General features: G+C 41.3%; 3 protein-coding genes across 3 annotated transcripts; all 3 read right to left on the reverse strand.

Annotated features, from left to right (window-relative positions):
- Nucleotides 1-9,110: 9,110 nt before the first annotated feature.
- Nucleotides 9,111-10,686, reverse strand: LOC114478448 (uncharacterized). Its single transcript, XM_028471543.1, has 2 exons — nucleotides 10,244-10,686; nucleotides 9,111-10,167 (listed from the first exon to the last, which is right to left on the reverse strand). The coding sequence occupies exons 1-2, from the start codon at nucleotides 10,508-10,510 to the stop codon at nucleotides 9,451-9,453; spliced, it is 984 nt and encodes a 327-aa protein (XP_028327344.1). The 5' UTR covers nucleotides 10,511-10,686; the 3' UTR covers nucleotides 9,111-9,450.
- Nucleotides 10,687-17,795: 7,109 nt separating this feature from the next.
- On the reverse strand, nucleotides 17,796-27,492 carry LOC114478447 (uncharacterized). Its single transcript, XM_028471542.1, has 3 exons — nucleotides 27,325-27,492; nucleotides 18,861-19,157; nucleotides 17,796-18,784 (listed from the first exon to the last, which is right to left on the reverse strand). Exons 2-3 carry the CDS (start codon nucleotides 19,125-19,127, stop codon nucleotides 18,068-18,070), a joined length of 984 nt encoding a protein of 327 aa, XP_028327343.1. The 5' UTR covers nucleotides 19,128-19,157; nucleotides 27,325-27,492; the 3' UTR covers nucleotides 17,796-18,067.
- LOC114478446 (uncharacterized) lies at nucleotides 26,047-27,333 on the reverse strand. The gene is made up of 2 exons (XM_028471541.1): nucleotides 27,028-27,333; nucleotides 26,047-26,951 (listed from the first exon to the last, which is right to left on the reverse strand). Exons 1-2 carry the CDS (start codon nucleotides 27,292-27,294, stop codon nucleotides 26,235-26,237), a joined length of 984 nt encoding a protein of 327 aa, XP_028327342.1. The 5' UTR covers nucleotides 27,295-27,333; the 3' UTR covers nucleotides 26,047-26,234.
- Nucleotides 27,493-72,089: the final 44,597 nt, after the last annotated feature.

Consider the following 72,089-nt stretch of genomic DNA (forward strand, 5'->3'; position numbering starts at 1 on the left):
TACTGAAGTAATAGTTCTTCAGTGACATCATCACTCTCTACGGTGATGATGTCAGAATTCTACAGAATTTTGTAGATGTTCGACAGTGATGATGTCATCACTCGAAGCTGGGAGCCAATACAATTTTCAAGAGGATGCTATCGAGTCATTTTGCCATTCACATGTGCAATTCTGCCAAAATATAATTTTTTTGCCAGTCGTAATATGCGTACAAATTTTCATGGGTTTTTGAACGTGTTTAGGGCTTCAAAAATGCGATCATTTCCTCTATAAGTAAAATAATAATAAAAACGAGGTGCAGTACAATAGGGTCCTACGCACTGTTGTGCTCGGGCCCTAATTATCATTAGAATTTCTAAACTATCCACCAATTGGCAGCTGGCTGCTGAATTTAATTGCGGGGTGGGGTGAGTGACTTTTAACTACATGCAAACCTACATATCTATTTCACATGCCATCGTGCCACTATTTGTGAGGTCCAAAACTTCTCAGCAGGACAACTCAAAGAGTAATTGCAAGAGCTTTTGTCAAACCCCACAACAAAGGGCACAGCTTAGTGGGTAAATGTTAGTATTAGGGGTGATTTAGGGTTTGTTTCTTTTCATCGCTATGTGTGAGGTTCCACCACTTTAAAGTCCTTTTGCTGCCCCTGGGGTCCTCGTAGACACCATGCAGATGTTTCCGTTAAGTCGACACATAGTGTCAACAATTTGGTCAGAAGCCAAAACTATAAACCTGAGACGGATACCGGCATCAAAGAAGAGAAACGTATACGAATCTTCCAAGGTAATTAACATCTGCAGCAAGGAGGTGGTGAACGTCGCTCCTGGTGAAATTCACCACCTAAAGTCTCCATGTTTCCTCTCCTAAGAGATTAAAATCACACACAGCTCACACACACACACATCCATTACTACTTGTCTGAATATGAACAGTCCCGTTTCTTTAAAGGCCCCGGGACAACACGTGGAGAGTTTCAAATTAGAAGCCCAATTCTTCTCCAGCTTGGGAATCTCGAACAGGTTCTCTCATAATACAAAAGTTTAGGTCAAATTGAAGGACGTAACTTCAGAGAGACAACATCAGCCTTATCACAACACTGGACCATCTGCAGCTCACTCAGCAGCTCAGTCCTCCAGATGCTCTTACCCTGTTATTTTTTCTCTTCTGAAGAGTGTGTGTGATGCACACGCTAATGGGAGAGGGCCACTGACCTCTGTCACCTGGAGGGTGAACAGTTAACAGGGTATGTTGTCTGTCTGGTGGTGTGGATGGATGATTGCATGGCTGGCTGCTTGGCAGACTGTCTAATCACCTCTGACTCGTACTCTGTCGTCTGTCTCTCTCTAGCGTCTGCTTTTCGTCTCGTGGTACATTTATCACGAAGGGAAAATCCTAATTTGGGAACATTTTAAAAGAGGTAATTATGTGCATCCTCACCCATAGCAAAACAGTTATTTGAAACATTGTCATGCAATTGATAAAACCCAACATTTCTACATGTGCAAGCATCTGCAACAATGAGGGAAAAACTCTCTTTAAACAGGAAGAAACCTCCAGCAGAACCAGACTCAGAGGTGGCAGCCATCTGCTGAACTGGTTGGGGTTGGTGGAAAGAAATTAGAGAACAGAACAAGATAGAGAGAAAAAACTTTAGAGTATTATAAGCTGGTTGAACTGCTAACCACAGATAAGGAGCAGTCAGATACCAGCTATGTCCAACACCTAGGGAGAAAAGGAAAAATAGATAAGAGAAAGCAAAGACTGCAGAATGAAACACATGTAACAGCATCAGAAAAGTTTCCTGAGCAGCCAGGATCTCCTCTGGCAAAGCCAGAACAGACCCAGGTCTGGACATATTCAGAGAGAGTAGTGTCTAATTATCGGTTTGAATGCTTCATTTTTTAAATTTTGGTCTGCCAAGTAATGAAATTAAGTGAAGATACAGAATTAGAAGACCTGTAAAGTGGGAAAGGGTCACTATGGAGGATCCTCTGCAGCCAAAGACTACACAAGCCCCATGTTGCAAAAAAAAAGTAAAAGGGGAAATTAAGCTGAAGTCAATCATGTGACGATCAAACACCACAACGCACCAGCCTTGGTTTAGCCTGGTACCCTGACCCTTACCTCAAACCCAGTAAAGCCAGGGGGAGACAGAATATAATAATAACTGTACTAAGAAAGCTAGGCCTGTGCGATAAAACAATAACGATATATATCACGATAGAGATGTAATCAATATCAATAGAAAAGATATGCGATAGAATGTTTGATAATTTCACTGAACTTTATTAAAAAAAACCCAGAAACAACACCTGACCCAAAACTGCAAGGCATTCTGGGGGAGGTAGGCAGATGAACGGCTTGAGCTTCTCCAAAGTAGCTGTTTACATTAGTAGTTTCATGTTTTACAGATGACCCGTGCAAACGCTGCGGCCAGTGCGCTGCGGCCAGTGCGCTGCGGCCAGCGCTCTCCCCTTCTGCTACCGCTGCTCACGCACACACAGCTCTGCCCGTCACAACCTATCTGAAGCTGCTGTGTAGCGACACATCATGGACCGCTAACGACCTCATGAAAGGAAAAGGCCAAGTAAAGTACACGCTTACTGTCATCAAAATACAAAGGGCCATCGATTTACCAACACTTGCATGGAAGGCTAAAAGCTAACACGTCGTGTGAAATACACGTTAAACTATAGTATAAAACTAACTATTCATCCGCCCCAACTTGTGAAACACAATATTTTTGTATTATATGTCACGTGATCACAAGACAAATCTGGTCCCATAAGAAAATAATGTAACTATTGTGATTATTACACCAACAAATTCTGTTAGCTCTGCTCTCAGTAGATTAATGCTTAAACCAACATTCTGATCTGATTTAATTATAGGAAATCAGAGAGATATTTATCAACCATAGCTTTATGTAACTCATTATCAGATATAAAATAAACAAGATTCAGCAGCAGTGGTTAATATTAAACAGTAAATACACTATTGGAGTTATTTTTCCTTTTCATGTGCTTTTTTCAGAAAATAATATCATTATACATGAGGAAATAAATGCCAAAATTGCTCCAATAATATTTTCTTAATCCATAAATCCGCTGTCCTTTTTATGTCAGAGATGTTCGTTCTACCTGAGATGTGCACAGATTTATTATTTACAAAATGTGTTATGTTTCTTTGATTAAGCATTTATTTAATGTCTATATTTTTTCCATAGTTTTGTTGACCTTTTTTAAATGTTAAAGATTGCTTTTGAAATAAAAGTATTTAAGTTTGGCCTTTTTTCTGGTCCTTAATTTGAAAAGGTTAAAAAAGAATTTAAAAAACAAATCAATAATTATTGATATTGATTGATATTAAACACTTATATCGTGATATATTTTTCAGGCATATTGCCCACCCCTACTTTGAACCCTTTTGACCCCTTTTTCTGTCCATTTTTGGCCACTCTAATTTTCAAATTTTAACCATGATTTTTAAAATCCCATTTCACCTCCTTTTACACGATTTTTTCGGTCACTTTTAACCCCTTTTATTTCTGATTAAAATTTACATTTTTACGATGACTATATATATATATATGGCCCAAATAACAGTGGATATTATTCAGATGAATAAATAAATGTGGTTATCACATATTCATAGCACAATGAACCATCATTTTGCTGACTTTATGGATGGGCCTCAAAAAGCTCTCCCCTTTATAGACCTGTCTCCACATCACTGTTCTCCAATGCTGATAGTCTTATTTATTTCAGGATGATTTGAACCCAGAAAGCCTGAAAACACAAAATATAGCCACACAATTCTCATTTTTTGTAAATAAATTGTTTCACTTTCTACTAAATTTAAAAAATCTACCAACATTTCCGTAAAGTTTAACATGTGTTTTTGTTTTTTTTTTTTTCTTTCTTTTTTGTTTTTAAAGAAAGATTGTCTTGGAATATAGAGCATTATTTTTTATTGTATTTCCTAAATATCCTACATTTCTTTATTTGTGTACGCAAACAGTCCATCTCATAGAAGTGCAATACAAATGTAAGGATATTTTTCCTTCTCTTTGGCACATAGGACACAGTGGTCTTATTGTTGTGTGAAGGCAAACACAGAGGAAAGCACCTCCCTGTGTTTGCTGTTGAGCAACTGCAGGGAAAGCTCAGGTTTGTTTGACCTCAGTGTCCCAACCAGGGCCATCCTCCTGTTCTGCCGCTCATCAGCCAGAGGAAAAGATGTAAAAAAGTTGTTTGTGGGTACATGGCAGAGATGTTCACAAGAGTTTTTTTTTTTTTTTTTTTTTTTCCAAGTCAAGTCTGAAGTCTTTGGTCACGAGTCCAAGTCAAGTCTCAAGTCTTTGTCGGGTGAGACTTGGTCAAGTCGCAAGTCTTTGGTCACAAGTGTCAAGTGTCTAAAAAATAAAAGTTTTGTGTCTCTTCTGGTTGTAATGAGCCGTCTGTCATCTGCTGCTATCTGGTCTCCTAACAAAACTGCACAGCTATATCTAAGAAATTCAAAACATTTATTGTATTATTATCACTCCTTTATCTACTAGCATACAGTATGAGCACTGATTAGTTGTTTGTTATATGATCACTTTAAACAGGCTATTGCAATACCAATCTTTGATCTGCTGCAGACTTTGAAGTCAGCACTCCTTTTGTTGGGACCGTTCAATTGTTGTAACCAAATGTGATGACAAATGGCACAGCTGCAGGTGTTGTCAGCCAAGGTACTAGTCCGTGAGCCACAAGGCGTGCACCCAATGCGTATTATGGTTACCATGGTTACCATGAAAAAATTACGCCAAACATAATGATTGTTTGCCAAGTGTCTTTATAACGTCATGGCTTCCCACTCTTGAAAAAGGAAGGACTTAACCAGACTCAGGTTTTCACTTGTTCTTACTTTTATTCTTTCCAATAACAAGAAAAGTGAAAAACCTTTAAACGCAAAACATAATGCAAATAAGTTAAACATTTTCCATTAAACATGTTAAGTACAAAAAACACAATTTCAGGTAAGCACATTCAATAATCTTAAAGTATATTTTAAACTATTTCTTAATAAATCAATGCAGATAAGTAATCTGTAAAATTAAGCATTAACCAAACAGAAATCTAGGTCTACTTTTATAACCTGAAACCAATTTTCTTGTTTATATAAATTATAGATCTTACAATTTCAATTTTAATTAACAATTTCTCAACAGAAACATTTTTATATTATATTATTTCCATACATAATACCTAAAGCAGGTATTTGGGATTAACGTGTCTAAAGTTAAGCCCAGTATGAGTTTTATCCCACATCCCAAGGCGTGCCAGTGCATCGTATTCCAGTATATGTGCAAAAAAACGCTACCGCAAACCCAGGAACCGGGCCCGCAGATGCAGCCAGGCCAGCAGAAAGAGTGGGGGCCAGGGAGCCCCAGGCCACCCCCCCACGGACGCGCAGCCCCCCAGACGCCCCCAAGATCCCAGGCTGAGAGCGCAGCCACCGCCCCCCACACACACATCCGAGGAAGCCCCAAGCAGCCGAGCACCCAGCGCATCCCGCCACCGACCCCAACCCCAAGGCCCCCCGCCAGCATCCCGCCCCTCCCCCCACCCACCCACCTACACCCAAGCAGCCAACCCCCAAGGGGAGGGCCCAGAGAGCCCCCTGCCCGAGACCCCAGCAGCGGAGCCAAGGCCCACGCCCAGCAGACGGCCAGAGCCGCACCGAACGGGCAGCCAGCGGGCACTCGCCGGCGGGCCCAGAGCCAGCAGGGATCAGACCCCAGGCCAGAAGGACCCGGAACGAAAGCAGCACCAAGTGCAGCCCCCCCAGCCGCCGAGGGCACCAAGGGGATGCTGCAAGTTGCCCCGCCGGCCCCCAGGCACACCGACCAGGCACCCCAGAGCGCGCCAGATCGCCTTTCCTTGATGCCGCCCGCGCGATGAGCCTTAGAAAGCCCCCCTACCCCCCCACCAAAGAGCCCAGCTACACCGCAGTGTCTGGCTTGCAGGGCGCCGCCCAAGCCGCACCCACAGGCATGGTAGGGCACGGCCCGCACCACCCGCCCCAGAAGACCCACCGCCATGACCGGCCCAGCCAGCCGGCCAGGCCCGCCGGAAGGGCACCACAGCAGGACAGGGAACCCCCAAGGGCGAGCCCCCGGGCCAAACCCCCGTGGGGCGCACCCCCCCACCCCAGCCCATGAACAGGCCACAACCCAGCAAGACCGCATAGCCCCAGGCGGTGCAAGAACAGCAGTCCAGGCCCCGCCCCCCACCGGACAGCGCAAGCCACGGGGCAATGCCCCCGCCCCCGGTGAAAGGGCGACCAGCGGCCGCCACCGCGGGAGCGAGGCACCCCAACGGCACACAACCGATGCGGAGCAGTAGCTCCCCGCTATAGGTGCAGAACCCACCCACCTGCCAGCCCGCAGATAGCAGGACAGACCTACCAAGCGGCTGATACCAACCTCAACCACCGGAACAGCTAGAGCCGCCCCTTAGCAAAGAGCACCATCCCGGAGTGCCAAGCAACCCCGGTGCAGAGGCCAGCAACCCCCAGCGCGCCCACCCGCCATCTCGGCGCGGCAGGCCACCCCAGACCCACACGCCGCGAGGCGCGCCCCCAAGGCAACCAGGAGACAAGACAAGCACCAAGCCCCACCCGTAGGGAAGGGGCACCCCCACCAGGCCGGCACTGCCTGGAGAGACCCCGCAAAGAGAGCCCCCAGAGACCCACCGCCCCGCCACGCCCGACCGCACCCTTCCGATCCCAACACGGCGGCCCAGCCGTCAAAAGAGGGGCCCGGCCCCTACCCGACAGGCCCAAATGTGTGAAGTTACCCACCACCCTGTTATGGTGCCTCTCCATTCCCCAATGGAGAGGCACTTCCCTATCCCTTGAGTGAATGTATGTGTTTAGTGAATGTATGAAGTGCTATTAAAAAGGGTGGATGGAGCGGAGCGGTGCTTCCCATCCAGCCTATGTGTATATATGCGTATGTGGTGCAATAGTTCCGGAGGGTGGAAATGGTTGTCCCACCCTCCGGGGGGTGGTGTGTTGAGATGTAATTAAAATTGGAGGGATTAGTAGGGCAGCCAGCGGTGGGAGTGCCGCCCCTGTGCCACTACTTAGTAGCACAGGCGGCGGCCCTCTCTACCCCCAGCCCCACCATCCAGCCCCCCAAGGGTTGGGTATGTGAGTGTGGTGCAACAAGTGGGTGAGCCAGGCCAGCTGGGAGTGAGTGATGTGAAGTGCCCATCTAGGAGGCCTGTCTGGTAGGAGCCCGGCCCATCCGCAAGGCGGGCCACCGGAGAGGGTAGATGGCGCAGACGGGCGCGCGGCACTGCGGGCCCCAGGGACACGCCAAGCAGCACAACCAGTAACCCCCCGCGGCACCCCCCTCGAACCATGCCAGCCGTACGGAGCACGGCGGGACCCCCCCCCAGGCGGAACCAGGCACCAGCCACATCACCCAGCAGCCCAGGAGGTGATCCCCGCCACCAGCCGGCCCAGAGCGGCCCGCCCCGCCAAAGCAGGCGGCGGCCGAGCACAAGAGAGGCCAGCCCCCACACCAGGGCCAGCGCAAGCCTGCACGACACCACGACATAGCACCCTCCAGAGGTGGGCGGCCCCGGCCCCCCCGACGAGAGAGGACGCCACAAACCACCCAGGCAGGGACACCCCGCCAGCCACGGACCGACAGGCAGGCAAACCCATGCACCCCCAGCCAGGCACCGCAACCCCACACCAACGTCACCAGCAGAGCACCCCCCTCCCACGGAGGCCACCCCCAATCACCCACGCGCCGACATGAGACACCCCTGATGCCAGCACAGCCCGGAGGACAGCGGGCCCCAGCCACCAGCCCCACCCCGCCCAAGGCGGCGCGGCACCCCGCTGAACCGCGGCCAGTCCGCGGGCAGACGGCGGGGGGGCGAGCCCCGAGATGCCGAACCCAAAGACCCACCCCCGGGACACCCCCGCCCAGACATGGCACCCACAGGGCCCGGCGCCCCCAGCCAGCAGACCAACCACTCCCGACGTGGATCCGCCAGGACAGGAGCCACCGGCCGCGCCCCCACACACACCCACCCAGCACGACCCAGGGGAGGCCCCAGCGCGGTGAGGGCCCCACACCTCACCCTTCCCTCCCATGAAGCTACACAAGCCGGCCCCTGCGGTCCCCCAAGTGAGCCCACCGCGCCAGCGGCACCCTCAGCGCCCCAGGGAACCAGGCAAAGGCACCCAGACCAGCCGGCGGAGCAACCCACCGCAACATTTATTTATTAAAAAGAAAATTGTTATATTTTAAATACTAACTTATTTTAGCATTTAAATACACTAGTACAGTGGAAATATGTATTCAGATAGTGGGAGCTTAAGTAGAGTTGTCAGTTATGGCCAAATGAGAATATATTTGAAGGTTAGATGTACAAAGAGGTGTACATGCCCTCTACTCTGTAGTGTTATGAAGGGGTACATTTGTGGGTGCAATGTAAAATAGCATGTGCAATATCCCTGGTTTAATTCTATGGGGCATGCATATGATGAATTGATAAAGTTTGCAACAATGCGGCGGTTTAGATAGAATTTGATAAAAGACGTGTGTGCGATATCATGGTTAGTGCGGTTTATTGTAGGCGTTTAGGTGCTGTTAAAACCTTTCCTCTTTGTGATTGTGGTACCACTTAGAAAGAACAGGTAGCACTCTCACAAACATCAGTCGCGCATGCATGCACCCAGGTGTTTGCATGCGTGTGTGTGTCTCGCTACCTGTCCATCTCTCCTCCGTGGGCACACTCTCACGCACACACATGCACTCACTCGGTGAATCACATCAGGTTGAAATGCGTGTGTCTCACGCCCAATGCGTGAGACTTGAGAGCTTTGCTAGTGTATCAGTGTGAGCGCGGCTGCTCAGATGCCCCTCCCCCCTCTGCGGTCTAACACTCCATCCGCTGAAACCCACATTGGTTCCGCGATGATTTAAAAATAAAATTAAAATAAACGTTTTGCAACACCAAATAAGTCCAAAATAATGGATGCACACACCCAGGGTATGTGGAAGCTGTTAAAAAAGTTTCAGGTTGGCACCGCGTTTGCTCCACAAACACACACACGCTGAATTTCCTTGATTTATTAGAGATAAACAAACAAGGCTAAGCAAATTAAATTAAAAAAAATGTCCTCTTTTAATATAAACAACTTAAATAATTCAGCAAATTATTTGTGCAAAATTATTTATACAATGATGACTTCACAGAGCAGTGTGCGGGAACATGAAGCAGTATAAAGCACGCCGGCATGTGCTTGGAGTGGCACACGCACCCAGCATTTTGTGCTTGGAGTGGCAAAAAAATAAAAACACCAAAAATGTCCCTTTTGGTACCAAAGAATGCATGAGGGTTAAATCTTTTCCAAATTGTTATCTGTTTATCTGGCTCAGACCATTTTGTTTCTCCTTTTCCTTGCTGTTCTACGGTTGGGTTTTTTCTGATTCTCCTGCAGACTCTCTAGGACCTCCTGGGGTTGATTGAGAGCGGCCTTCAGAGTTGAGGTCCTTTCTGCCTTCTCCTCAGCACAAGATGACCCGCAGTCCTGCTGCTGGATTGTCTCCGGTTCTCCATCATCCAGCATGTTCTCCAAGTCCTCCTGTGTTTGATGGAGGCCGGCAATCATGATTGAGGTCTGCAGTTGAGGCCATTCTTCTTCAGCCTGGTTTTCATCGTGGTAACGAACAAGCTTGGGTTCCTGCACTTGTTTTAGAAGTTCTTCCTTCTTCGCCTCCTGTTGTCTTATCTGAGCCTGATGATTGTTACGCTCTTCTGCAGATTGAGCTTTATGAACTTCATTGACTCTCTTTGTTGTCCCCACTGTGTTCCTCAGGATGGAGATAATTTGTTCGTGTTGAACCATTCTGCTTTCCAGTATGTCTGTATTGAGAAGGGTCTCCAAGTAGGAAATACTTTTTTGGCACTGAACCACGATACCCGCCCTTATTTCCAACTCTTGATCTCTGATGAGGATGTCATTCATAAATCTAGCGCTTTGTGCAGAGAATCCCATCAGCTGGTTGTGGTTCCAGGTCGTGAGCAGCTCTATGTGTTCCTTCATCTCTTTCTTTTCTGCCTCCCACTGCTTCTTTTCAGCCTGGAAGTCCTGAGAAAGGGAAAGATTCAGGTTAGCATTGTCCTCTGTCTGACTTTAAAGTATGGTATCGCTTCTTATTATTTACCTGATCACATTTAACGTTTTGTTTTTTTAAATCTCTCACTGGCTTTTGTAGACCACATCTGAGTTGGGTGAGTTCCTCCTTCTGTTGTTTAATGATGGAGGAGGATATCTTTTCCATTTTCACCAAATCTTTACACTTTAGCTCACTTTGCTTTAAATCGTGTTCCAATTGTTGAACTTTCTGCTTGAGGTGAGCAATTTCACCTCCCTGGAATTCAAAAGGAGAGGATTGCCTTCCCTTCCATTCTCTCTGTTGCCTCTGTGCCATTTTGAATGTCCAAGAGGGAAAATTGGTTATTTTTCTTCTAAAAATGAAAGACTCTTACTAAATTTGTTATACTTCTTTCAAAAATAGGCTTGTTAGGCTGTGGATTGCAGTGTTAATGGGACAGACTTCGGTAGATTGCTTTTATCTTACAGTAAAGGGGTGGAACTCTTCTGTTGTCATGGTTTATGAAGTAAAGAGAACCTGATTGGCTGTTCAGTGGTTCTAAAACAGTGGGATGGGCGTGATGTCATGACAGGTGCATGAGACACTTATTTTGTCAAAAAAATTCCAGCTGGGTGGGGTCCAAATAATAAGTTTTTTTTTTTACTTTGCACATGCTGTCGAAGGTCAACACTACAAGAAGTGCAATCGTTTTAAGACAGCAAAGCATGTTTTGTTATTGCAATTAAATAACAGAATGCATATATATATATATATATATATATATATATATATATATATATATATATATATATATATATATATATATATACGGTATAAATGGATGATGCTGTTTGCTGTGGGGTGGCGCTCGCCGTTCCGGTGGTTGGGGACATTGTCGATTGCATGGTGGGTCTGTCTTGTTACCTTCGGGCCATTGGGTGGGTCCGGGCGCCTTTGGCTGGGGCCTGCTATACCACACCAGGTGTGTGCCATTGGTATGCCTCCTTCTCTGGTGGGGGTGTCCCCCCGTGGCTTGCACTGTCCGACTGGCGGTGGGGCCTGGGCTGCTGTTCTTGCTCCGTCTGGAGCTGTGTGTTCCTGCTGGATGGTGGCTGGGGTGGGGGGGGGTTCTCCCCGGGGAGCTTTGGGGTTCCCGGTCCGGGGGGGATGCCCTTGGCGTCCGGCGAGCTTGACCTGCTGGCTGGGCTGGTCTTCGTGGGGGTCTTCCAGGGTGGGTGGCATGCGCCGCGCCCTTTTATGTTTGTGGGTGCGGCGTGGGGTGGCACCTGCGTGGGCGATGCCATGCAGCTTTGCCGCCTCGGGGTTGTGCACGCCGCATAATGGTCGAGCTAACGTGGGCTATTTTTCTTTGAAATAGGTAAACTTTTAAAGCTTTCTATTATTTGTCATGCCATTGAAATAAGTCGCAAGAGTTAATTTTGATACCAGTAGATTGTAATAACAGTCGTAATGGAGTGCATTTTTCTAATAACGGTTTCACAGTTTACCCTGGGAAATATAAAAATATTGTTTGAGGTATTATTGTACTTGTGTGTCCATTAAAAAAGGATGGCATGGTTTGTCTTATTTAGCAGAGGTTCGTCATAATGTAAATTAAAACTTTACACGTTTTAAATGTAGATTTAAAAGTGTTATTAATCCGTGTACCCTTTGTTCTTTGGTTATTTAGTTTAAAAACCAAATTAAAAAGATGGATTGTTTTTCTGCTTTAGTAATTTAAAACTAGAAACAGGAAAATGAAAAAGCCAAATAAAAAAAAAACTGATGTATTTTTGATTTGTTTTAAATTTAAGATAATCAAAATATCAATGGCAACCTATTGTTTTGTTTGTTTTGTCTTTTTAAAAAAGTACTGTTGATTCTTTATACCGGAAAATATCTGGTTTTAAAACGTAACAACCGAAGAATTATTGTTGTAGAATTAAAGCAACTTTTTCCAAATGAACCTAGTTCACTCACTGATGCTTAAAGTTTTTTTTTTTTTTTCAGATGCATGTTTCAATTTTCAAAAACGACGTCAAACCTGAGGTGAGCTGCTGCACAACGTGCTGCAAGCAGTATCACTGCCCCATTTGCCCAAAACTAGTCATTTAAGTTACATAAATTGGAGAAGCACTTTGATGCCTATGTGAAAAATGCAATGATATAGATATATTGTGTTCACCTATCAAGAAATTGTTCAGTTACTCTGAAATAAATGGGAAAGAATAGGGAAATGTTTAATTGATTATGGATCTGAATCATTGACCAAGAAATTAATTGGAAGAGGATCAACAAGAACATGACTCTCTTCAACGTCATGCTGAGGAAACGGTTACCGAAGAGGTAGAATGAAAACTCTTTTTAGCCCCATAGGGTGCTAAGATGAATATTAAAGTGTGTATTTTTGTCGTATTAAAGGCTGATTCCCTTTTTTTAACATAGATGACTACACAGCAAAGGATTGTGGGAGATGGCAGAAAAGCTGCACAGTGGGTTGAGGAAAACAAACACCAGTTTGCAGCATAGGTGGAGGTACCAGCGGCCCTGCAGTTTGAGGAAGAGGAGCTGGGATATGTTCTCCAGCAGTTTAGCCGGCTTCTGAATGACTCTACATATGAGGACATTGATGATGATGAGGTTCCTGGGCGTTCAGATCTCCGATGATCTCTCCTGGACTGCAAATACCACGGCGGTGGTGAGGGAGGCTCAACAGCGTCTCCATTTCCTGAGAGTGCTCAGGAAGAACAACCTGGAGGAGACCCTGCTGGTGACCTTCTGCAGAGCCACCACAGAGAGCATCCTGACGTACTGCATTACTGCGTGGTATGCAGGGTGCACAGCAGCAGACAGGAGAGCGCTGCAGAAGGTCATCTGCACAGCCCAGAAGATCACTGGCTGCTCCCTGCCCAGTCTGGACAACATTGCAAACTCTCGCTACCTCAGCAGAGCAGGCAACATCATCAAGGACTCCTCCCACCCCAGTAATCACTTGTTTGTGTTGCACCCTCAAGCAGACATGACTCCGTCTCATCATTCGGCAACTTTATTCTCCCCAGTTCAAGTACTTTTTGTGTAGTTTTCAACACATACACGGACTAGCTGCACACTACTAACCACTGCCGAATAAAAACACCCCGGCGCCCGCTGATGACGTCACCCGAACTCTGCCCGAACATAAAATATAAGCTTACTTAACATAGAAATTAAGAACACATTTTCACTTTTCTTTTTAACTGTTTCAGTGTAATTTCCCCTATAAAAATGCAAATCAAATAATAATAATAATAATAATAATAATAATAATAACAATGAACATTTATTCTAGGTCGCAACATTTGACCTGTTACCATCGGGCCGACGGTACAGGTCACACAAAACCAGGACAAACAGACTCAGGGATAGCTTCTTTCCCAGAGCTATCACTGTAATAAACAAATCCGCTCACATCGCTCACACATACTGATCATATTGATCTTGTGCAATAAAACATATTGTTGCTATTGTAGATCTGCACATTCAAGCTGCTATCGGTGTATTTATCTGGGTATTTGTCGGTACATATTATTGTGTCATATTTAAATTTGTTATTGTTTTTGCTGTGTTTTATATATATGTATTTTTTTTCTCTCACTGGCACCTTGGAGTTGCACTCAAATTTCGTTGTACCCTGTACAAGGACAATAAAAGGATATTCTATTCTATTCTATTCTATGATGAAAAAGAGTTGATTTTGGAGCCATTCAAGTTTGTTTATTAAAACACTGAGGACATGGAGCGGTTTCTAGAAGAAGTTGTTGACAAGAGGAGAAACCTGGTATATTGTGAGAGAATAGATCACTGGCATCTAACACCAAGCTTTGGTCTTTCAGTAATGTAAATAGTTTGCTGTGTAGTTTTATAGTGTTATATATTTATATTTTTTTCCTTTTTCAATTTTATTCATGTGAGTTTTGTCATTCTTGGAGAGCACCTTCATTTATTTCTACATCTGTACAATGACAATAAAAGCTTGTAGTGTACTTTTACTTTCCACTTCAATTCCTTGTTTATTTTTTATTTTTATTTTTATTTTTTTTGCTTGGTTGCATTTTTATCATACTTCAAATTTTGCACATTTCAGTTGTGTTGGATTTGTGTGTAAAGATTGCATTTAGTTTAGATAGCTATGTTATTTATTTTATATGTTAATTATTTAAAAAAGTATTTATTTACTGATCAGTCATCCTGGACTTCATTCATCATCATTTTGGGGCCGTGACGCCCCATAGTCCTTCTTGCGTCAGAGATTTTAACCCTAACATAATCCAATAAACAAATAAAACATGTGTCTGTTCACTTTGAAAAAAAAAATAAACAAAAATAATTTATGACTTTTTAGCAAAAATTCATTTTTCCGGTAGTGCCCATACGATGCACATATACATCTCAAAACAATGCGCACTCAGTACATGACACCGGCCCTAACCATGATAAAAGTATGAATTATCTATCTGAAACATGTTTATAGATGCTTTATAAAGCATTAATAAGGGATTATAGTCTTCAGTTCCAACTTTATAATACCCATTTAAATAATGATAATAGATGCTTCATAAAACATTTATAAACCATTAACAAATATCTGGTCCAGGTGTCCAATGTTTCATAAACCTTAATCAAAGTTTACTATTCCTTTGTTAATCATTAACAAACACTTTATAAAATGTATGAAGTGTTATAATGTGTGCATCAATAAACTGTTCATATAACTTCCATTATAGCATTACAAATTATGAAAACACATTAATAATCATTTCATTGTTTGTTAACAGTAAATAACTATTAAATAAAGGTTAATTAACTATCTATTGACCGTGATTTACCCTTTATAGATGATGGTTTTTATAAAGTGTTACTAGTGTGTTTTATATGTTTAAAGGTGGAGAGAGTAGCAGCATCCTGTACTGACAATATGAGATGGTTCCATATCTGAGGAGCCTGATAACTAAACGCTCTATCTCCCGTTGGACTTTTAGATTGGTTAGAAACATCCAGTAAACCAGCAGTCTTGGAGAAATGTGTTTGGCCTGGACAATAGGGTACTAACCAGTATTTAAAATATACTGAAGCTTGATCATTAAGAGCTTTGTATGCAAACAAAATGCTAAAATTCTATTCTAGATTTTACAGCCATTGAAGGGAAGCTGGAGAAATCTGCTCTCTCCTGCTTGTACCTGTTAGTACTCCAGAAGCAGCGTTTAGGATCAGCTGGAAGCTTTTTAACAAGTTACTGGGGCATCCTGAAAGTAAAAGGTAATAATATTCTAGTTTAGTTGCAACAAATGTGTGAACTAGTTTTTTGCACCACCATTAGCCAAGATATTCCTTATTTAAGTGATATTACAAAAATGGAACAAGACAGTCATTGAGACCTACCTAATATGAAAGTTAAAGGTCTGTGTTTATTTATTTATTTCATTCACTGACAGCCAATTTACTAGTGACTTGGGCATTTCTTTCAAAAAGTCTGACAGGCAAAACTTGGTGATATACAGCCTGAGCATGCAATACGGGGCACATCAGGTTGAAATGCGTGTGTCTCACGCCCAATGCGTGAGACTTGAGAGCTTTGCTAGTATATCAGTGTGAGCACGGCTGCTCAGATGCTCCTCCCCCCTCTGCAGTCTAACACTCTGTCCGCTGCACCCACGTTGGTTCCGCGATGATTTAAAAATAAAATGAAAATAAACATCTTGCAACACCAAATAAGTCCAAAATAATGGATGCACAAACTCGTGCTATTGGCTCGACACACACACAGTCCTGTAATTAATAGATAATATAGATGGTGCACTAATGCCCCCTTTGAGGTCAAAAGCTGAATAGATTTCATTTTTGTAAAATGTTCGAGCTAATCCGCGTTCAAAATAAAATTAAAATAAATGTTTTGCAACACCAAATACAGTGAAGAAAATAAGTATTTGAACACCCTGCTATTTTGCAAGTTCTCCCACTTAGAAATCATGGAGGGGTCTGGAATTTTCATGGAAGGTGCATGTCCACTGTATGAGAGATAACCTAAAAAGAAAAATCCAGAAATCACAATCTATGATTTTTTAACAATGTATTCGTGTGATACAGCTGAAAATATGTATTTGAACACCTGTCTATCAGCTAGAATTCTGACCCTCAAAGACCTGTTAGTCCGCCTTTAAAAGTCCTCCTCCACTCCACTGTATTATCCTGAATCAGATGCACCTGTGTGAGGTCGTTAGCTGCATAAAGACACCTGTCCACCCCATACAATCAGTAAGACCCAAACAGTCAGCATGGCTAAGAGCAAAGAGCTGTCCAAAGACACCAGAGACAAAATAGTACAACTCCTCAAGGCTGGAAAGGGCTACGGAGAAATTGCAAAGCAGCTTGGTGAAAAAAGGTCCACTGTTGGAGCAATCATTAGAAAATGGAAAAAGCTAAACATGACGAACAATCTCAATCGGAGTGGAGCCGCATGCAAGATATCACCTCGTGGGGTCTCAATGATGCTAAGAAAGGTGAGGAATCAGCCCAGGACTACACAGCAGGACATGGTCAATGACCTGAAAAGAGCTGGGACCACTGTTTCCATGGTCACTGTTGGTAATACACTAAGACGTCATGGTTTGAAATCATGCATGGCACGGAAGGTTCCCCTGCTTAAACCAGCACATGTTAAGGCCCGTCTTAAGTTTGCCAATGACCATTTGGATGATCCAGAGGAGTCATGGAAGAAAGTTTTGTGGTCAGATGAGACCAAGATTAACCTTTTTGGTCATAATTCCACTATGCGTGTTTGGAGGAAGAAGAATGATGCGTACCATCCCAAGAACACCATCCCTACTGTGCAGCATGGGGGTGGTAGCATCATGCTTTGGGGGTGTTTTTCTGCTCATGGGACAGGACGACTGTACTGTATTAAGGAGAGGATGACTGCAGCCAAGTATTGTGAGATATTGGCCAAAAACCTCCTTCCCTCAGTCAGATCATTGAAGATGAGTTGTGGCTGGATCTTCCAACATGACAATGACCAAAGCACACAGACAGGAAAACCAAGGAGTGGCTTCATAAGAAGCATATCAAGGTTCTGGAGTGGCCTAGCCAGTCTCCAGACCTAAATCCAATTGAAAATCTTTGGAGGGAGCTGAAAGTCCGTGTTACTCAGCGACAGCCCAGAAAGCTGACTGATCTAGAGAAGATCTGTGTGGAGGAGTGGGCCAAAATCCCTCCTGCAGTCTGTGCAAACCTGGTGAAGAACTACAGGAAACGTTTGACCTCTGTAATTGCAAACAAAGGCTACTCTACCAAATATTAACGTTGGTGTTCAAATACTTATTTTCAGCTGTATCACACGAATAAATTGTTAAAAAATCATAGATTGTGATTTCTGGATTTTTCTTTTTAGGTTATCTCTCATACAGTGGACATGCACCAAATAAGTCCAAAATAATGGATGCACACACCCAGGGTATGTGGAAGCTGTTAAAAAAGTTTCAGGTTGACACCGCGTTTGCTCCACAAACACACACACACACACATGCTGAACTTCCTTGATTTATTAGAGAGATAAACAAACAAGGTTAAGCAAATTAAATAAAAACATTTCCTCTTTTAATATAAACAACTTAAATAATTCAGCAAATTAATTGTGAAAAATAATTCATACAATGATGACTTCACCGTGTGCGCGCACAGAGCAGTGTGCACGCACATGAAGCAGTATAAAGCACGCCGGCATGTGCTTGGAGTGGCACATGCACCCAGCATTTTTTGCTTGGAGTGGTAAAAAAAATAAAAACACCAAAAATGTCCCTTTTGGTACCAAAGAATGCATAAGGGTTAAATCTTTTCCAAATTGTTATCTGTTTATCTGGCTCAGACCATTTTGTTTCTCCTTTTCCTTGCTGTTCTACGGTTGGGTTTTTTCTGATTCTCCTGCAGACTCTCTAGGACCTCCTGGGGTTGATTGAGAGCGGCCTTCAGAGTTGAGGTCCTTTCTGCCTTCTCCTCAGCACAAGATGACCCGCAGTCCTGCTGCTGGATTGTCTCCGGTTCTCCATCATCCAGCATGTTCTCCAAGTCCTCCTGTGTTTGATGGAGGCCGGCAATCATGATTGAGGTCTGCAGTTGAGGCCATTCTTCTTCAGCCTGGTTTTCATCGTGGTAACGAACAAGCTTGGGTTCCTGCACTTGTTTCAGAACTTCTTCCTTCTTCGCCTCCTGTTGTCTTATCTGAGCCTGATGATTGTTACGCTCTTCTGCAGATTGAGCTTTATGAACTTCATTGACTCTCTTTGTTGTCCCCACTGTGTTCCTCAGGATGGAGATAATTTGTTCGTGTTGGACCATTCTGCTTTCCAGTATGTCTGTATTGAGAAGGGTCTCCAAGTAGGAAATACTTTTTTGGCACTGAACCACGATACCCGCCCTTATTTCCAACTCTTGATCTCTGATGAGGATGTCATTCATAAATCTAGCGCTTTGTGCAGAGAATCCCATTAGCTGGTTGTGGTTCCAGGTCGTGAGCAGCTCTATGTGTTCCTTCATCTGTTTCTTTTCTGCCTCCCACTGCTTCTTTTCAGCCTGGAAGTCCTGAGAAAGGGAAAGATTCAGGTTAGCATTGTCCTCTGTCTGACTTTAAAGTATGGTATCGCTTCTTATTATTTACCTGATCACATTTAACATTTTGTTTTTTTAAATCTCTCACTGGCTGTTGTAGACCACATCTGAGTTGGGAGAGTTCCTCCTTCTGTTGTTTAATGATGGAGGAGGATATCTTTTCCATTTTCACCAAATCTTTACACTTTAGCTCACTTTGCTTTAAATCGTGTTCCAATTGTTGAACTTTCTGCTTGAGGTGGGTAATTTCACCTCCCTGGAATTCAAAAGGAGAGGATTGCCTTCCCTTCCATTCTCTCTGTTGCCATTGTGCCATTTTGAATGTCCAAGAGGGAAAATTGGTTATTTTTCTTCTAAAAATGAAAGACTTAGGCTGTGGATTGCAGTGTTAATTGGACAGACTTCGGTAGATTGCTTTTATCTTACAGTAAAGGGGTGGAACTCTTCTGTTGTCATGGTTTATGAAGTAAAGAGAACCTGATTGGATGTTCAGTGGTTCTAAAACAGTGGGATGGGCGTGATGTCATGACAGGTGCATGAGACACTTATTTTGTCAAAAAAATTCCAGCTGGGTGGGGTCCAAATAATAAGTTTTTTTTTTTTACTTTGCACATGCTGTCGAAGGTCAACACTACAAGAAGTGCAATCGTTTTAAGACAGCAAAGCATGTTTTGTTATTGCAATTAAATAACAGAATGCATATATATATATATATATATATATACGGTATAAATGGATGATGCTGTTTGCTGTGGGGTGGCGCTCGCCGTTCCGGTGGTTGGGGACATTGTCGATTGCATGGTGGGTCTGTCTTGTTACCTTCGGGCCATTGGGTGGGTCCGGGCGCCTTTGGCTGGGGCCTGCTATACCACACCAGGTGTGTGCCATTGGTATGCCTCCTTCTCTGGTGGGGGTGTCCCCCCGTGGCTTGCACTGTCCGACTGGCGGTGGGGCCTGGGCTGCTGTTCTTGCTCCGTCTGGAGCTGTGTGTTCCTGCTGGATGGTGGCTGGGGTGGGGGGGGTTCTCCCCGGGAAGCTTTGGGGTTCCCGGTCCGGGGGGGATGCCCTTGGCGTCCGGCGAGCTTGACCTGCTGGCTGGGCCGGTCTTCGTGGGGGTCTTCCAGGGTGGGTGGCATGCGCCGCGCCGTTTTATGTCTGTGGGTGCGGCGTGGGGTGGCACCTGCGTGGGCGATGCCATGCAGCTTTGCCGCCTCGGGGTTGTGCGCGCCGCATAATGGTCGAGCTAACGTGGGCTATTTTTCTTTGAAATAGGTAAACTTTTAAAGTTTTCTATTATTTGTCATGCCATTGAAATTAGTCGCAAGAGTTAATTTTGATACCAGTAGATTGTAATAACAGTCGTAATGGAGTGCATTTTTCTAATAACGGTTTCACAGTTTACCCTGGGAAATATAAAAATATTGTTTGAGGTATTATTGTACTTGTTAAAAAAGGATGGCATGGTTTGTCTTATTTAGCAGAGGTTCGTCATAATGTAAATTAAAACTTTACACGTTTTAAATGTAGATTTAAAAGTGTTATTAATCCGTGTACCCTTTGTTCTTTGGTTATTTAGTTTAAAAACCAAATTAAAAAGATGGATTGTTTTTCTGCTTTAGTAATTTAAAACTAGAAACAGGAAAACGAAAAAGCCAAATAAAAAAAAAAACTGATGTATTTTTGATTTGTTTTAAATTTAAGATAATCAAAATATCAATGGCGACCTATTGTTTTGTTTGTTTTGTCTTTTTTAAAAAGTACTGTTGATTCTTTATACCGGAAAATATCTGGTTTTAAAACGTAACAACCGAAGAATTATTGTTGTAGAATTAAAGCAACTTTTTCCAAATGAACCTAGTTCACTCACTGATGCTTAAACTTTTTTTTTTTTTTCAGATGCATGTTTCAATTTTCAAAAACGACGTCAAACCTGAGGTGAGCTCCTGCACAACGTGCTGCAAGCAGTATCACTGCCCCATTTGCCCAAAACTAGTCATTTAAGTTACATAAATTGGAGAAGCACTTTGATGCCTATGTGAAAAATGCAATGATATAGATATATTGTGTTCACCTATCAAGAAATTGTTCAGTTACTCTGAAATAAATGGGAAAGAATAGGGAAATGTTTAATTGATTATGGATCTGAATCATTGACCAAGAAATTAATTGGAAGAGGATCAACAAGAACATGACTCTCTTCAACGTCATGCTGAGGAAACGGTTACCGAAGAGGTAGAATGAAAACTCTTTTTAGCCCCATAGGGTGCTAAGATGAATATTAAAGTGTGTATTTTTGTCGTATTAAAGGCTGATTCCCTTTTTTTAACATAGATGACTACACAGCAAAGGATTGTGGGAGATGGCAGAAAAGCTGCACAGTGGGTTGAGGAAAACAAACACCAGTTTGCAGCATAAGTGGAGGAACCAGCGGCCCTGCAGTTTGAGGAAGAGGAGCTGGGATATGTTCTCCAGCAGTTTAGCCGGCTTCTGAATGACTCTACATATGAGGACATTGATGATGATGAGGTTCCTGGGCGTTCAGATCTCCGATGATCTCTCCTGGACTGCAAATACCACGGCGGTGGTGAGGGAGGCTCAACAGGGTCTCCATTTCCTGAGAGTGCTCAGGAAGAACAACCTGGAGGAGAGGCTGCTGGTGACCTTCTGCAGAGCCACCACAGAGAGCATCCTGACGTACTGCATTACAGCGTGGTATGCAGGGTGCACAGCAGCAGACAGGAGAGCGCTGCAGAAGGTCATCTGCACAGCCCAGAAGATCACTGGCTGCTCCCTGCCCAGTCTGGATGACATTGCAAACTCTCGCTACCTCAGCAGAGCAGGCAACATCATCAAGGACTCCTCCCACCCCAGTAATCACTTGTTTGACCTGTTACCATCGGGCCGACGGTACAGGTCACACAAAACCAGGACAAACAGACTCAGGGATAGCTTCTTTCCCAGAGCTATCACTGTAATAAACAAATCCGCTCACATCGCTCACACATACTGATCATATTGATCTTGTGCAATAAAACATATTGTTGCTATTGTAGATCTGCACATTCAAGCTGCTATCGGTGTATTTATCTGGGTATTTGTCGGTACATATTATTGTGTCATATTTAAATTTGTTATTGTTTTTGCTGTGTTTTATATATATGTATTTTTTTTCTCTCACTGGCACCTTGGAGTTGCACTCAAATTTCGTTGTACCCTGTACAAGGACAATAAAAGGATATTCTATTCTATTCTATTCTATGATGAAAAAGAGTTGATTTTGGAGCCATTCAAGTTTGTTTATTAAAACACTGAGGACATGGAGCGGTTTCTAGAAGAAATTGTTGACAAGAGGAGAAACCTGGTATATTGTGAGAGAATAGATCGCTGACATCTAACACCAAGCTTTGGTCTTTCAGTAATGTAAATAGTTTGCTGTGTAGTTTTATAGTGTTATATATTTATATTGTTTTCCTTTTTCAATTTTATTCATGTGTGTTTTGTTATTTTTGGAGAGCACCTTCATTTATTTCTACATCTGTACAATGACAATAAAAGCTTGTAGTGTACTTTTACTTTCCACTTCAATTCCTTGTTTATTTATTTATTTATTTATTTGCTTGGTTGCATTTTTATCATACTTCAAATTTTGCACATTTCAGTTGTGTTGGATTTGTGTGTAAAGATTGCATTTAGTTTAGATAGCTATGTTTTTTTTATTTTATATGTTAATTATTTAAAAAAGTATTTATTTACTGATCAGTCATCCTGGACTTCATTCATCATCATTTTGGGGCCATGGCGCCCCATAGTCCTTCTTGCGTCAGAGATTTTAACCCTAACATAATCCAATAAACAAATAAAACATGTGTCTGTTCACTTTGAAAACAAAAATAAACAAAAATAATTTATGACTTTTTAGCAAAAATTCATTTTTCCGGTAGTGCCCATACGATGCACATATACATCTCAAAACAATGCGCACTCAGTACATGACACCGGCCCTAACCATGATAAAAGTATGAATTATCTATCTGAAACATGTTTATAGATGCTTTAAAAAGCATTAATAAGGGATTATAGTCTTCAATTCCAACTTTATAATACCCATCCAAATAATGATAATAGATGCTTCATAAAACATTTATAAACCATTAACAAATATCTGGTCCAGGTGTCCAATGTTTCATAAACCTTAATCAAAGTTTACTATTCCTTTGTTAATCATTAACAAACACTTTATAAAATGTATAAAGTGTTATAATGTGTGCATCAATAAACTGTTCATATACCTTCAATTATAGCATTACAAATTATGAAAACACATTAATAATCATTTCATTGTTTGTTAACAGTAAATAACTATTAACTAAAGGTTAATTAACTATCTATTGACCGTTATTTACCCTTTATAGATGATGGTTATTATAAAGTGTTACTAGTGTGTTTTATATGTTTAAAGGTGGAGAGAGTAGCAGCATCCTGTACTGACAATATGAGATGGTTCCATAACCGAGGAGCCTGATAACTAAACGCTCTATCTCCCGTTGGACTTTTAGATTGGTTAGAAACATCCAGTAAACCAGCAGTCTTGGAGAAATGTGTTTGGCCTGGACAATAGGGTACTAACCAGTATTTAAAATATACTGAAGCTTGATCATTAAGAGCTTTGTATGCAAACAAAATGCTAAAATTCTATTCTAGATTTTACAGCCATTGAAGGGAAGCTGGAGAAATCTGCTCTCTCCTGCTTGTACCTGTTAGTACTCCAGAAGCAGCGTTTAGGATCAGCTGGAAGCTTTTTAACAAGTTACTGGGGCATCCTGAAAGTAAAAGGTAATAATATTCTAGTTTAGTTGCAACAAATGTGTGAACTAGTTTTTTGCACCATTAGCCAAGATATTCCTTATTTAAGTGATATTACAAAAATGGAACAAGACAGTCATTGAGACCTACCTAATATGAAAGTTAAAGGTCTGTGTTTATTTATTTATTTCATTCACTGACAGCCAATTTACTAGTGACTTGGGCATTTCTTTCAAAAAGTCTGACAGGCAAAACTTGGTGATATACAGCCTGAGCATGCAATACGGGGCACATCAGGTTGAAATGCGTGTGTCTCACGCCCAATGCGTGAGACTTGAGAGCTTTGCTAGTATATCAGTGTGAGCACGGCTGCTCAGATGCTCCTCCCCCCTCTGCAGTCTAACACTCCGTCGGCTGCACCCACGTTGGTTCCGCGATGATTTAAAAATAAAATGAAAATAAACATTTTGCAACACCAAATAAGTCCAAAATAATGGATGCACAAACTCGTGCTATTGGCTGGACACACACACAGTCCTCTAATTAATAGATAATATAGATGGTGCACTAATGCCCCCTTTGAGGTCAAAAGCTGAATAGATTTCATTTTTGTAAAATGTTCGAGCTAATCCGCGTTCAAAATAAAATTAAAATAAATGTTTTGCAACACCAAATACAGTGAAGAAAATAAGTATTTGAACACCCTGCTATTTTGCAAGTTCTCCCACTTAGAAATCATGGAGGGGTCTGGAATTTTCATGGAAGGTGCATGTCCACTGTATGAGAGATAATCTAAAAAGAAAAATCCAGAAATCACAATCTATGATTTTTTAACAATGTATTCGTGTGATACAGCTGAAAATAAGTATTTCAACACCTGTCTATCAGCTAGAATTCTGACCCTCAAAGACCTGTTAGTCCGCCTTTAAAAGTCCTCCTCCACTCCACTGTATTATCCTGAATCAGATGCACCTGTGTGAGGTCGTTAGCTGCATAAAGACACCTGTCCACCCCATACAATCAGTAAGACCCAAACAGTCAGCATGGCTAAGAGCAAAGAGCTGTCCAAAGACACCAGAGACAAAATAGTACAACTCCTCAAGGCTGGAAAGGGCTACGGAGAAATTGCAAAGCAGCTTGGTGAAAAAAGGTCCACTGTTGGAGCAATCATTAGAAAATGGAAAAAGCTAAACATGACGGACAATCTCAATCGGAGTGGAGCCCCATGCAAGATATCACCTCGTGGGGTCTCAATGATGCTAAGAAAGGTGAGGAATCAGCCCAGGACTATACGGCAGGACATGGTCAATGACCTGAAAAGAGCTGGGACCACTGTTTCCATGGTCACTGTTGGTAATACACTAAGACGTCATGGTTTGAAATCATGCATGGCACGGAAGGTTCCCCTGCTTAAACCAGCACATGTTAAGGCCCGTCTTAAGTTTGCCAATGACCATTTGGATGATCCAGAGGAGTCATGGGAGAAAGTTTTGTGGTCAGATGAGACCAAGATTAACCTTTTTGGTCATAATTCCACTATGCGTGTTTGGAGGAAGAAGAATGATGCGTACCATCCCAAGAACACCATCCCTACTGTGAAGCATGGGGGTGGTAGCATCATGCTTTGGGGGTGTTTTTCTGCTCATGGGACAGGACGACTGTACTGTATTAAGGAGAGGATGACTGCAGCCAAGTATTGTGAGATATTGGCCAAAAACCTCCTTCCCTCAGTGAGATCATTGAAGATGAGTTGTGGCTGGATCTTCCAACATGACAATGACCCAAAGCACACAGCCAGGAAAACCAAGGAGTGGCTTCATAAGAAGCATATCAAGGTTCTGGAGTGGCCTAGCCAGTCTCCAGACCTAAATCCAATTGAAAATCTTTGGAGGGAGCTGAAAGTCCGTGTTACTCAGCCCAGAAAGCTGACTGATCTAGAGAAGATCTGTGTGGAGGAGTGGGCCAAAATCCCTCCTGCAGTCTGTGCAAACCTGGTGAAGAACTACAGGAAACGTTTGACCTCTGTAATTGCAAACAAAGGCTACTCTACCAAATATTAACGTTGGTGTTCAAATACTTATTTTCAGCTGTATCACACGAATAAATTGTTAAAAAATCATAGATTGTGATTTCTGGAATTTTCTTTTTAGGTTATCTCTCATACAGTGGACATGCACCAGATAAGTCCAAAATAATGGATGCACACACCCAGGGTATGTGGAAGCTGTTAAAAAAGTTTCAGGTTGACACCGCATTTGCTCCACAAACACACACACACACACATGCTGAACTTCCTTGATTTATTAGAGAGATAAACAAACAAGGTTAAGCAAATTAAATAAAAACATTTCCTCTTTTAATATAAACAACTTAAATAAATCAGCAAATTAATCGTGAAAAATAATTCATACAATGATGACTTCACCGTGTGCGCGCACAGAGCAGTGTGCACGCACATGAAGCAGTATAAAGCACGCCGGCATGTGCTTGGAGTGGCACACGCACCCAGCATTTTTTGCTTGGAGTGGTAAAAAAAATAAAAACACCAAAAATGTCCCCTTTGGTAACAAAGAATGCATAAGGGTTAACTCTTTTCCAAATTGTTATCTGTTTATCTGGCTCAGACCATTTTGTTTCTCCTTTTCCTTGCTGTTCTACGGTTGGGTTTTTTCTGATTCTCCTGCAGACTCTCTAGGACCTCCTGGGGTTGATTGAGAGTGGCCTTCAGAGTTGAGGTCCTTTCTGCCTTCTCCTCAGCACAAGATGACCCGCAGTCCTGCTGCTGGATTGTCTCCGGTTCTCCATCATCCAGCATGTTCTCCAAGTCCTCCTGTGTTTGATGGAGGCCGGCAATCATGATTGAGGTCTGCAGTTGAGGCCATTCTTCTTCAGCCTGGTTTTCATCGTGATAACGAACAAGCTTGGGTTCCTGCACTTGTTTTAGAAGTTCTTCCTTCTTCGCCTCCTGTTGTCTTATCTGAGCCTGATGATTGTTACGCTCTTCTGCAGATTGAGCTTCATGAACGTCATTGACTCTCTTTGTTGTCCCCACTGTGTTCCTCAGGATGGAGATAATTTGTTCTTGTTGGACCATTCTGCTTTCCAGTATGTCTGTATTGAGAAGGGTCTCCAAGTAGGAAATAACCTTTTGGCACTGAACCACGATACCCGCCCTTATTTCCAACTCTTGATCTCTGATGAGGATGTCATTCATAAATCTAGCGCTTTGTGCAGAGAATCCCATTAGCTGGTTGTGGTTCCAGGTCGTGAGCAGCTCTATGTGTTCCTTCATCTCTTTCTTTTCTGCCTCCCTCTGCTTCTTTTCAGCCTGGAAGTCCTGAGAAAGGGAAAGATTCAGGTTAGCATTGTCCTCTTTCTGACTTTAAAGTATGGTATCGCTTCTTATTATTTACCTGATCACATTTAACGTTTTGTTTTTTTAAATCTCTCACTGGCTTTTGTAGACCACATCTGAGTTGGGAGAGTTCCTCCTTCTGTTGTTTAATGATGGAAGAGGATATCTTTTCCATTTTCACCAAATCTTTACACTTTAGCTCACTTTGCTTTAAATCGTGTTCCAATTGTTGAACTTTCTGCTTGAGGTGGGCAATTTCACCTCCCTGGAATTCAAAAGGACAGGATTGCCTTCCCTTCCATTCTCTCTGTTGCCTCTGTGCCATTTTGAATGTCCAAGAGGGAAAATTGGTTATTTTTCTTCTAAAAATGAAAGACTCTTACTAAATTTGTTATACTTCTTTCAAAAATAGGCTTGTTAGGCTGTGGATTGCAGTGTTAATGGGACAGACTTCGGTAGATTGCTTTTATCTTACAGTAAAGGGGTGGAACTCTTCTGTTGTCATGGTTTATGAAGTAAAGAGAACCTGATTGGCTGTTCAGTGGTTCTAAAACAGTGGGATGGGCGTGATGTCATGACAGGTGCATGAGACACCTATTTTGTCAAAAAAATTCCAGCTGGGTGGGGTCCAAATAATAAGTTTTTTTTTTTTTACTTTGCACATGCTGTTGAAGGTCAACACTACAAGAAGTGCAATCGTTTTAAGACAGCAAAGCATGTTTTGTTATTGCAATTAAATAACAGAATGCATATATATATATATATTTATATATATATATACGGTATAAATGGATGATGCTGTTTGCTGTGGGGTGGCGCTCGCTGTTCCGGTGGTTGGGGACATTGTCGATTGCATGGTGGGTCTGTCTTGTTACCTTCGGGCCATTGGGTGGGTCCGGGCGCCTTTGGCTGGGGCCTGCTATACCACACCAGGTGTGTGCCATTGGTATGCCTCCTTCTCTGGTGGGGGTGTCCGACTGGCGGTGGGGCCTGGGCTGCTGTTCTTGCTCCGTCTGGAGCTGTGTGTTCCTGCTGGATGGTGGCTGGGGTGGGGGGGGTTCTCCCCGAGGAGCTTTGGGGTTCCCGGTCCGGGGGGGATGCCCTTGGCGTCCGGCGAGCTTGACCTGCTGGCTGGGCCGGTCTTCGTGGGGGTCTTCCAGGGTGGGCGGCATGCGCCGCGCCCTTTTATGCCTGTGGGTGCGGCGTGGGGTGGCACTTGCGTGGGCGATGCCATGCAGCTTTGCCGCCTCGGGGTTGTGCGCGCCGCATAATGGTCGAGCTAACGTGGGCTATTTTTCTTTGAAATAGGTAAACTTTTAAAGCTTCCTATTATTTGTCATGCCATTGAAATTAGTCGCAAGAGTTAATTTTGATACCAGTAGATTGTAATAACAGTCGTAATGGAGTGCATTTTTCTAATAACGGTTTCACAGTTTACCCTGGGAAATATAAAAATATTGTTTGAGGTATTATTGTACTTGTTAAAAAAGGATGGCATGGTTTGTCTTATTTAGCAGAGGTTCGTCATAATGTAAATTAAAACTTTGCACGTTTTAAATGTAGATTTAAAGGTTTTGTGTCAATTGTTACATAGAAATCATTCTCTGACCAAATTTTATGTGTTATTAATCCGTGTACCCTTTGTTCTTTGGTTATTTAGTTTAAAAACCAAATTAAAAAGATGGATTGTTTTTCTGCTTTAGTAATTTAAAACTAGAAACAGGAAAACGAAAAAACCAAATAAAGAAAAACTGATGTATTTCTGATTTGTTTTAAATTTAAGATAATCAAAATATCAATGGCAACCTATTGTTTTGTTTGTTTTGTCTTTTTTAAAAAGTACTGTTGATTCTTTATACCGGAAAATATCTGGTTTTGAAACGTAACAACTGAAGAATTATTGTTGTAGAATTAAAGCAACTTTTTCCAAATGAACCTAGTTCACTCACTGATGCTTAAACTTTTTTTTTTTTCAGATGCATGTTTCAATTTTCAAAAACGACATCAAACCTGAGGTGAGCTGCTGCACAACGTGCTGCAAGCAGTATCACTGCCCCATTTGCCCAAAACTAGTCATTTCAGTTATATAAACTGTGGACTGTGGACGTGTCAAATTTGTCATCAAAGTGGGAACGCGTCATCAAATTGGAGCGAGGTGTTTGGGCTCACCCTGCAGTAAGAAAGGAGCAAATCACACTCTAACTAACAATTGAGATAATCAATGAAAAAAACACTTTGGGCATGTGTATGAAGCCATAATAGCACTTTCATTATGTTTAAAGCACAGAAAAAATGATTTAGTTTAACATGGGCTCTTTAAAGCCAGATTAACGTTTGTTTGTGTGGAAAGCCTGATTTTATTAAATTCTTACATTCTTGCATTCAGAAATGATCAGCGTGCATCATCAACATCATCATCTGTCATCAATGTTTCACTTGTTATTTACTCTTGTAGTGGAACAAGCTGTGGCTTTACGTAATGCACAGTGTTAAAATAATTGAACATCAGTCTGACGTCTGTCAGAGTTTCATTGTAACGAGCTGCAGCAGCTGACGCGCACATTCGGCACAGCTAAACAGCAACGCGACACTGCCCTCACCCCCTCCCTGAAAAAGGAGTGGATGACACGGGTAAAATGTAATTAAATGTAACACATTTTGTCCCATCTAGAACTGATGGTCAATCTATTATAGTTCTACATTTGAAGCAGATGCTGAAATCAAATGCTGAAGAAGACATGGTACATCTTTGATTTCTGCCAGATGGCAAATACTTCAATTTCACACACACGCACACACACACCTTTACACCCTAATTTAATCCCTTCCATATGACTCCCATCATCTGTCATTAACATCAGAATTTTCATATTCGATTCTCAAAAGCTAATGACCCATTGTATATACTAATGTATGTTATTCAGTGTTTACAACTTCCATAGTGACAATAATTTGTGTTTCTTGTCCCGCTCCCCCAGCTCAGCTCGAACTTGATTGTTATGTGAGACACACTAACAATTTCTTTTGTAGGTTAAAATGTCGACTTGTTTCTAAATCGCTTGCCAGAAAGTAGAAATGAGAGCAAGATGGATGAGTCATGAGAGACTCATCAGAGAGTGGTCCAAGAAGACATGACTGAAAAATCAACTCCAATCTCTGTCAAATTCCTTCCAAAAAGGCTGCACCTTTGATGATTAGTCCAAGTTTGACCAGTGGTAGATTTCAGCATATCACAGACGTGATGACTTCTCTTAGACTTTTGAGAGAAAGAGGTTCCAAACATTGGATCAAATGCAATAGTCAATAGCATCAATCAGTGAGCGATGTTTCTTTTCTTCTTGCATTTATTACCTGTAAATTATTGTTTGATCTACCTTCAAATCAGATGCAGAATAAATGCATGTAAACCTTGGACTCGAACAAAACAACAAAATAATAAAAACAAACAAACCATAATTTGAATGTTTTGTCTAAGTTGTGAGAATAATAAATACATCTATTTAGACCTGCATAATGTCAACAATGATTGTAGCAAAGGTGTATAATCTGCTTCAAATAATGTGTCAATTATGCAAAGATACTGAAAATGTTACTTTCAAATATGCTTGTGTGTAAACATGTATGTAGACCAAAGTGATATCAAACCAACCTAATAATTAAAATACTGTACCAACATATTTCTGAAACAGAGTTGGTGGATGAATTGACTTCAGGGTGTTTGGTACTAAGACCCTTTAAGTATGAGATAATCAAACAGCCAATACTATTTACATTTTTGCCAAGTGGGTTCACACTGAATCATTCTAGAGTGGTTAAAACTCTCTAGGATTGGTTTGCTTGGATAGTCTGCCTCATTGGGTCAGTGTGAACATGCAAACAAAGTCTAGAGCGAATCAGGCAGACAGATTCTAGAGCAATTTTTTTGGCCGGAGTCAAAGCACTTCCAATCAAAGTCTAGGACGGATCAAGTTTCGGCTCGGGTCAAACACAGGAAGTGTCAAACATGACGAAGAGCACACTGCGTTGTGGGTGGGCAGGATACTGGCTACAGTGTCTAACAAAACATCAAAACCACCAAAAACACAGCAATTTGTTGCTGCTGCATTGTTGAATGTTGTGAAAGAACAGGCAGAAGAAGGCAGAATTTTCTGCACTCTGACATACTCCCCAATAGATCAGTCTCTTCTTCTCATTATCCAGTAGCGGTGTCTCCCAAACCACATTCCCATGTAACAGCATGAGAGGCTTTTTGAAGCAGAAATAAGTGCATGTGAGCACAGAGCCAAATACAGGTTAAATTATTAGCTGTTCTTCATCCATTCTGCCCAAGTCTGGGACTGTAACAGTGTGAAAGTAACCAAAGTATAACAGCAAACTAAGAATGTTTTAATAATTGGGGCCCAGAGCACCGCATGGCCTGGCTTTGTTACAAAAACAGATTCTGACCTAGAATTCATTAGACAGTAGAGAGATGTAGTAACTGTCAATATCGTTCTAGCTTTACTGAAGTCACTGCTGGGTAAGTTTTCTTATATTATGTTGTTTACATCCTCCTTAAAGCTGATTTCCGGAGTTTTTGAGAAATTTATGTTTATGTAGGATTTTTTTGAAATGCGAAAAATACCTAACTAGTCTTTTACTATGGTCTACTGCTGTTAGTCATTCATATACATTAATGTATATAAGTCCCTCCTTCGCGCTATAGACCCTTATACAAATGGAAATGATCGCTGAACCAATAGGCTTCAACTTCCTGTTTTTGAGAATGTCAATCAAAGTGAATGCGGAACTGTGCACGGAAACAAGGCCGCGCGTCACAACAGCAAACAGGTAAATAAGATTTTGGCACATAGACCTTTATTGTGCGACCCGATGCTTGTGCAGAAAAGTAGAGGTGTGGCTTCTGGTAGATTGCAGAGGCAGGTCGAGGAAGTGAGTCGTTTCTCAGAAACTTCAGATAGCTCATTGCTTTTTTTGTGTAGAAACTTTGTTGTCTCATGTCTCATTCATCAGTGAGTAAACAATAAACCTTACCATTATATGTGTTAAAAAACGTGACCAAAAACTCTGTTTTAACTCCGTCAGCGGTGACGCGCTTTCATTGTGAGCTCGTACATGCGAGGGATCGAGAATGAGCAGGAAGACAGGGAGACATGATTGGTTAAAAAAAAAAAAAAAAAAAAAAAATGTTTCATTTTTTTCCATTGGTTGAAGTTATTACAGATTTACAGCTGCTACAGATGACATATTTTCTTCATTCCTTTTCCAGAGCACATAAGATCTTAAATTCTGTCAGGACATGAAGACAATTTCAAGCAAAAACTTAAAAAATGTATCTGGAGAAAATCGCCTACCCTCGCTTTAATAAAACGAACTGTTACATCAGCTAGATAACTGAACCTACAGCTATCCCAAAGCTAATAGATTATTAGCTATTAATGCTGCTAAGTGGTAACAAAGCCTGTTAATATATATTGGGAGACTTGTATGCTTCAGGAGGTTGTCGACACTGTTGTTTGTTTGTGAGCAGGGTTTTGAAAGGTCAAGTGGAATTAATTTTGACCTCAAATATGTGTCACATGTTTGTGTGAAGAATGCTGATATGAGATATAACCCATAATCTATTGTCTGATGTCAATCAAATGATTAATGACTCTCTTGCATTCAATTGTATTTGTAAATCTGACTAAAAGATTCAGTGCCTCACCAGCTGCCAAAGCTGTCAACCTTACTGTACGTAACTGATGTAAAGTTATTCATGCAGCAGCAAAAAACCTGAAAACTACATAGAGACAATTTGATGAACTCTGTGAGACTGGGCTGGTAGAGCTGCTTTCCATTCACTTCTTCTTCTTGACACAGTTAAGAAGAGAACTTACGCTGTATTAGGGTGTTTTCACATATATAGTCTGGTGGACTTCAGGCGGTGAATCTCTAACATCAAACTTTGTAAACAATGTCACACAGGCAAAACGCTTGCTCGCCTATTGGACAGAATACTTCCGCCTCCAGTACATACGAATACAACACTTCTGTTTGAAAAATGCTTTTTTGGAAGGAAATCCTAAAACAACCCCCACCCCAGAAACTTCATTAATAATAGTTCAAAAAGCCATAATCACAATGAGTGTCGAATTGTTGTTAAGTAGTGCGTGGAGTGCAACAATTTCATTTTACGCTGCTGTATCAATATTAACCCAATCTTTGCAGTCTATTAAAAAGCTGAATGCATGTGTGTATTACTGTAAAAAATTTGACAGCTAGGGGTCTTTGAAGCCCTTCTTGAACCTGATACATGCCAAAATGTGTTTCCCATCAGAACTTAATGTACCTCTGCAGGAGGTGGTGGGTAAATCAGGGGAAACAGCAGTAGCTACAGTAATTAAAGCAGTACTGTGTCAGTGAGAGGCTTTTCTTCGACAGACTGTCTTTGTATTAATATCTCAGGCAAAGCTCAAAGAGTGAAAGAGAAAGATGAACAAAAACACAGAATAGGCACAGTTCCTTCAGGGTAGCTCCAGAAAGTCAATCCAGTGGCTGGAAATGTTTTAGTGATTTAGTGATCCAGAGTTTTATAATAAACATGTTTTTTTACTTTAGGAGATCTCTGGGAGAAAGGAGGTCAGTGAAGAGCAGACGATTAACCTTAATCAGACCTGATCTTCTGGCATGAAGGGGTTATATTTTAATATGGATACCTATATGAATCCCTCAGAAGAAGAAACAAATCCTGTGTATGTGTAGCTATGTAGGTAAATGTATAATCATAAGTTTGAAGGTCCCTGTAGTTCTTTGACTAGCTTCTTTAAAATTTCTTCAAGAATCTAACCTCAAATACAGGTATAGCCAAAATGTTTTTTGGGTTTTATTTTTTGTTTTGCTGCGGTTACACAGAGCCCCTACACGTCGCAAACTCCAGGAATCTATACTCGTGATAGAGTGCCCCACATTTCAAGGTAAGATACGAACAATAGCAACTTGCCAGGCTCTGTGACCGAGTGTCACGATCAGTTGGTGAACGCTACTGCGCGCTTATACGGTCATACGATATCTTACAGGCGTGGAATTTAGCGATTCTAATTCCATTATCAATACTGTTTATCGATTTGATCCCGTACCGATTCTCTTATCGATTCTCATTGGGTGAGGGAATTAAATAATACAAATGGATTTGTTTGCTTTAACTCTTCATTATCTTTGTCTCTTTAATTTCCTGCAGGGATATCAGCTATCTTTTAATTCACCAGGTATAGATTGTTTTCACTAGATAATAATATATACAAAAGCGCTATACAAAATTGATGAATTATTATACATATGACACATTTTGGCTACAAACATTTGAGAATATTTACAGTGCTCCTTTTGAACTTGAACAACTTGATCCAAAACAAATTCAGGCATAAAACAAATAATGATTCTGTAAAAAATAACATATGAACCAAAAGTACAGCTGCACTTATTGTTATGTATTTAAACAGTAAAGCTTTAGTTTAGCCTTTGTTCACATTTCTATAAACGGACCTTCAGAGACGCCGTCCCCGTTGTTACAAGTGACGTCATCAGCCGTGTGTGTAACGTGTAAAAGCGCAAACTAAAAACAACGATCAGTCCCAGTCCGTCTCCCGTGTCTGATTACTTGTTTTGAGGACATAAACTGGCAACAAGGTGTGTGTTCTTGTGGAAGTTTGTTTTTTGGAAGAAAAGTCAGTGCAAGAAGCAACGTTTGCGCGAGTGTACAGAACCCGGAAGTGAGTAGCATAGCAACGGAGGGCAGCACAGCTGTGGGTGGAGGAGGTGGATTCACCGCAGTGGACAGCAAACAACTATATGGTGGAAGGAGCTTCACTTGGTGCTAGCATAAACACGACATACAGGACCTGGAGGAGTTTATCGTTATGAATTTGCGAAGTAAGAGGAACCAATAAGAGGAATTGACAGGCAAGCAAACAAATGAATCCTAGGAATGATTACTGGGAAATGATTCTCAGAAAGAACCGGTTTTCGATTCCCATCCCTAGCTACAAGTGTCGCAAATTTTGTCGAATGGGTATATGTTTGGCTCCACACACACAAAAAAAAAATCATCCCATCATCACATCTTGGACAGTTCACATCAATCCACAGTGCTCCATCAGGTCATCAAGCTGCTATAAAACTGACTTGTAAACACTTAATTCCAAATGCAAATGTAATTCCGATTTAATGGGGACATATCATGCTAAATCCACTTTTTTAGCCCTTAAATGCATTTTGTTGTATATTTAGAGTGCTTAGAAGTACAGAAAAAAATCAAATTAGTCTCTTCAGGTGCTCCGTAGATATCTTTATATCCTGTTTTGGTCATATTTTTCAATCTGTTTCGATTTTTCTCTTCTCTATTACGAAATCAAAATGTTCAATTGTTGGATGTAGTAACCCACACGCTTCATTACAACGTCTCCCAGCATCAGAACCTTTTCGAAGTGCCTGGTTGAGTTTTATTTTTTATGTTAATGTACCCACATCTGTGGGTAAGGTCATTTTTGTGTGCACTAAGCACTTCAAGGATGACTGCTTCTGCAACCTCCGCCAGTATAAAGAAGGATTTGCCAAAGACTCTGTCTGATTGAGGGTTCAATTCCTTCTATCTTTGGAGACAATGAACAGAGCACTTCGGTAAGCTGTAAATAACACTAAAAAGTGTGATGATAAGATGTCCCTGTCATTGTTTTGTTAGCATTAGCAGATGCACCGTCTTCATATGTTAGCACTGTGTGCTCGTTTTAGATCCTTGATGATATGGCCTACGTGATTTAATTTAAGTCTAAAGTTTTCATTAGTCATTTCATTTTGCCGTTTTTGTCTCCAAAAAGACTGTATTAAAATGCATTTCGTGACGTTAGCTTGGCGCTAGCGTTAGCTCGGTGCTTGTGTTAGCTCACTTGTTAGGGTTCTGTAGGTTCATCATCTTCATTTTCATCTCGCTCCGCTGGGTCAGACTCTGGCTTGAACATGTAAAGCTGGATGGACAAGTCTTCTGTTGTTGACATTTTGTAAATAACCTCTGAATAAAAAGTTTATGCGCCGCTACATAGCCGTATCTCTTCTATCAAACTACAAAAAGGTTCAGCGGTCTAAGCACTCTGAGCTTAATGTGCGAAGACGGACAAGTGGTTTACAGCCTTCCCGTGAAGAAGACGACCTAGAAGAAGATGGGGCAGAACCTGGCGCCACCGGCGGCTATGGCTATAGACCGCAGAGGGAGCCTAAACTTCCGGTGTTGACATCAGAAGATGACATTGAACATTTTTTGATTACGTTCGAGAGGATGGCTCAGGTCTGTCGCTGGCCAGACGAAGAGTGGGCGGTCCGTCTGGTTCCCTTGTTGACTGGGAAGGCACGCAGCGCCTTCGTGCTGATGGATATTCGGCACTCGGATGACTACAATAAGGTGAAGGATGCCATTCTTGCTAAATATGAGATAACTGAAGAAACCTACCGTCGTCGCTTCAGGTCGCTAAAAATTGAGCTAGATGAGACGCCGCGGGAGCTTTACGTGCGATTGAAGGACTTGATAAACCGATGGCTCCAACCTGAGAAAGTGAATAAAGGTGTTATTTTGGAGAGGCTGATTCTGGAGCAGTTTCTTCAAATGGTCAGTCCAGAGCTCGAGGTGTGGATCCGAGAACGTGACCCAGACAGTGCAGAAGAAGCTGCCCGTCTGGCAGAGGCCTTCCTATCTGCACGCCAAGGGACCAGAGAGGGCTACCCCGGACGGGAGCCCCGCTTCACCCAGTCACGTAAGTCCTTTGGGGGTGATGGGTGTGGTCCGGTCGCTGGGGGTAACACCAGTAAGCCATCTCCATCTTATCCGTCTCACTCAGGCCCATCAAAAAAATCCTCAAATTGGACACAGCGCCAGGATATTAGGTGCTACAACTGTAACAACTTGGGCCATACACAGCATTTTTGCCCAGCCCTAAAATCTAAACAATCTTTATTGTGTGCTGTACCAAGACCAGCTGCAGTACCAAATATAGAAGCGGGGGGGCGCACAACACCTGTGCTAGTTAATGGCCAAAAAGTAGAGGCACTGTTAGACTCGGGTTGCTTCCAGTCGGTAATCCTGTCCAGTTTGGTCCCAGAGGAGAGGTGGTCTAGAGACAAAACACCACTTACCTGTATTCATGGAGATGAGCATTTTTACCCCACAGCTGAGGTTTATATGACAGTCGGAGGTCAAACCTACTTGTTAAATGTGGCCCTTGCAGGAAAATTGCCTTTTGAAGTCATTCTTGGTAATGACGTTCCAACCATACTTGATCTTATAGTTCAAAATAACCTGACAGGAAAAGAGAAGGTTAATCCGGCTTCTGAAAAGCCAATTGTTGAACCAGTTAATTCTGTAAATGTCCTCACCAGGGCTCAAAAAGCAAAGGCTATGTTGGAAGAGCTGCCTTTTTGGGAGGAAGAGTTTGGAGCTCAGCCAGGGAAGCTTAGAAAGACAAGAACCCAAAGAAGGCAAGAGAAGTTTGCAGGCTCCCCCAAAGAAAACAATGATTTGGCTAAACCACTCAGTCCAGTTGAGTTTGATATCCCTTCAGATATGGGGGCACTGCAAAAACAAGATCTGACTTTAAAACCTTGGTTTGAAAATGTGGCCAATCAGGGGCAAACAAAACGTTTGGATGGGGCCAGATACATTGTTAAAAATGGCATTTTGTATCAAGTTAATGAAAAAATTGAAGCCCTTGCATTACCACACCAGTTCAGACAACAGGTTATGGAACTGGGCCACTCCATTCCCTGGGCCGGTCACATGGCTTTTCAAAAAACCCTGCGCCGAGTTGGCAGTCGCTTTGTGTGGCCTGGCATGTATACACAAATTAATAAGTTTTGTAAGTCCTGTGAAAAGTGTCAATTGACAGCAGGGAAAGGAGTTGCGCAGGCCCAGTTACAACCTTTACCGATAATTCAATCAATCAATCAATCAATCAATCTTTATTTGTATAGCGCCAAATCATAACCAATGGTATCTCAAGGCACTTTACAGTAGAGCAGTCTTAGGGACGGACTCTTCATTTTATGGATACACACATATGCATATATACGTATATACACATACATATGTATCCCACACCCAACATGAATTCATCATGGCGGCAAGGAAAACCTTCTGTTAAGCAGCAGGAACCTTGTGTGGATCACATTCCTATGATGAACAGCCTTCCACGTTATGCTGTGTTGGGTGTGTGCAGAGAAAAGGGTGGAGACAGAGCCGCTGAGTCTCTGTAACTCCACACTGAGGATCCCACGGACCTGCAAGACAAAAGCCAGAAGGAGTACAGGAGCAAACACACACGGGAAGAAGCAGACATAGAGGGAGTGTTTGAAAGAGGAATGGGACCCTCTCCGATCCCTCTCTAACCTAAATGACCTCTCTCTTAACGCCCTCTCCAACCTCTCTCCAACCGAGCATGCCAGACCTCCTAACTAAAAGCTTTATCAAAGAGGAATAATTGGTACCCCGTTCGAAAGAATTGGCATGGACATTGTGGGCCCACTTGAGAAAAGTTCTACCGGAAACCATTTCATTTTGGTTCTTTGTGATTATGCTACCCGATACCCTGAAGCTTTTCCGTTGCGCTCAATTAAAGCTAAACAAATTGCTAATTGTTTGCTGCAGCTATTTGCCAGAGTGGGTGTCGCACAAGAAATCCTAACAGATTGTGGTACCAATTTCATGTCAAAACTGTTAAAGCAGGTCTATCAGCTGTTGGGGATTAAGGGGATTAGAACCACACCTTAGCACCCCCAAACGGACGGGCTGGTAGAGCGCTATAACAAGACTCTGAAACACATGCTGCGCAAGTTTGTTTCCAGCACAGGTGCTGACTGGGACCAGTGGCTACCGTATCTTCTGTTCGCCTACCGGGAGGTTCCACAGGCATCCACCGGCTTCTCACCCTTCAAACTATTGTACGGACGCCAGGTGCGGGGACCACTGGATCTCCTGAGGGACTACTGGGAGCAGACAGAGAAGGAGGGCGACAACATCATCACGTATGTCATCAAAATGAGGGAGCGATTGGAGGAGATGGCGGCACTGGCGCAGGAGAATCTGAGGGAGGCGCAGCAGCACCAGAAAACTTGGTTTGACCAAAAGGCAAAAGAGAGAGTCTTCAGCCCAGGCAAAAAGGTATTGTTACTGTTACCCACGAGTGACAACAAACTGCTGGCCAAATGGCACGGACCTTATGACATTACTAAGAAGGCGGGGAATGTAACTTATGAACTCTATATGCCAGATAGACAAAAGAAGCACCAGGTTTTTCATGTTAACCTGCTTAAGGAGTTTCATGTTCGTCAGGAGCCTGCACAACAGTTGCTGGTTCGGGTTGTGCAGGACGAAGAGGTTACAGAGAAATATTTCCCTACCTGCATTGAGGAGACTGTTGCCATTGACCTCTCTCACCTCTCTCCCTTCCAGCAGGAATCCATTCAGCCACTACTCCACCCATCTCTGTTCAAGGAGACCCCTGGCTTCACCTCGTTGGTGCAGCACAAAATACGCCTGAAAAAGGATGCCCCGGTTTGCCAGAGGAGCTATAGGATACCGGAGCGGTTGGTGCCTGTGTTACAAAAAGAAATCATGCTAATGCTGGAGCTGGGAATCATTGAAGTGTCTAGTAGCGAGCGGTGCAGTCCCATTGTATTGGTACCGAAGAAGGACGGCTCTTTGCGATTTTGCATTGATTTCAGGTACCTAAACACCATTTCCAACGTCAACCCATATCCAATGCCACGGATTGACGAGCTGTTGGAGCGAGTGGGGGGAGCAGCTTGCATCACCACCCTGGACCTCAGTAAAGGGTACTGGCAACTGGCGCTGGCCCCAGACGCAGAGTTTCTCACAGAAAACTAACTTAATCTGATCCAAAACGTTATTAAACGGACTGAGTTGAACTTTAACAGACTATCAACCATCTGGAGCTTACACACACACATGACACAACACACGAAGAAGAGCCTGGAACAGCAGGAGGACATGTTTCCTGAGTCCAGGACGTTCTGCTGTGAGGAGAACGTTCCTCAGTGTGTGTCCTACATCACTCAGGAGCTGGCCTCTCTGGACCTCTCCCCCTGGCTGGGGGCCCTGTCGGGGGTCTCTGGGTCGGGGGTCTCTCTGGACGTGGTCTCAGCTCTGAACGTGATGATGGAGCTGCTGCAGGTCCAGAGGAGAACCATGGAGAGGGTGAAGGAGCTGCTGGAGGAGACCTGTCAGTCCTCTGATGCACCTTTGTTTTGCACTGTGCACGTTATTGTATTTTTGCACAAAAGAAAAAAAAGAAATACCAAAAAAAAAGAAGGAAGTTCACCACTAAGACGGCATCCCTGGTTTTTCTCTTTACTCACGGCCTCCTGCTCGTGCCGCTTTGTCACATTTGGGTGGAGTTGAACCGAGTGTCACCTGAAGAGGGGGTGGGGTATGAAGTGTCTCATTTACATTTAAAGAGACCGCACCAAAATGAGTTGCTCTCAGAAGCACATCAGAAAAGGGTAGAAAAGGGGCCTGTGGAGCTATAATAATGAGGAATTCAGACCCAAGTATTGCAGTTCCGCTTTATATAGACCACAACTGTATGATTTATATAAAAAAAGAAAGGATTTAATAATTTGTTGATATTGTAAACACCGTAATTTCGCTTTAAATTAATTCCGGTCGTTCTGTGCATGCTCGACAACATAGTCCAAGATAGCCGCCCGAACTGGAGCCATGACAATTTATTTTATAAGAGCCTTAAAAGACATGGATACAATGAAGAGAGTGGATAGACGGAAGCATCAACATGCAGACATTCACAGGGACACACAGACTTATTACACACACAGACATCGCCAAACTGAACAGGCTTCATCGGGCCATGAAGCACCAGAGCTAATGATGTGCGGATCATTATAATGTTTTTTTTTCACTCAGCGTCCTGTAGAGTGCAGGTAGGACAGCTGTTACACTAACTGCTAGCTTTAATTGGCCAAAGTACGGTGTTCTATCTTCACTCTCCGCTACTCTATCATCTTCTCCTGCTCCGTGGGTGAAAGCGAAACTGTATGTTGTTATGCTGCTGCTTCAAAACTACAATCAAAATAAAAGTGAAAACAGTTCTTATTATGTGGTCTTTTATGTTTGAACCCTTCCCAACCCCCAGACCTAAAGTGGAATTGAATAAACCAAAATAAACCAGTTTTCCATGTAAACCTCAATTAGGAATGACTTTTTCCATGAAAACATGAAGCAGAACATTGTATTTACAAATAATTTAATTGGGAATAGTTAATTCCGAATTATAAAAACATCATGTAACCCTGGCCAATGCAGAAATAGGCTTCTGGGAAAATGTCATCTTGTAGTTCTGGATTCCTAAATTTTAATCACCAAGAACTCTAAAAAAAATTTCACATCTAACTTCCAGTTTTTTTATTTTACGTTCTGTGGTTTAATGGCTTGTGGGTTGAGATGGAAGGTGCCTAAGAGCTGCAACAAGAAATTAGATACTGTATCCCTCACAGTCTTGGATCGTGTATTTAATACAGAGGTTTATTGCATTAATTCTAAGTTTTTTACTGTTAACCCAGTGAACGTCTTTTTAGCTTCTTTACAAAGCTGTGGAGGAGTTTGATATTTTTCTTCCAAACTTTCTCTGAGATAAATAATTATTTCCAACATAATTTTCATTCCTAATGCATTATCTAAATAAGCCCATGCTTTATTTGCTGTGAGGCTTGCGACTTTACCTATCACAGCATTAAATAGCCTAGCTAATGAACAACTTCATGCTTTCTTCGATGGTGGGCTTTCAGTGCAACGATAGTTATCAGTGGGGATTGAACAACTGCTGAACATAATCCAAGCTGCTAATCCTTCAGCCCTCAGGGACCTTTATGACGCATTACAGCCTGGTCTTTTACTCATTGCTCCTTTGCTTTGCATGCAGCGAAAGCAAAATAAATGAAAATTACACTAAAATGGGCACTTGATCCCAAATGTAATAGTGTTATATTTTAATATCGTCAATAATTTACAAGGGTGGGGACATCTGACCACAAACTGACAAAGTGCTACAGTATGATGCATCTAGTCTGGAAAAATTAAAGTTTTAATTAAATGCTGCATTTAATATAGTGCCTCATCACACAATGATGTATTGCTGCTCAAATGACCCAACGTTGTACCACAATCCCTGGAAATGTACCCCCCCCCCCCCTTTAGCACCATCTTGATGTATGAGCAGGTTACATTATATCACTAAGGATGACCTCACTGATTTCTGGAACATTCGTCAGGGTGAGAAGAGAAGCTGTATATGAATGACATATTTGTGTATGTTGGGGGAAAAAAACATGGGTTGTGCTTGCTCAGGCTGGATTTAATTGTGTTGGTCTCCCCCATTAGTGTTGGTTATTACCCACCCAGGGGCCTGACATCACTCATACACTAAGTGGCATGTGTGAGGGAAGCCCATGTTTTGAAATCTGAGGAGACCTTATTTGCGTAATTTTGAGACCCTAGTTGACCTACCCAAGGGATTGCCAAGAAGGCTTAAATTCATGAAGAGCAGAAGGTGATAAGACCACATAAAGCCAGAACTTGATGAAGTGTACAGTATGTCCTAAAGGCCACACGTTGAACATGTGTTAGCACAAAATGTGTACAACTTGAGTGCGTTTTTTAGCCAGATTATATCTCACTTTGACTGTGTGACGTTTAGGTAATAAATAGTGCTCCAGCTATATGATTTTTCTTTTTTTTTCAAAATATCAAGTAACGACTAATTCTAAACATCTATAGATGATTACTTGGTAAAAAAAACAGTTTTTTATATTTTTTTTTTAATTTTATGTCAGCTTTTAAAAGTTATTTAAACTTCTACAAAAAATTTTTACAAAATGAACAAACATCTATAGATATGTTGTTCCTGTAAAAAAATTACCATTTTTTCCCCCCGTGTGTGTAACCCACCTAAAATTAGCACAGTATTAAGTGGTTATACACCTTTAATGTGAGCGTACACGAGTATTACCGCATGTGCCCAGTAGTAGGTGCTGCAGGTTTTGCTGTAGGCACACCTCCATCTTGTGGAAAGGCCAGAACAACACATGTAAGACACTTGGTAAAAAAAAATGTGATAAAATCATTATTTAGTAGTTTATAACCGTGTATTTTGGGGTCTTAGAGCAAAGCTAATTATCAGAGGCACTGGAGGAGAAGATTTGACCAGTTTTCTTTTATCTTTTCTCCGGTGAGTGACATGTTCTTCTAAGCTATGCTAATGTTCTGCTAAGCCATGCTAGTTTTCTGCTAGTTATGTTGCGATGTGAACTTATTTTTCTATTGTGATGATAAAATTGTTGAATTTATGTTTTTTCAAAGCAATTGTGAACAAACAACATAAAAACCAATCGGAGAATATGTACAGCTATATACAAATCAGAAACTATTTACATAAATGTAATTATAAAAAGGGTGACTACACTGTCGTGCATTTTCAGTGCCACGTGTAAAATATTGCGCACTGTGTGAAAAAACCTGTGAGTTACTATGCTGTTAACTTTGAGTGTGGATGATTTAAACCAGATTAGAATGTTCTGATATATTGCATAGCGATTGATATTACCGTGCTTATGCAGGTTGGTCTTTGATTGACCTTATTCAAGACGGACTGTTTGATGAAAGCCTGGACTGGAGCTGTTGGATCCTAAGTTGAGGATGTTCTGGACACTTCAACATCTTCGCTGGACCTGGGCCCCATCGTACACCGCTAAGTTGAGATATTGTGCACAAAAAACGGTCATACTACCCGGGTAGTGGTAAATCAGAGCTCTGACCATTTTCTTTTATTTTTTTCCAAACTTACATTGATCTCTTTTGGGTATTTTTTTTTTTTGAGTTGAGGACTGAACTGAAGAAACGTAAATACAGTAAGTCTTGAGATGGAAAAAAAAAAAAAAACCTAAATAAATCCACTCAAAGAAGTGATGGCCAAAGAGAGACGGCGACACAGCTGACCTGCATTACAATATAAACCACCTGATTACCCATGAGCATGGCACTGATGAGATCCAAATATGCATGCCCCTTTAAATCTTAAAGACAATTCGAAAATGCATTCTCAACTAAAACCAAATCATAAATTTACCTTACCATTTTTTGGTTCCTACACTATTTTACTTGTATCTACCAGGTATGGTCATTACTCAAGCGGTTAGCTCATGCTACTACACCAGAGGCAGTTTGATGGGATCAGAACTTTACCTTAATTATTTATTTGAGGAATTTTAAAGCCATATGAAAAGCCTAATCTATCCTAAGAGAGAGAGTGTGTGTGCGTGTGTGTGTTTTCTGATGACGCTGAGGAGAATCCCGCAGCCAATCTCATTTAAATATGATTTACATATGTAGGCGTGGATAGGGAGCGGACATGCGCTCACAACCACACTGATTTAGATGTTTAAACGAGAGGTGTGTGGATCCAGTCTATTGAGGACCAAATGTGCCAAAAGTATAAATACATAAATAAATACATAAATACATGGATAAATAAATATTGGAATAAATGAATACAATAATGAACAAATAAATAAATGCGTGAATAAATTAATATAAACTGGTAAATAAATGGCACTTAAATAATTAAATGTCTTAAATGTATTTATTTATTTCCACATTTATTTATTTATTTTAACATTTATTTATTTCAACATTTATTTATTTGTACTTCTATTTATTTATTTATAAATAAATTATAAATAAATGTAGAATTAAATTTAAGACATTTAATTATTTATGTCCCATTTATTTACCAGTTTTATTTATACTTTTGGCAGGTTTAGTCCTCCATACCAGTCCTACGCACAGATTTAAACATCTGAATTTTTATGAGCGTACACCTGTCTCTGGATTGAGACTGATGCCTATTTCACACCATTTTTTACACAAGTCTTTGTACATGAGGCCCCAGATCTTTAAACCTGGGGCCCAGCAATGTTCCCAGTGTCATCACACAGACTCCAAACTTGCCATATGTTCTCTGAGGTGGCGGATAAAGCTATATGATCTATAAGACTTTTGCAGAGTCAGTTTGAAAATTTGAAGTATCCACATTTCCCCAATGTGGCCTGCTGAAATGGGTTTGTAACTTCCATCCTCAATCATTTCATTTTCATATGAGTCGTGTGGTTGAAGATCTGTGTGAAGCAAAGCCAGGGCTGCACCCACAGCTTAACGCTGTTCAGACACTTCAATAATAAAAGGGTGCTATTCCATCTGGTTTTTACCTCTGTCACCAGTTTTGACCTGCCCATTGATTCTTGCACTTGGCATAAAAGCTTATCAGCTGTAGTACTGGGGCCTCATGTAAAAAATGTACGTATGCCCAAAAACGTGCGTATGTCAAAATCTACAGCAAAATCCTGATGTGCAGAACCTGGAGTTTGTGTGGAAATGTGCTGTCTTTCACGTTAAGTCCTGAGGTGGTCTATGTATGTTTCTACATAGTTGATGCTTTAGTTTCCAAGGGTTTATTAGGCCCACTACCAAAATAATACAATACATTCACACATAGGGGTGACCGTGGCTCAGGTGGTAGTGGGTCGTCTTCTGATCGAGAGGTCTGGGGTTCGATCCCGTACCTGACTATGTGTCGAAGTGTCCTTGGGCAAGACACTGAACCCTAAGTTGCTCCCAGTGGTTGACTAGTGCCTTACATGGCAGTCCTGTCCCACTGGTGTGTGAATGTGAGAGTGATTGGGTGAATGAGCTGTTATGTAAAGCGCTTTGAGACTGCTTCAGTGTGGTGATAAAGCGCTATATAAATCAAGTCCATTTACCATTTACATAAAGCTCTGAGCTGCTGTTCACATGTATTATTTAAGGCAGGCATACACTGTGTGATTTTTGTTTCATTTTGAGCCGACTTTTGAATCATGCGACTATTTTGTGGGATCGTGCGAGTCTCTGCTAGATCGTGTGTCGTGCATCGTGTAGTATACATGGGGTCACGAGAAGCCATTAACACTTCACGACCAGCTCCCGATCAGTAATCGTAGGTCGTAAGGATTTCAAACATGTTTGAAATCCAGTCGCTCCTCGTGAGGGTATCTCACAGTTGAAGCAGTGCCACGGACCGGCTTACCGTAAACGCTCACACTGCGCATGCACGAACACCGTAGGACCACTGTAAAATTGACGGACTGTACTTCCCACGTCTGTCCAGCCAGCTCCTGGTCCATCTTTTTTAAAGCTCTTTTTGCTGAGATTTGCGAGCGTCTCCCCACTTCTGGCTTTTTCTTCTTCGTCCGATTTAATGGTGACGCTCACATTTTTTGTGAGTTTCAGTTTTTATATATTTTTTTATCTGTCTAATCTGAGTCAGCTACATGTTGTTCACTACCTGTCAGAGCTTTGTAGCTGGATCTCCTACAGGTGGTCACACTTCCTCTGATTAACAAACACGTCTGAACACTTTAACCCTTTCAGTCCAGCCATCATTAACAGCCACACACACACACGTGCACACACTCCAACAGACTGATCACCACAACCGACCGGTGCGGTGCAGTGTGTGTGTGTGTTTGCGTTGCGGGGGATCATACAGGCAGAAGCAGAAGGCGGTGGGGTTGGTGATTGACATATTGGAAAAAGGACTTCACTTATAGAGGCTTTAATACCAAAACTATTTCTACTGAGTCACATTTACCAGTTACACATTCACAGCCTGTTTGATGATCAGATGGAGACAGAGACAAACATTAAGCCTGATGTGCGCGATCAGAACGTCACAGTTTGCGATTATTATTTTCATCATCATTATTAGTAGTAGTATATAGCTTTTCCGTCCCTTCCTTAATCCAGTTCCCACTTGTTTACACACCCATAGTCAAGAATTCAGCAAAATGTGTGTGTGTGTTTATATTAATGCAAGTATCTTCACTGTTAAATCATCTCCGTCATACATGTCACTGTCGGTCTAATAATGCGTTACTGGTGGTGAGAGCACAACTTTTTCCGATCAGACTGAGGGGAATCCCAGCGCAGATCTCATTTTAATATGATTTGCATATGTAAATGTGGGCATGGACACAAGTGCGCTCACATCCACGTTGATTTAGATCAGGGTCAGATTCCTGAGACTTTTAGATGTGTCCCTGCTCCAACACACCTGGTTGAAACCCATGTATTGTCATCATGCTCTGCAGAAGCACGATAACGAGCCATTCATTTGATTCAGATGTGATGGAGCAGGGACACATCTAAAAATCGCAGGAATCCGACCCTCGAGGATTAGAGTTCACCACCCCTGATTTAGATGTTCAAAGGATAGGTGAGTGGATCCAGTCCTACGCACAGATTTAAACGCTTAGTCTTTGTACATGAGGCCCCTGGTCTGGAAGCAAGTAACAATATTCCTTGCGCAGAGAGAGATTGAGACAGCAGACAAGTGTAGCGTTCATACAAATAGTCTATATTTAATGATAAAAACTAACAGAAACCCAGAATTCAAAGAGTAACGAGGAAAAAACAGGGAGCAGGGGACAAAACACAGCAGCACACGTACAGGGTAACATTCACATTGAATCATTCTGTGTCTAAACACTCAATAGCTAAATAGTGAGGGAGGCTTGATTGGGAACGGGCTACACCTGGTTGCAAAACATGACACCCACAACCCAAACACACTGGCATCACGGTTTGTTGTTGGTATGGACCCAAATGCAGGGAAAGATGGAGGCAGGATGCAGGAATAGCATTCTTGGAACCAGTCCATGTTTATTTACCAAACAAAAGTAACTTAAAGCCAACGAGGCAGGAGGTACAGGGAATAAAACGCAGCAGGACACAAGGAGGAGAGACAACATACAATGATCCCACAGCCATACTGTGTCCAAACACTCAGCTAAATAGTGGAGGAGGCCTGATTGGGAATGGGCCACACCTGGGTGAAAACACGAGGGAGCTAATCAATCACCAACCAAGCACACAGACATCACTGGGGGTGGAGCCACGAGCAGGAACACCTGAAACATAGATCAGACTCAAAATAAACAAAGACACAGAACAACCAAACTAACCAACAGAACATAACAACTGGGAGGTGAAGACACGAGCAGGTCCTGGTCAGCCTGCGAGTACGATGTCGTGTTGTGAATTGTCTGTTTTTGTCAGTGCTTTGTGGTTTGTTTTAAAGGACCGTGTTATGCTAAATCAACATTTCTGTGTAGGGCTGGGCGATATGGCCTTTTATAAATACCGCAATATTTTTAGGCCATGTCACGATACACGATATATATCTCGATATTTTGCATTACCCTTGAATTAACACTTTGATGCACAAAATCACACCAGTATATGTCTACATTAAAACATTCTTGATCATACTGCATTAATATATGCCAATTTTAAACTTTCATGCAAAAAAGGGGATATCACAACTAAGTCAAAGTTGACATAACTGTATTTATTAAACAGTGAGTGGCTCAAACATAAAATTGTCAACAGAAAGTGCACGTTCTGTGCAAAATTGTCACAGAGACATTTCAAAACAAGACATTAGTGCAGGATGCAACTCACATGGCATTTCAAAACACAAAATTAAAGTGCACTTTTTGTACATAATGCCACTACAATATTTTAAAAACAAATAGTGCCCTTTTGTGCATGTTGTCATTAAGATGACATTTCAAAACAACACTAAATTTAAGTGCACCTTTTGTGCATAATGCCACTAAGATATTTTAAAAAAATAAATAAAATAAAAAATGTCCGCGAGTTTAACGGTATGGTCATTTTCAACACCGCACAGACTACAAGCTGCGATATATCGAGTATATTCGATATATCGCCCAGCCCTATTTCTGTGCTTTAAACATGATAATGTGCTATTTGGGCTTCATACACATGCCCGAAGGGTTTTTTTCATTGATTATCTCAATCATTAGTTAGAGGGTGATTTGCCCCTTTCTTACTGCAGGGTGAGCCCAAAAACCTCGCTCCAATTTGATGACGCATTCCCACTTTGATGACAAATTTGATGCTGCACTGAGCTGGTGAAGCCAAGCCTCCATGAAGCTTGATGCCATGATTGACATGTAAACAGACACGCTCACAAAGGTGAGCATTTCAGTGTCCTTCGTGCAGTGCTATGTATGTATTTTCTACAGTCGATGTAAGTGCCTTGCCAAAGTATTCGGCCCCCTTGAACTTTTCGACCTTTTGCCACATTTCAGCCTTCAAACATAAAGATATAAAACTGTAATTTTTTGTGAAGAATCAACAACAAGTGGAACACAATCATGAAGTGAAACAAAATTTATTGGATATTTCAAACATTTTTAACAAATAAAAAACTGAAAAATTGGGCGTGCAAAATTATTCAGCCCCTTTACTTTCAGTGCAGCAAACTCTCTCCAAAAGTTCAGTGAGGATCTCTGAATGATCCAATGTTGACCTAAATGACTAATGATGATTAATAGAATCCACCTGTGTGTAATCAAGTATAAATGCACCTGCTCTGTGATAGTCTCAGAGGTCAGTTTAAAGCGCAGAGAGCATCATGAAGACCAAGGAACACACCAGGCAGGTCCGAGATACTGTTGTGGAGAAGTTTAAAGCAGGATTTGGATACAAAAAGATTTCCCAAGCTTTAAACATCCCAAGGAGCACTGTGCAAGCAATAATATTGAAATGAAAGGAGTATCAGACCACTGCAAATCTACAAAGACCCGGCCATCCCTCTAAACTTTCAGCTCATACAAGGAGAAAACTGATCAGAGATGCTGCCAAGAGGCCCATGATCACTCTGGAAGAACTGCAGAAATGTACAGCTGAGGTGGGAGACTCTGTCCACAGGACAATAATCAGTCGTATACTGCACAACTCTGGCCTTTATGGAAGAGTGGCAATAAGAAAGCCATTTCTTAAAGATATCCATAAAAAGTGTCGTTTAAAGTTTGCCACAAGCCACCTAGGAGACACACCAAACATGTGGAAGAAGGTGCTCTGGTCGGACGAAACCAAAATCGAACTTTTTGGCAACAATGCAAAACGTTGTGTTTGGCGTAAACGCAACACAGCTCATCACCCTGAACACACCATCCCCACTGTCAAACATGGTGGTGGCAGCATCATGGTTTGGGCCTGCTTTTCTTCAGCAGGGACAGGGAAGATGGTTAAAATTGATGGGAAGATGGATGGAGCCAAATACAGGACCACTGTATGTACCGGTGAACGCCCCACCCCCACTCTTTGTCTTGTGTTTATAAAGCAGCATGGGCTCGGCTACGGAGTGGGTGGGAGGAGGGCGGACCGTCCTCTGGCTCTACGTCACCGTGCGGGGAGGAGGAAGTCAGTGTCACGTCTATAGACACGCCCACTGACGAATATGCATAAGTAGGATGCAAATCAGCCTGTTTGTCTAGAGTTGCTCAGAAAGTGACTTTTCAGAGGCTAAAACTCTGGAAAACAGGCGAGTTTGGGAAAATAAACCTCAAATACTATGTTTTTGGGGTTCTTAGAACAAATGGAGATGGGTGAAAAATAGCATGACATGGGACCTTTAATGTCAATGTAGATGCCATCCTCTGTTGTTTTTTGTTTGTTTTTTTCACTGCAAAACAAATCTAATACTAATACGTGTACTAATAAAGTCACCTGAACTTGAACTTCAACCGGAATACCTGGAAACACAAAGATAAGATTTTAAACATGAAACTAGAACTAAAAACAGAATCAACAAAGCTTCTTTGAAAAACAAAAAGAGGACCACAAGTGGGGGCGATCAGTGGCTTTGTGGGTACCATGTCCACATCACAGCAAGAAGGTCCCGGGTCCAAGCCCTGCGGTGGACACTTGGGTTCTTTCTGTGTGGAGTTTGCATGTTCTACCCGTGCTTGTGTGGTTCCTCCCACAATCCATAAACATGACTGTTATGTTGATTGGAGTCTCTAGAATGCCCTTAAGAGTGAAAATGACTGTGAGGGGTTGTTTGTGTCGCTCTGTGGTGGACTGGCACTCTGTCCAGGGTGTACCCCCACCTAATGCCCACTGAGAGCTGGAGAAAGGCACCAGCAGAACCCCGCTACCCTGAAAGAAGGAGCAAGCGAGTCAGAAATTGGATTGATAAATGGACTACAAGGGCTAAAGACACTAACATCAAACAGAACCTAAAAGCATGTTTTTACTGCTCCAGGAGCAATAACCATAATCAAGGCATGTCAGCCAAAACTTTGGGATTAATTTACACTGTCAAAAAAACAGGACAATCACAATGTAGTTTTTTAAGTAATAGACTTGTATGCTATAATGTGTTTTGGCTATGTCTGGAGCAATATCAGCAATAGATTATCGTATTTATGCTCCTAGGTTTGTTTCTCAGTATTTAATGTCGTCACTTTTTTGTCTTTCGGGAGTGACCTGTTTTTGTTTAATATTAAAGAATAATGTAAAAACGTTCAAAGGGGTTCGTCTTTTGATGACGCTGTGAACTGAAAAACTGTGTGTGTGTGTGTGTGTGTGTGTCAGTCGACAATCTGTTTAGTGAAACACATCTGCTGCTAACAGTTATATCAAGTTCTCTACATGATGCCACTCTGCAGCAGAACTGAATGGAGTGCTCATAAAAAGTGGCTATGAGGCTCTCTGTGGGTTTTAGAAGAGGAAAAAAAAAAAATAGATGTGCACAGATGAAAACCATCTTGATTGATTTCAACAATGCAGCATGTGTGTGATTTGTTGGCCTTGCAGTGTTGGAAAGTCCCAGAGTTTAATAGACTCCATCAACTTTGCAGCCTTTGATATCGAGTGCTGCTTCTTTCTTAACTGGCCTCAAATGGTTTCGACTAAATGTTAAAAGGAAGATTGTAAAAATCATTGATGGGGCATGTTTGTATTTGGAGATGCATGTTCCTTTGCAGGGTTTGTAAGTCAAAACAAAGCACATCAATGATTTTAGCAATATTGACAGAACTAAAGCACAACTAGTCAATTTATGGTAATTTATTTGAACTGCAACTGAGCCAAATACTCAAATATTGTTCCTTGTATTCTCTAGAGCAGGGAATACATGAGATCATTATTAAACAGTTTGTGGCACAGTACAAACAAGGCCCAAATAGTCTTTGTTTATTTGTTTAGAGTGCTTTACTTTGTTCTCATTGATCATGCATCTCTGTTATACTGTTGATTTAAAGAGAGAATGATAAAACTCTACCCCTTTTGTTTTGTTTTGTTGTGTTATCTTATCTTTGAGTGTCCAAAAAAACGCTATACAAATTTGATCTATTATTAATACATTGAGTTCACGCTACAATACCGATAATGCGCTCACTATAATGATACATTGCAATGATTTTTTGTTTAGTTTTAATTATGCAATATCTTGTCCTGTCCCACCTTAACCAACCAGTACAATGCAAAATTTTCTTCAGATGCTTTTTAGAGGATGTGTTTTGTAGATTTTTCCTGTTGTAGGAACGCTTTGTGGCCACATTTGTAAAGAACAGGGATGTGTGAGTTGAGTATGTGGGTTATGCCCATTAAACATTTGTCAAATCTTTTTATGCCAATGCTAAACAGCTTATTTATCTAACAATGTATGTACTTAAATGGGAAAATGCCTCTTCTTTGCCATGATTTTAGAAAGGGGGAAAAAGTCCAGTTACATATAAAAGTTTTTCTGCTACCATATATGGTCGAGTGGAGGTGTTTCCCAATGCAAATGAGCCTAAATATGCATAAGGTGCATGCATATTTCTTATTATGCATATTAAATCCCACCGTTTAAAACAGGTGGGATTTATCAACACATATTACTGCTGTGTGGACGTCTGGTGTCCACATATTTGATAATAATGATTTTTTTTGTACTTATGCACACTTCTAAGATTCAGCCCACAAAATGTAAATGTTTTCTAAGCACAGACTTGAGCTACTATATTTAACATTAGCTGGATGAGAACTTTAACACCGATTGTTATGTAGCTTTGAATTTTTTAATCTTTACATATACAGTATGTTACCATTTTAGCTCTTTTAAGCATACCTCAAAGCTGCTTATTGAATCACTTCAACATTTTTTAATATCAAAAGAAGAAAAAACTCTCAATCATTGTCTGTTTGCCTAAATTAAATAAATGTGTTATTTGGGGGGGCTAAGGCAACACAGCATTGAAAACAGACATTATAAGAAAATGGTAATCATTGTATTTGTTCATCAGAATAGTCGAAAAGCATAATCTTATTTATTACTACGACATGCTGCAATTGTTTCCGGGAAGTGCAAAAAGACATAGAAAAGTGTTTTGGATTTGTAGGAGACATTTAAAGAAGAATTATGTAGAAATAATAATGCTGCCAGAGGCTGGGCTTTAAGCATTGGATGTTCCATCTCACGCATGCGCAGGTGGATTCATTATATTAACAAAGTCACCTGTGAACCCTGGATGACCCGGAGAGTTTATATCTACCGTTGTCATCAGGTGATCTGTTTCTTCTATCTTGCAAGTTGCCTAAGCGAGCAGCAGTTTACCTGTCTACACCAGGTACCCCTTGCCCCTCCTAGGCAGAGATATTTGGCAGTTCAAGGGCCGGCAAGATATAGTCAGGTAATCGGCAGTGCCATGCAGCCACACGTCCATCTGCTCAGATGCCTAGGGGTTTTGGACCAAGTTGCCGCAGTATGGCCTGTTCCTATGACTCTTGGGGATGCTGGCCTAGGCATCCATTGTTGTATCACTGGGGCGTTTTAACCCTGTGCCCCCTTTAGGAATGGATGAACAGCCTGCATTTGGACCCAAGCGGCTGCCGACACAAGGTGATCAGCGTCTGGCCAGTGGAGGGAGAGAGCATGCTTAATGTCAGGTGTTTCTTTGGGGAGGGTAGCCTCCTGCTGGGAGGTTGTCGAGATGAACGCCACTCTTGTGGGTTGGGGTGCAGTGTGAGTACAGGACTGTTAGGAGCCTGTGAAGTGCCCAGCGGAAACGAGAGCACATAAATGTGTTTGAACTTCAGTCTGTATTCCTGGCGCTCAGGCACTTTCTCCCTGTTCTAAACGGTCGGCATATTCCGGTCAGACAACACCTCAGCTGTGTACCAATTCAACCACCAGGGCAGCACCAGATCTCTGACATGTCTGCAGGTAGCACACCGGTTCCTAACTGATCTTACCCCAACTTCCTGAGCCTCTGTGCAATGCATGTTCCTGGTCTCAGCAACACTGCCACAGACCTCCTCTCCTATCAGAACTCTCCATCTGGGGAGTAGAGACTTCATCCAGAGAGGTGGCTGTTATATGGGTACCAACTTATGTGGTTGTTTTTATACAACTCTCACGATTCTACATACTGCAGCTTTAACTGAGCTTTGGAACAGGGTTCACATTGGAGAGGTCACTAGTCCTTTATGAACATTCACACACATATACAACAACCCTCACCAACACTGATACCACCACTAAAAAAAGTCTCCAAATCTAAACATACTGATGACATTCACTGCTTGCTGACACTAACTGGTGGTTGGTGTTTTGGGAATAAACTGGATGTACTGGCAACACTACAGATGCTGCTAGCTATCTACCTATACTAGCTTCTATATTATATTCTAACCCCTTGCCTATTGCCCATTGAAAACTGCACATAGGCACAAACAGAACCCACTACTCATTTCCTTTCAAGGTGTGCTTTGGAGGAGAAATCATTTTGAAAGAAAAACCAACAGCACAACTACATTTGTAAGCAAAGAACAGCAGCGCTCTGGGTAGCTAACAAGTGGCTGTTCATTTTTTTTATATTAAGAGATGGTTGTGGAATGGCATTGGCTTTGGCATCAATTGCAGATGAAAAAGACCAACTCAATGAAAAGAAGCAAAAAGGGATAAATACATGAGACATACACATGGTGTTTGTTTGCAAGTATTGGGTTAGTGATTGACTTGCTGCGTCATTTAAGAGTGGCGTAAAAGAGATTATTTTCCCTCGACATTCTCAGAGCAGCAGCTCGACAACAGATATTACCATCCAGAAAGCCACTTTTTAAAGAGGTTACAATACTAAACGATGCTGTCATTAACTAAAGCCCCAGAAATTTGTTGTGGGGGATTTGAAGACCACAGCTTTTTTTGCTGGTGAATTTTAACCAGAATGAATTCTAGGTTGCATGGCTCCATTTTGGTCTGTTTAAAAGCAGATTTTAATTTGAAATCTGTTTTGTACGTTGTACACTAATTGCTGTTGAGTGTTGTTCTCAAGATCTTACTATCCGAGAACAAGACTTGCAGTGACCAGAGTGCATTTAGACCAAAACAAGACCAAGGCTTTTAGGATATATGTAAATATGGTTTCACACCACAAGGAGAGAAATAACCTTTTCTCAGGGAGAACATGCAAACTCAGCACACCAAAAGACCTAAACAAGGGTGACAGACATGAACCTTTTTTCAGTGACAATTGCATTGCTAACATCAATCTCTCCACAAGGTGGCCTTCATTTAAGAATTTAGGATTAGGAATGTCAGATATTTATTGATTTTTTTTTTTGTGTGTGTGTGAGCCGATATTGTCCAATACTTAATTTCTGATTCCGATATCTATGTGCAGGGAGGCTTTTACCAACTGATAGGCCCTGGGGCTAGGGTTAGGGTTTTGTCGGCCCCTCTATTCCACAAATTTACCCTTTACATGTAAACATTCATTTCTTTGAATGTCACAACTTTTGTGTTCTGTTTTGCACTTACTGGGATGTTTCAAGTCAGTAACTCTCACGGATAAATTATACATTTGCATTATTCTTTTCTAATTTTACAGTCAAAACAAAACACATTACAATAAGATAGCAAGCAACAGCTATTCTCTAGGCACACACTTCTTATTACTCTGAATGCATTTTGAAGAGAAATCTTTAAATTGCAGCTCTGATCATCTGCATCTTTATGATGCCACAGCTCCGTTCTTGTTTTCACCCAATAAGCGTGAGCTCATTTGTTAGTCGTGTTTCCCCAGTTTGTCGGGTCACTGCTGTGAGGGTTATCCAACAGGTCTCCTCCTACCTCGTATTTCCCCCTCCAACTGTGCTCCACCTGTTTGCTGCACGGCTGCCACTTGCTCTTTCTCTCTGATCACGCATCATCCAGTCCTTCCGGTGGGTCAGGTGACATAGCATCCCAGACAGAGCTGCAACTAGTGCCTCTCCTGCTACACTCAGCTGTGAGAGCCTGACCTTCCTCCTGTGGGATCTTCAATTGGTTTCATAATACTTAAAAACCAAAAGCTTTGGTACAAACAATCTTTTTCCTGGAAGTTCCCTCTCAGGAACTAGTTTTCTTTTCTGAGTGCTGCTCTCAATCCTTTTCTTGCCTGACATTTTGCCATGTGTCACTGAGTTTTCTTCCCCCAAACTTTAATCCAGGCACTATTTTATCAGTTTTTCATTATTGGAAGAAACCCTGGTAATAATATGTAATGCTTTTACGTTATAACATTGGACCAATGTTAATGCACATCCCCATCTTAACAACCATATATTACAGGTTGCAGTCCCCAACCTCTTACAGTATGTGCCATGGACCACTTTCATGACAGACCATTTTCCATAGGGGTGGTGCTGATTGGCACTGATGCTCTGACTGTGTGTGCGTGCGTGTGTGCATGCGTGGTGGGAACTCAAAATCAAACACCCAGAAATAAAATATATATAAATATAATACAACTTTGTTTTTTCTTTACTACCCAGTACCAAATGGTCTAACAATGGTGCTGATCCATGACCTGAAAGTTGTGCACCACTGCTCTGAGGTATTAAGTTGCGTATGTTATTGTTGTATCAATAACATAAGTTGAATGTTTAGATGAAGCACGTTTTATCTGTTAAATGATGCAACACCCATCATAAGTATGCATATTTTAACTGTCCTGGCCTTTTGTCCATTCTGGCTGGCTGGATGATGTGATGACAGTGTCATCCTCAGCTGACGGCGCTAACTACAGGTGAGATGTAGACTGGCTAGAACACTATGGTTGTTTCTATTGACCAGCTGACAAAGGTTTGCTGATGACTATGGGGTTGCCATCTGTAAGAATCCTTATTTAAACACAAAACCATGCCCCCTTATTGAAATAAGTCATGCACTCTGAATATATAAAAACAGTGGAAAAGTGAAGGATTGTAAAATAATTTTTATTAATCCATGAGATTGTTGATTACTTTTCCACTGAAATTGTTGAAATTGTATCACCATCAATGTTTGCCCTGCCGGAAGGAATTCAACAGTATGTGAAAGCTACGATGTTGTACTTTACAGCCAATATAGTCATTCACACATGTGGGAGAAGCCTTTGAAGCAGCCGCTTCATTTGGCGACGTCGGAGAAAAGAAAGCACCAGGGTGAAAAAAAAGAGACTAAAGAACAATGGGTACATGGGATAAAACACAGGTTCTCAACACAACACACAATTTCCATGGCTCCATTGGGAGAAAAGTTTATTTTAAATAAATGTTCTATTGATTAATTATTTTTTTCAAATTGCACTTTTTGTTTAATTTATTTGTAATTTTCAGAGCTTTTCTTAACCAATTCTTGGTTCACGGCCTCCTGACCTTTGTAGTTCTGTGACCCAGTAACTACAGTCTGTACTTCAAAGACTTGTTTTTACTCACAGTTGCGACTGTTTGTTCTTTTAAACTCAGAATTGGTCTCACTGGGGGACTTTAGGGCCCTTTTACACCTTGTCACAAAAACTTCACCATGTTCTTGTTTTAGCTCATTTATTATGAACTATTTGGTGGCTTTTATAGTTTTATCTTCCACAAGCTCTTACTCTGTGACTACGTTTTACTGTTTCGTATGTAATTGTCTTTTTTACTATTCATTTGTTTTAAGAACATTTGAGTATTATTTTGACACTGTAAACTGGTTTTATGAACTGCAGCCAGGAAACATTTGTGAAAGAGAAAGGATAATGGAAAAAAAAAAAGTTTATTGAACTTTCTTTGTCATAAATTTAGCAAAATGAGTAATTGATTATTCTAATAGTTTATTCCTAGTTGTTTTCTGTAGACTTAATATGATGTTCTTTATTATCTCATCTTTCATTTATTAATATATTAGGAATTATGTTAATGTTTTTCTTCAGCTTGGTAGTGCAATGTTATTTGAAGATGATGTTGATTTCTAAACCAGAGCAGTTGAGAATCACTGTATCAGCAGGTTGACATAACCACCCCTAGCCTGGCTGTTTTCAGAAGTTTCTGTGTTGCTGCATTCTGGGAACACTGATCAACATTGGCCAGATGTGACTCGCTGTGGCTCAGGATCTAGGAAAGCACTATTACTGCATGCGTGCATGTGTTTGCTCAAGTAACAAAATATTGTATTGTGCGTTTCATTAAAGTTTCAAACAGTACATTTCAACAGTTATTATACACAACTCAATGAAATGAATAGTTATAAACTGTGATAGAGTTTGACAGGTAACGTCATGACGTACATGTAACTTGCTACTGACAATAGAAAAGGTCTAATTGAACCAAATTTGAAAACTCCTGATTACAGGGGCAATTAGATATGAGCAGCTGTGTGGTGTGTGTTTGAGATGGTACCCTCTGGTTTGCCTCCTGGTTCCCTGAGGAGAGAACCATAGGGTTAGACTGAAAGCACATGTTGAGCTCTTACTTGTGTTGCTCAACATCAGCTGAAAGTAACAATAGTGACCACAGATCCTTCTGCTAAAACATTGCTTCGATAGTAGGCAGAGGGAAGAATCAAATGTCTAAGAAAAATGAACAATAAGACAAAGCTATTTGAACAAGCCAATTATTAATAATAGATTGAATCCAATCAGGCCAAAAATCTTTGGTCTTTCCTGCAACAATGAACTCGAAAGGATTAAGTGGATTTAATACTTAAACACTGTGAAGAAAATGCCTGTTGTGCTAACATGGGAGCATACTGTTCAGCGGTTGTACTGCTGTGCAGAGGAAAGGAGCTGTCCAATACATTTTGTTTGACTAAGACCTTAAAGAGCCGCAATATACACATGTGACGGGGCCCGCTGCAGCTCATTCCAGAGATTCTGGAAGCACATCACAGACATGAAAAACAGTTATCTCCCCATGTTGCCAGTGTGTATAACTGTTGATGACTAGATGCAAAAAGTCCTGTTCGGCCATGAAAGCAACAGTTTTTAACAATGACATTTGGGCTTTGTTTAGAAATAAAGATTACTCTATCAGTATAAAATCCTAACTGTGAACAGCTCCGATGCATGAGTGCTGCTGGAGGCTGAACAACACTGGATAGAGACACAGAGAGAAACCACTGTGAGAAAAGGGGGTTTCCGCTTCTCCAGTTTCCATATGTGTGTGGAAGACTAGACTACAAACAACCACTGCTTCGTATGCTAAGCCATTCTCAATAATCTACACTGCACAAATGCCTTCTCCCCAATGATGCAACAAAACCATGGGATGCTTCCGTAATGCTTTGCGTTTTAGATGAGCTCTCTTCAGGAGTCAAAATGGTTGTTTCTTGTTGTGCTGTTAAATTGTTTTGGACCTAAAATATTTCATTGATTAGCTCTATCGCAAAGATAGAAACTCTCCTTTGCAGAGATAATCCATCCCACCTCATAGGTGTGGCATATCAAGATGCTGAATAGACAGCATGATTATTGCACAGGTATGCCTCAGGGTGGTCACAATAAAAGGCCTAAAACGTGCAGTTTTGCTTTGTCTAGGGGGGTCTGGGGGCGGGGGTGTCAGAAAACCAGTCAGTATCTGGTGTGATCACCATTTGCCTCACACAGTGCAACACATCTCCTTGGCATAGAGTTGATCAGGTTGTTGATTGTGGAATGTTGGTCCACCTCCTCTTCAATGGCTGTGCAAAAGTTGCTGGGTACTGGCAAGAACTGGAACACGCTGTTGTATACGCTGATCCAGAGCATCCCAAACATGCTCAATGGGTGACATGTCCGGTGAGTATGCTGGCCATTCAAGACCTGAGATGTTTTCAGCTTCCAGGATTTGTGTACAGATCCTAGCAATATGGGGCCGTGCATTATCATGCTGCAACATGAGGCGATGGTCGCTGATGAATGGCACAACAATGGGCCACAGGATCTCGTCACAGTATCTCTGTGCATTCAAAATGCCATCAATACAATGCACCTCTGTTTGTTGTCCAAAACCCCACTGCCACCATGGGCCACTCTATCCACAATGTTGACATCAGCAAACGCTCACCCTCAAAACCAGGATTCATCTGTGAAGAGAACATCTCTCCAATGTGCCAAATGCCATCGAATATGAGCATTTGCCCACTCAAGTTGGTTACGACAACAAACTGCAGTCAGGTCAAGACCCCGTTGAGGACGACAAGCATGCAGATGAGCTTCCCTGAGACGGTTTCTGACAAAAATGTGTGCATAAATTCTTTGGTTATGCAAACTGATTGTTACAGCAGCTGTCCAGGTGGCTGGTCTCAGACAATCATGGAGGTGAACATGCTGGATGTGGAGGTCCTGGGCTGGTGTGGTTATAAGTGGTCTGCGGTTGTGAGGACAGTTTGATGTACTGCCAAATTCTCTGAAACGCCTTTGGAGACTACTTATGGTAGAAAAATGAACATTCAATTCACGGGCAACAGCTCTGGTGGACATTCCTGCAGTCAGCATGCCAATTGCATGCTCCATCAGAACTTGTGACATCTGTGGCATTGCGCTGTGTGATTAAACTGAACATTTTTAGAGTGGTCTTTTATTGTGGCCAGCCTAAGGCACGCCTGTGCAATAATCATGCTGTCTAATCAGCATCTTGATATGCCACACCTGTGCGGTGGGAGCAATCATCTCTGCAAAGGAGAAGTGCTCACTAACACAGATTTAGACACATTTGTGAACAATATTTGTGAGAAATCGGTCTTTTGTGTATGTAGAAAATGTTTTTGATCTTTGAGTTCAGCTAATGAAAAATGGGAGCAAAAACAAAGTGTTGCATTTATATTTTTGTTCTGTGTAGGTTTGGTATGAATTGCTTATTACCGTGTGGACAATACAACTCTTGGAAACTGCTTCAAACTATTTTATTAGTGTGTTTCATTTTTGGGCCTAGGACAGTTTGTAACTAGCTGAGCTTCTACTCCTTACAACAAAGCAAATAATTCTATGCTATGGTTCAATCACTCAACCCTTTCTCAGGCAAACCCAGTGCAGACTCCATAGAGTGTGTTCCATCTGTCACTTGATACGAAGCTGTCAGTTGACCGGCTGGCCTGCAGCCAGGTCTTGTTCCAAATACACCATGAGATACTGTTTTAAGTATTAATATCAGATTTTTCAACCATTTTAACGAACACCATGTGTCAAAACTTCACAAAAAACAAATTATTCAACCCTTTGGTCCCGCCAGTTTAGGTTTTGGCAAGTTGTCGGGAATTTGTTGAGGCTGACTAATGTTTACTACCAGCATACTGTTCTATCAGAGCATTCCATCTGCTGCTAACGTTGATGCAAACTGACAGGTAGCTTCAGGACATGCCCAAAGGGAACTATAAAGTACTATTTTTGGCACTCCTGCTTTAGACTTAATTTTTTATGTTGAACACAAACCAAAGTAATAAATAACATAAACAATAAGTAGAAATATATTCCTTCCTAGAAAACGACAAAAACAATTACTTTACCAACTTTGAAGAGCAAGGCAAGGCAATATCCAAGACAGAAATCCAATCAAACGTTGATTCGATTGAAAGGGTTGAATACCTCAATGATCGTTCCTTTTATGGCAAATCTACTCATGCAAGGCAAGGCATTTCATACACAAGGCAACACAATGTGCTTTACATAATCAAAAAGTGCAACAGAAAACATTCAACAGTTTAAAACCAATAAGAACATTTAAAATCATTAGTACAATCAATTAAAATCATCAACAAACACTTTACATTCACTTCTTTGTAGCATAACAACTAAACACATCACCATATTTACTGTGAGCTCTGGGCTCCACTATCTGCCCTGTGTCCATAGACCTGCTGGGTTCATACCTGACTAACATTCACAGATTTATACACCAGCAGCAGAACTTTAAAGTCTATTCTGAGGCTGACTGGGAGCCAGTGTAAAGACTTTAAAACTGGAGTAATGTGTTCTGACCTCTTCGTTCTGGTTAAGACCCGAGCAGCAGCGTTCTGAACCAGCTGTAGATGTTTGATGCTCTTTTGGGGGATTCCTCTCAGAAGACCATTACAATAGTCCAGTCTGTTGGAGATAAAAGCATGGACCAGTTTCTCCTGATCTTTCTGAGTCATTATACCTTTCACTCTGGAGAAGTTCTTTAGGTGGTAGAAGATGTTTTTGTGATAGATTTGATTTGACTGCTGAATGTAAAATCTGAGTCAATCAGAACACCAAGGTTTTCGACTTGGTCTTTAGCTTTTAAAGATCGAGACTCAAGATACTTGCTGATAGCAGTCCTCTTTTCCTTGTTATCAATCAATCAATCAATCTTTTATTTGTATAGCGCCAAATCATAACCAATGGTATCTCAAGACACTTTACAGTAGAGCAGTCTTAAGGACGGACTCTTCATTTTATGGATACACACATATGCATATACTGTATATGGAGAGAGAGAGAGTCCCTCAGGACTCACATATTACTTTCTACTGATATACTGTTATAATGAATAACATAGGTATGGTACATGTTTTTGCCACTTCAAAAAAAGCATGCATGCTCAGGAATAACTTGCCAGATATAGTTTAAATGGCTTGTTAATAACTGTACTTTTTTGCATTAAATTGTTTAATTGTTTTTTTTCACTGTTCCATCAAATTCCTTAGTTTTCTAATTTCTTGAACACACTATTACTTGAATTTCAACTTTTCTTTGTGGATTTCGTCATTGGAAGCGTGTGAGCTATGAGACACTGTGGACATGCCAACTTCTACATTCTGTGTTTATCAAGAAACTCAGACTCCATAGTGATGGACAGTGACTTCTGTCCAAACCATAAACTGACGGAGCAACACCTAATCCTCAAATTGAATTAAAAGGGAGGAGTGGTGAGAGACAGCTGGACTGAAGGATCCCAGTTTCTTTACTGTAGTTGTCCAGCGAGGTGTGGAGTTCCAGTTAAATGTGGCACCATTGATACCACTGAGATTTAATATGAGGCCCTCTGCTGTCACTGGTAATAGAATTGAATGATCTAGAGTTGGACCTCTCCTACTTTGTCTCAACTGGACTTAAAGCTTCCTGGGAGAGATTCTGGAGGAAACTTTTTAAAGCCAAGTGGCAAAGTCAGATCAGCATTACGGATTCCCTCAGTGCCAAATACTTTACATAATGTTTGTTTTGATAAATATTTATTAGGCCAGTTACAAATATGGTCTGTGCATCTAAATATGAAAATATAAAAAGTTATTTGGGATGGAAACAGACAAACACAAAACAAACCGGCCTTAATGCACCATGTTGCAGAGATGGGGACTCGAGTCGCACTTAAATCGCGCACACGGGCGGATTCACTAAAAGTTTAGGCATATTAAAATGTGTACAAACTTCACGCACTTATAAGCCGTACAAACCTTAGGGAATCAGGAGTACGCTGCTGCTGCGCGTCGTACTGCGCCCTCATCCATCCTTCCAGGATGAGCCAAAATATGGGTGGAGGAAATGCAAATAAATTCATGCAGGGGAAGCGATGCGATTCATCAAATCTGAAACTGTTTGCTGTGATTATTTTAGTACCAGGAAATACTATGACTGAAAAGCACAGTCGTAGTATGACAGAAAACACAGCGGAAATGGAAAAAATGGCTCCAGGTGTGTGTGTGTGTGTCTGCACACACACTATCCTCAGTTACAGGTCCTGACGGAGCACCCACATTAAATTAGGGGGGGAAATATCATTAGATTTTAAAGTTGTTTGAAAAACAAACAAACAAAAAAAACAACTTTTTATGTATTTAGTTAATACATTAAATGTTAGTGCAGCAGACAGAGAAGTGCATCTGCCTCAAATTTAAGTTCCTGAAATGTCAGTGTGCTTGTGCGCACTGACGTCTCCACATTAGACGAGCAAAACGCTTATTTAACTCATTCATTGCCATCCATTTTCAGAATGGCTACCCCCCTCATTGCCAGCATTTTGACTGATTTTTAAAGACCCACAGAATATTTTGTACTATGACAATCTGAAATCAGATTTTGAAAGATTACAGTCTCTACTTTCATCAGAAAAATAAATGTTTTTAGCTTGTGTCGTTCTTCTGTAATCAGCAGTTGAATAGAGGCAAGTTTCACTCAAATCGCCAGTTTCTGAGGAAAAAAGGCTTTTTCTGAAAAAACCTGTCTGTGATTATGAAACAATTAGAGATATGAGTTTTGGTCCATCTCGACCAGCCCTAATCATGACACCTCTTTATAAACTGTATCCTATAATGCAGCAGTCTCAACTCTTCCAGTAAGTTTTGAATGGTTAAATCCTGTCCCAGAGTTTCCACTCGGATTCATCCCAAAGGAGCTCAGTGGGTCGAGCCCCTTCAAACAACATACTTCCTCATCTGTCTTTACAAACTTTTGTTTTGTGTACTGCTTTATCATCATGGTTTCACTACACTATCCTCAAACTACCGCCACGAAGATGTGAGCATGGCATTATCCCAAATGTCTTGGTATTCAGTTTCTTTTGATTGAACTAATGGGGCAAGTAACCTAAAACAACCTCACAAAACAATCCCCCCTCTGCCAGACTTTACACTTGGTACAACAAAGAAGAAAGAAGAAAAACATTTTTCATGACAGTTCAGAAATGTGGACAGGAATTCCAACAGACATTAAATGCAACAATGTTGTCATAAAAGTGTGAGAAAACACGTGTTTCCCAGCACTGAAACCTAAATCCAAAGGGAAAAAAACAACTAAACGTGACTCAATGTGTTTGTCACGGCTCAGACATTACGCCTAAAAAGGAATACATGTCTGATGGAATAACTATAGTTTGTACAGCAGGATAATAAAGATATATACAGTATTGAGTACATTGTTGATGGGACACATTCACAAAGTTTGTGTGTGGAAATAAAAAAAAAAAATCTGCATTTAAAGCATACATACATAAGATGTATCTTCTCGAAGCGTAAGTGTTAAAGGGAAAAAAATATAAATAGGTGTGTATATACTTATATATGTGTATGTTTGGACAGATAAATGTATAGTGGAATATATGAACTATATATGAATGAATTATGTCTCCTTCTATAGTGTAAATAGGTGTATATTATAAGAAGATTAATGTATAGAAATAAAGTATAGTACTAAATATTACATGGATCATGTAACTTTAAACTTCTTCCTACTCCTTTTTGAACATGTACAGGCTTCACATGCAGGATTTTGTAACCATTCATTTATATATATAATTTTTTTTTTTGCTTTTCACTTTTTAATTATTATTTTCTCAAATGTGAACGGATGGAGGATGGAAGTGATTAGCTTGTGGGGGGCTAGCAGGTCAGGTTAGTAATCTAATGTTACATTTAAATATAAATGTTAAATTTAAATTTTGATGCTAAATGTCAAATCTAAATATTAAATCTAAATGTTAAATCCAAATGTTAATATTAAATATAAATGTTACATTTAAATATAAATGTTAAATCTAAATCTAGATGCTAAATGTTAGATCAAAATCTAAATGTGAAATCCAAATGTTAAATCCAAATGTTAAATCTAAATGTTAAATCCAAATGTGAAATCTAAGTCTCAATGTTAAATGCTAAATCTAAATGGTAAGTTTGCATATAAGCTAAATATTTCATTTCACCCGTGACACACATACACACACTGTTATCTTTGGTTGGGATTAATGGTTTCAGGAAAGAAGCCTTAGTTTCTGAGGTCCAGCAGCTTGTTCTTCTCACATCTTCCAAGAAAAACTTTGTTCTGCACAGGTCTGCAAAGACTGATGTGGTATTGGTCAGAATCAATTCAGAAACTGCCCGTGGTGTGTGTGTTAGCAGGCAGAGATAATTAGTGGGAACAGCAACTTAACTAATTAAACTTCTGTTTTATACAACAGTGAGTGGCTGGTGGATAGAAGCGAACAGACAGGTTGTCAATGCTACAGTAGGTCTATATATTATATACTGTAAGTACGAACTAAAGGAACAATAATAGTAGTAAAAAGAAGGCATGAAATGGATCCAACTGACTGTGCTGTATTGTTGAAGGAAGGAGCACTTACCTTAATCTTACACTGCCTTCAATTGACCATTACATACAGTTCAGAAATCAGTTACAATGTGTCAGCTTTTATGTATTGTTACAGCCAAAAAGGCTTTGTTCTTTTCCCCTTGAGAACTTTTGTTTTTAAATTTCTCTGTTCTAGTGAAGTTGCTAGAGTGGAGCTTCAGATTGGGGTGGCTGCAGGGTGCATTTGGTTCTCGTGTCCCCGGGCCATGCTTGGGTGTGTGCGTTTTTTGCAGGCGCCGCTTTTCGGACTGGGGTGTCTGGGTTTGGGGGCTCAGCTGTGGGTGGGGGTGGCCTAGGCCTACTTGGCTCCCATTGGTGCTGCTGGCCTGGCCAGTCTTGCGGGTCTGGGGCGGTGCCTGGGTTCACAATAGCAGTGCTTGTACGCACATCAGCCATGGATGCACTGGCATGCCTTAGGCTTTGGACTAAGCTGGTATTGGGCTTAACCTTAGACACAAAAGTCTCAGCTATCAGTTGAGTGTAGGAATGTAACGATTCACTCAACTCCCGATATAATTCGATGGTTGGGGTCGGTGGCGGGATGCGCTGGGTGCTCGGCTACTTGGGGCTTCCTTGGATGTGTATGTGGGGGCGGTGGCTGCCTCTCGGCCTGGGATCTTGGGGGCGTCTGGGGGTCTGCTCGGCCGTGGGGGGTGGCCGGGGGCTCCCTGGCCCCCGCTCTTTCTGCTGGCCTGGCTGCATCTGCGGGCCCGGGGCAGTTCCTGGGTTTGCGGTAGTGGTTTTTGCACATATACTGGTCTACAATGCACTGGCACGCCTTGGGATGTGGGATAAAACTCATACTGGGCTTAACTTTAGACACGTTTATCCCAAATACCTGCTTTAGGTACTATCACTCACTCATTCCTCCTGTCCACAGCCACCAACTTTATAGCTAAGCTTCCCACTTGTCACTATACTGGCTTGATTACACAACATAATAAGCACAATATGTTCTACAACTTCACATCTCACCCTCACTGTAAAATAATCTATTCTTTCCCACCCTTTCTATTTCTTTCCTTGAGTGTCTCCTCCTTTTCCCCTCTCCCCCCCTCCACCTAGGTGTAACACTGCTCTCCCTTTTTATATCCTCCCTATAATAAAAGATTTCTTACCCTTAGGGAGGGCTGGTGATGGTCACAATTAAGCAATAAAATAAATCAATCTAATTTATTTCAATAACAAAACATGCATTGTTGTCTCATAATGATTGCACTTCTTGGAGCATGTGCAGACGAGGTAAAAAAAAAAAAAAACATTCCTTTAATTTTTTTGAAAAAAACTAGAAAATACTGTACTATTTTCCTTTTCCTTTTAACTAAAAATAAATATTGAATGAAATAAATAAAGGAATAACAACAAATGAAAAAGGAGTCTATTAATTTAAATTCTGGTTCTATAATAAACAATGCAAAACTGCATAATAGTTCTTTTTCTTTTTAAAAGTGCAACTGAAAATGTATTTTGTGCCTTAACAATTGGGCTTTAAAAAAAAAAAAACAGTCATTGCCCTGTATTTACGTCAGATAATTGTTTGGACCAGCAGAGGGCGCTAGTAACCCAGTGGTTGGTTGCCATGCAGATATTCTGTGCAGTGAAGAAGAGATGCTATGCTAGCAGACAGAGCTAATAGAAAAACGTGACTTTTACAGATATTCACGTAATATTACAGATATTCTTTCGGTGCTAAAGGGGTAAGGAATCATTTATGAACATATTTGAGAGTAGAAGGCGGGCAGAAAGAAAGTAGTAGCAAATTCCGCCTGCCGCCTCAGCATTTGGACAAGAGAAGGATAAACATAATTAAAAAAAGTACTGCGATTCAATTTTCAGAAAATCGATATCAACCATGATACCTATGAATCGATTTTTAACTGCCTTACGATTAATCGTTACATCCCTAGTTGAGTGTAAGCATTTACTCCATTCCTCTGTTCTTGGCCACCATCATTATACTTAAGCAGGATGTTGCGTCACCCTCTTTTTGTCACCATCCTGGTTCAATAAATTACACACTACAACACAATCGGCACAATAGTAGCATCACGTTACACTTTCAGCACAACCAAAATAGATGTCTGTCAATCACTTACTCTACTGTCCCACCCTAACTCCCTCTTCCCTGTTCCTTTCCCCCTCACCAGAGTTTAACACTTCCCTCTCTTTTTATATCTACTTCTCTGATGAAGTTTTTCTTACCCTTCATAATAGTGGGCTGGTTCATTGCAATAATAAAACATGCATAGCTGTCGTAAAAAAAATGCATTACATGTAGTATTGACCTTCGACAGCGTTTAAGACAAGATAAGATAAAAAAAAAGTTAAGGTAATGCTAGTTCAGATTAAAGGACGTCAGAATACAGTTTGTTTTGTAAGGGGAAGAAAAAAGATGACTTAAAAATGTTTTGTTTGTTGTGCTTTCATAAAAACACTCCATGCATTTTTTATTGGAGATTTGGTGACTACTACTTATAACCAATTAATATGTTTCATGTGATTATTTTTTTTTTTGCTTGCTTGATTGTTGGTCTACAAGCAATTCTTACTTTAAATTAAAGGAGACATATCATGCTTTTAAATCCTTCCTTTTTACATATACAGTAAATCATACAGTTGTAGTCTATATAAAGCGGATTTGCAATGCTTGGGTCTGAATTCCTCATTATTATAGCTCCACAGGCCCCTTTTCTACCTCTTTTCTGATGTGCTTCTGAGAGCAACTCGTTTTGGTGCGGCCTCTTTAAATGCAAATGAGACACTTCATACCCCGCCCCCTCTCCAGGTTGCAGAGGTGACACTCGGTTCAACGCCACCCTGTTCTTCCGTTTTTGTAGTTTGATAGAAGAGATATGATTATCTAGTGGCGCAGAAAATGTTTATTCACACGTTATTTACAAAATGTCAACAACGGAAGACTTGTCCATCCAGCCTTACATGTTCGAGCCAGAGTCGGACCCGGCGGAGCGAGATGAAAATGATGATGATGAACCTGCAGAACCCTAGCAAGTGAGCTAACACAAGCACCGAGCTAACGCTAGCGCCAAGCTAACGTCATGAAATGCATTTTAATACAGTCTTTTCGGAGGCAAAAACGGCAAAATGAAATGACTAATGAAAACTTTAGACTTAAATTAAATCACGTAGGCCATATCATCAAGGATCTAAAACGAGCACACAGCGCTAACATATGAAGACAACTGCAACTGCTAATGCTAACAAAACAATGACAGGGACGTCTTATCATCACACTTTTTAGCGTTATTTACAGCTTACCGAAGTGCTCTGTTCGTCGTCTCCAAAGATAGAAGGAATTGAACCCTCAATCAGACAAAGTCTTTCGGCAAATCCTTCTTTATACTGGCGGAGGTTGCAGAAGCAGTCATCCTTGAAGTGCTGCGCGCACACAAAAATGACCTTACCCACAGATGTGGGTACATTTCCGTAAAAAATAAAACTCAACCAGGTACTTTGAAAAAGTTCTGATGCTGGGAGACGGTGTAATGAAGCGTGTGGGTTACTACATCCAACAACCCAACATTTTTACTTATCCTCTCGTAACTTCGGCATCCTTGAGCTTGGACTACAAAATAAAAGCGAGAAATAAAAATGGCGGATTGCTCCAAGTGTTGGGCCTGGAGTCGATGTCCTTTGGCAGTTCCGCTGCAAATACTGTGATGTAATTGTTCAAAAAACGTAATAGAGAATAGAAAAATCGAAACAGATTGAAAAATATGACCAAAACAGAATATAAAGATATCAACGGAGCACCTGAAGAGACTAATTTGAACTTTTCTGTACTTCTAAACACTCTAAATATACAACAAAATGCATTAAGGGCTAAAAAAGTGGATTTAGCATGATATGTCCCCTTTAAGACATATAACATATTTATGAGTTACTATTAGGGTTCAGTCTTTAAGAATCAAAATAATGTTTTAGTTTTTTGTTAGTATGGACCACATGCCAATCCAAATCTGGCACACAGGCCTTGAGTTTGAGACAAAAGGATTGAATGAATGACTTCATCTCACTCATCTGACTGTTTTATCAGCTATCGCAGGTCACTGGGGCCCAGTATGCTTTAGTGGGAAAGAACACAAACCATATTTAATGCTGCCAGTGAAATGCATTGTGTTTTCAGCAATCAAATACTGTGGAAAACATTCTGCAAAATTATGTTTGTAGATACTGAAACTCTAAGAAAGAATCATAAGCATTTCTAAAAATAAAAAGTCTGTCAGAAAAAAGGCCATAAAGATACTTATTGGTGCAACCTTCCATTCTGGACTCAAATTAAAGTGCTCCTAAGGAACAAATACACAAAGAAAAAGACGGAGATGTATAAAGTACCCAAAAACATAACAAAGTAAAAGTGCAAGTACAATAACTAACAATAGCTGTTTCCATTATCCTTGGAAATGCGCAAAATCTAAATAGCGCAATAAAAAAAATGGTTATGGAAACACCTGACTTTCAAAAAAACACTCAAATATCGCTAAAAAGTGTTGACACTTTCATGAGGAGGAATTTCAGATGTTTGGATATTGAAATGTGTCTGCAAATACACGTCACAGAACGTGACGTATTTGGTCACATGACCACCTCTCTCTGAGAAAACATGACACGTTGCGTGTAAACAGAAGAGGAGACCGGGACATTTGTTAACATTATACTTTAAAATTATTAGTGCAACATTAGACGTGAAACAACAAAGGAATGCAGAGTCTTATAAGGAGGTTCTGAGTGTCCCTCTTTCTGCAGCAAAGTGTCACGGGATGAGATTTCACAGGAGTTACGAGGCTCCAGCCCAAAGCAATGTTCAATGGAAACACATTCAAAGTGCAATTATACTTTGTCGACATTCAGAAATATCACTTTTATTCTGCAAAAATCTGTAATGGACACCCAGCTACTGACTGGTAAAAGATTTGTGCTAAAAGAATTGTGCTGGGGTTACACAGAGCCCCGACACTATACAAATGTCAAATCTGCGTGATTCGGGACACTTGCAACGAAGCACTGGAGAAGGTTCGTAACAGCGTGTAGTATTCATGGAGAAGTTTTTGACATGTCAAAAAATCTACGGTTGTTATGAATGTGACCATATTTGTGAAGTGTGTAGCATTGCATAAACAATGCCGTCTCCCTGTGCTGATTCGTTTTGGCTCGCAAGACAGCTTGAAAGCATTCAGAGTGTATCCTCACTTCATTTCTCACTTTTTGAAGATACCACAGCTGAAAAACACCTCAAAGTCAAGGACCAAACAGTAGCTGGTGCCCTCCCGATGCTCCCCCACCTCCTCCTGCTGCTCCTCAGGAGGGGAGTGATTCAGATGCACCAGAGGTAAAGCTATGTGCTAGATATGCTGTATTTAACGTTCCGTATCTCAAGACAACACTATTTTCCCACTGGGCTGTACCATTTACACCCAAACACTGGTGGGAACAGTCCCATGACAAGCCTTATCTAATATTCCACACTACAAAATAAGTAATAAAAGTATGTATGATTCGTGCTGTTGTAATATCGGATCCATATTGGTATCGGCCAATACTCAAGGTTGCAATATCGGTATCGGATCGGAAGTGAAAAAGCTGTATTGGGACATCCCTAGCGCATCGTATAATTGTGGTCATCGCCGAGAACATGTCCATTGCAAATAATCAGGTACTTTTTTTTCTATCTTTTAACAGCAGTAGAGTACAACTACATGTGATGAATAATAAAAAAAAAAAAAAACAAAACTTAAGTAAATCGTCCGAAAAACTATTTAAAGTCTATCTAAACCCCTGCTTTCTCCTGACCTGCCACAAGGAGGGAAATTAAAA

This window comes from Gouania willdenowi, chromosome 16, assembly GCF_900634775.1.
Source record: "Gouania willdenowi chromosome 16, fGouWil2.1, whole genome shotgun sequence".
Classification (NCBI taxonomy): Eukaryota; Metazoa; Chordata; class Actinopteri; order Blenniiformes; family Gobiesocidae; genus Gouania; species Gouania willdenowi.

Coding starts and splice junctions, on each gene's coding strand:
- LOC114478448 (XM_028471543.1), bottom strand. CDS start 10,510: ATGGCACAGAGGCAACAGAGAGAATGGAAGGGAAGGCAATCCTCTCCT. Junction 10,168..10,243: donor AAAACGTTAAATGTGATCAG/GTAAATAATAAG, acceptor TCCCTTTCTCAG/GACTTCCAGGCTGAAAAGAA.
- LOC114478447 (XM_028471542.1), bottom strand. CDS start 19,127: ATGGCACAATGGCAACAGAGAGAATGGAAGGGAAGGCAATCCTCTCCT. Junction 18,785..18,860: donor AAAATGTTAAATGTGATCAG/GTAAATAATAAG, acceptor TCCCTTTCTCAG/GACTTCCAGGCTGAAAAGAA.
- LOC114478446 (XM_028471541.1), bottom strand. CDS start 27,294: ATGGCACAGAGGCAACAGAGAGAATGGAAGGGAAGGCAATCCTGTCCT. Junction 26,952..27,027: donor AAAACGTTAAATGTGATCAG/GTAAATAATAAG, acceptor TCCCTTTCTCAG/GACTTCCAGGCTGAAAAGAA.